Source organism: Procambarus clarkii, chromosome 27 (assembly GCF_040958095.1).
Source record: "Procambarus clarkii isolate CNS0578487 chromosome 27, FALCON_Pclarkii_2.0, whole genome shotgun sequence".
NCBI lineage: Eukaryota > Metazoa > Arthropoda > Malacostraca > Decapoda > Cambaridae > Procambarus > Procambarus clarkii.
The window spans coordinates 6,302,522-6,374,610 of record NC_091176.1 but is presented as its reverse complement, the minus strand read 5'-3'; the positions used below and the strand labels follow the sequence as shown (position 1 = coordinate 6,374,610).

General features: G+C 47.2%; 2 protein-coding genes across 4 annotated transcripts in view; both read right to left on the bottom strand.

Moving 5' to 3' along the window:
- Nucleotides 1-24,811: 24,811 nt before the first annotated feature.
- LOC123762718 (low-density lipoprotein receptor) lies at nt 24,812-40,660 on the bottom strand. Its single transcript, XM_045749430.2, has 7 exons — nt 40,582-40,660; nt 32,492-32,611; nt 31,908-32,021; nt 30,327-30,449; nt 29,029-29,136; nt 28,657-28,764; nt 24,812-25,433 (listed from the first exon to the last, which is right to left on the bottom strand). Exons 1-7 carry the CDS (start codon nt 40,625-40,627, stop codon nt 25,333-25,335), a joined length of 720 nt encoding a protein of 239 aa, XP_045605386.2. The 5' UTR covers nt 40,628-40,660; the 3' UTR covers nt 24,812-25,332.
- A 27,355-nt stretch (nt 40,661-68,015) lies between these two features.
- The window catches only part of LOC123762748 (NBAS subunit of NRZ tethering complex-like), a 504,795-nt gene continuing 500,721 nt past the window's right edge, over nt 68,016-72,089 (bottom strand). For all 3 annotated transcript variants that reach the window (XM_069332294.1, XM_069332295.1, XM_045749508.2), the window contains one exon: nt 68,016-72,089. This exon is cut by the window's right edge and continues 108 nt beyond it. In XM_069332294.1, the coding sequence (XP_069188395.1) occupies nt 72,036-72,089 (54 nt within the window). In that variant the 3' untranslated portion in view covers nt 68,016-72,035.

Here is a 72,089-nt window from a genome sequence, read left to right as displayed (position 1 = left end):
AGTTGTTGCTTGGCGTTCCATGTGGGAGGGTGGTGTTGCGTCGGCGCCATGGAGACCCCCCTCCCCACTATTCGCCGCTCTGAGACCGTGGGTCTGGAATTTCTGGACGTGCGTCTTACCTGGCCCTTGAGATTGTCCTGTTGGATATGCTGCGTGTGCGAGTTGCCGATGTGTACGGGCTCCATCTGCTGTCCACCCATCGGGCACTTGTTAAGTTTCACTCCGCTGCTGTTTATAGAGACTTCGTGGCCCGTTACGATGGGCGCTCTCTTCCTCTCCCTGGGGACGGTGGTACCGTCACTATATCTGTCTGGTGCTGCTCAGTAACGTATGTGGCCCAGCATGGTGTGCCGTTTGAATTCACGGAGGCCTTGCTTCGACGGTATTTTGGCCAGTTTGGGACTGTCGTTTCCATCCGGATGAACTCCGTCTCTGCTGGCAGGTGGCATGGTGTCTCGTGTGGGACCCGGACTCTCGGCCTGCGGCTCAAGTCTTCTGTTCCCTCCGCGGTGACCTTGATGGGCTACACCATGCGGGCGTTCAACGCTGGACAGCCTCGACAATGTTTTCGTTGTGGCATTGAGGGGCATCTGATTGCACTGGGGTCGAGACTGCACCTGTTAATTTGTTCCGTGACGAGGATTTTACCCCCGTTGGTGGCGCAGGACCTGTCGCCTCGTGATGGAGTGGGTGGGAAGGTTCCCCTGCCGCCTGCTGACCCGGTGGTGGCTGTTGGCCCGGTGTGTGTGCATGGTGGTGTACACGACCAGGTGTTGGTGTGTGCGGCTCCGCCCCCGCAGTCTGTCTCGTCGCTTCCACCGGCTTCTGCACCTGTTTCCGACTCTGCGCCTCTGACGTCTCTGCAGGCTCCCTCAACTGTGTTGGACCCTTCCCCTTCTGCGGCCGCGCCTGTTCCTTCTCCCGTCTCCTCTGTGGGTGGCGGTCTCGTCCCCCGTGTTGTTGAGGCTGACGTTCTGCGGGGACGTGCTCCCCCGGTTGTGGGGCGGCCTGCCGCCGGCTCCTCTCGGGTGCCTCCTGCTGGGGGTGACAGCTCCGATGATCAACGGCCTGTCCCCAAGCGTTCGCGTACGGATACGGGTGCTTCGCCTCCTCCTTCGTGGACAGAGGAATGTGATGATGAGGCGAGGGTTGATGGTTCTTCTGAGAGCTGTTCCTCTGTGGAGTGCGAGGATGGTGCGCCTGGTGTTGGTGTGGGTCTGGTGGATGGTGTGGCTCCTGCTGTGGCTCCTGCTGTGGCTCCTGCTGTGGGGGTGGGGGCCCGTGTTGGGGCGGTACCTCTTGCTTCGGGCGCGTCGGATGGTTCCGGTTCCCTGTGGGGGGGTGGTTCCCCCTTGCGGGGTTGAGAGTGGATGTGGCGACCTGGTGGTGGTGTTGAAGAACACTGCTCGCTCTGAGGGTTCTGTGCCCCCTCCCCTGTTTCGTCGGCGGCGATTATGCCGCCCCACTCGTCTCCAGCCATTTCTTGTGTGTCTCCTGCTTTGTCCGGGGTGGGGTTGCCGTCTCGGCAGCCTCCGCCTGCTGTTCCGGCGTCTCCTGCTTCCTCGGCGGCGGTGTTCCTGCCTCCCAAGTCGGGTTCTTCGTCTTCGGTGTCCCGGGGTTGGGTGCGATCTCTCCCGCCGGATGTGGAGTACCCGCGGTGTCGTGAGGGCCGTTCCCCTACCGAACTGGAATATTTAATATGGGAGGCATATAAGCGGAAGTATCCGTCGCGGAAGTTTCCTGAGAAATATCCTCCTTGTTGACTGTAGTGTGTTGTGGGATTGCTTGCTCCTGGGTGCGTGGGTGTGGGGTGGGGTTGCTTGCTCCTGGGTGCGTGGGTGTGGGGTGGGGTTGCTTGCTCCTGGGTGCGTGGGTGTGGGGTGGGGTTGCTTGCTCCTGGGTGCGTGGGTGTGTTGTGGGATTGCTTGCTCCTGGGTGCGTGGGTGTGGGGTGGGATTGCTTGCTCCTGGGTGCGTGGGTGTGGGGTGGGATTGCTTGCTCCTGGGTGCGTGGGTGTGGGGTGGGGTTGCTTGCTCCTGGGTGCGTGGGTGTGGGGTGGGGTTGCTTGCTCCTGGGTGCGTGGGTGTGTTGTGGGATTGCTTGCTCCTGGGTGCGTGGGTGTGGGGTGGGATTGCTTGCTCCTGGGTGCGTGGGTGTGGGGTGGGGTTGCTTGCTCCTGGGTGCGTGGGTGTGGGGTGGGGTTGCTTGCTCCTGGGTGCGTGGGTGTGGGGTGGGGTTGCTTGCTCCTGGGTGCGTGGGGTGGGGTTGCTTGCGCCTGGGTGCGTGGGTGTGGGGTGGGGTTGCTTGCGCCTGGGTGCGTGGGTGTGGGGTGGGGTTGCTTGCGCCTGGGTGAGTGGGTGTGGGGTGGGGTTGCTTGCGCCTGGGTGAGTGGGTGTGGGGTGGGGTTGCTTGCGCCTGGGTGCGTGGGTGTGGGGTGGGGTTGCATGTGTGTGTCTGGGTCTGGGGGGGGGGTTATTTTTTTGGTTCCTGCGTGTTTCGGTTTTTTAATTTTTGCTTATGGTTGGTTTCCTTGTGTTTGTGTGTTTGTTGTGTATTGCTTTGTTGCATTCCCTTGTTATTTCTTGTGTTTTACTTACTATGTTGTATTTACAGTGTTATATTTACCATGTTCTGTTACTGTGTTCTCGATTCTGTGGTGTGATGTCTGCTGTTGTGTGGTGTGACGCGTAGTGCCTGTGTTTTCTGTTATTTTGTATATGTGTATTCCTCGTTTATATTTTACCCTTGGTTTATTGTGCTCTTTGTGCACTTTAGTCATTACTCATGCTTGTGGCGCGCCCCATATGGGGAGTGCTGCTTTTGTTTTTGCTTGTGTGTGTTTTTGTGCGTTTTCTGTTATGCTTTGTTTTCACTTTTGTGTTATGTTGATCTGTGTTACTTGTTATGTGTTTTATTGTTATTCTGTGTTATTATGTGCTTTCCTGTTTTATATGGTTACTGTACGCTGTAATTACTTTGTTTTAAAAATAAAAAGAAAAAAACAATTATGTGAAAAGCACAACCCCAGTACATGCAATCGCACCCCAGTAGATGTAATCACACCCCAGTACATGCAAGGACACACCAGTACATGGAATGACACCCCCAGTGCATGCAAGCACATACACCAGTCTATTGCAAGGACATCCCAGTACAAGCCAGCACACACCAGTCCAAGCTAGTGCACACCAGTAATAGCAAGCACACACCAGTACATGCAAGCACACATAAGTACATGAGCACACACAACAGTATATGCAAGCAAACCCTCAGTACATGTAAGGACACCAAAGTATATGCAAGCACACACCAGTACAAGCAAGAACACACCAGTACAAGCAAGAACACACCAGTACAAGCAAGCACACACTAGTACAAGCCTCACAATCACCAGCACCAGCACCCTCACCAACACCCTCACCAGCACCAACACCCTCACCAGCACCCTCACCAGCACCAACACCCTCACCAACACCCTCACCAGCACCAACACCCTCACCAACACCCTCACCAGCACCAACACCCTCACCTTGGTGCTGGTGAGGGTGCTGGTGAGGGTGTTGGTGAGGTTGTTGGTGCTGGTGAGGGTGTTGGTGCTGGTGAGGGTGTTGGTGCTGGTGAGGGTGTTGGTGCTGGTGAGGGTGTTGGTGCTGGTGTTGGTGCTGGTGAGGGTGTTGGTGCTGGTGAGGGTGTTGGTGCTGGTGAGGGTGTTGGTGCTGGTGAGGGTGTTGGTGCTGGTGAGGGTGTTGGTGCTGGTGAGGGTGTTGGTGCTGGTGAGGGTGTTGGTGCTGGTGAGGGTGTGGGTGCTGGTGAGGGTGTGGGTGTTGGTGCTGGTGAGGGTGTGGGTGTTGGTGCTGGTGAGGGTGTGGGTGTTGGTGCTGGTGAGGGTGTGGGTGTTGGTGAGGGTGTTGGTGTTGGTGCTGGTGAGGGTGTTGGTGTTGGTGCTGGTGAGGGTGCTGGTGAGGGTGTTGGTGTTGGTGCTGGTGAGGGTGTTGGTGTTGGTGCTGGTGAGGGTGTTGGTGCTGGTGAGGGTGTTGGTGCTGGTGAGGGTGTTGGTGCTGGTGAGGGTGTTGGTGCTGGTGAGGGTGCTGGTGAGGGTGTTGGTGCTGGTGAGGGTGTTGGTGCTGGTGAGGGTGTTGGTGTTGGTGAGGGTGTTGGTGTTGGTGCTGGTGAGGGTGTTGGTGCTGGTGCTGGTGAGGGTGTTGGTGCTGGTGAGGGTGTTGGTGTTGGTGCTGGTGAGGGTGTTGGTGTTGGTGCTGGTGAGGGTGTTGGTACTGGTGCTGGTGAGGGTGTTGGTGCTGGTGAGGGTGTTGGTGCTGATGAGGGTGAGGGTGCTGGTGAGGGTGAGGGTGCTGGTGAGGGTGAGGGTGCTGGCGAGGGTGAGGGTGCTGGTGAGGGTGTTGGTGCTGGTGAGGGTGTGGGTGCTGGTGAGGGTGTGGGTGCTGGTGAGGGTGTTGGTGCTGGTGAGGGTGTTGGTGCTGGTGAGGGTGTTGGTGCTGGTGAGGGTGTTGGTGCTGGTGAGGGTGTGGGTGTTGGTGCTGGTGAGGGTGTGGGTGTTGGTGCTGGTGAGGGTGTGGGTGTTGGTGAGGGTGTTGGTGCTGGTGAGGGTGTTGGTGTTGGTGCTGGTGAGGGTGTTGATGTTGGTGTTGGTGCTGGTGAGGGTGTTGGTGCTGGTGAGGGTGTTGGTGCTGGTGAGGGTGTTGGTGCTGGTGAGGGTGTTGGTGCTGGTGAGGGTGTTGGTGCTGGTGAGGGTGTTGGTGCTGGTGAGGGTGTTGGTGCTGGTGAGGGTGTTGGTGCTGGTGAGGGTGTTGGTGCTGGTGAGGGTGTTGGTGCTGGTGAGGGTGTTGGTGCTGGTGAGGGTGTTGATGTTGGTGCTGGTGCTGGTGAGGGTGTTGGTGCTGGTGAGGGTGTTGGTGCTGGTGAGGGTGTTGGTGCTGGTGAGGGTGTTGGTGCTGGTGCTGTTAAGGGTGTTGGTGTTGGTGCTGGTGAGGGTGTTGGTGCTGGTGAGGGTGTTGGTGCTGGTGAGGGTGTTGGTGTTGGTGCTGTTAAGGGTGTTGGTGTTGGTGCTGGTGAGGGTGTTGGTGCTGGTGAGGGTGTTGGTGCTGGTGAGGGTGTTGGTACTGGTGCTGGTGAGGGTGTTGGTGCTGGTGAGGGTGTTGGTGCTGGTGACGGTGTTGGTGCTGGTGAGGGTGTTGGTGCTGGTGAGGGTGTTGGTGCTGGTGAGGGTGTTGGTGCTGGTGAGGGTGTTGGTGCTGGTGAGGGTGTTGGTGCTGGTGAGGGTGCTGGTGAGGGTGTTGGTGCTGGTGAGGGTGTTGGTGCTGGTGCTGGTGAGGGTGTTGGTGCTGGTGAGGGTGTTGGTGCTGGTGAGGGTGTTGGTGCTGGTGAGGGTGTTGGTGCTGGTGAGGGTGTTGGTGCTGGTGAGGGTGTTGGTGCTGGTGAGGGTGTGGGTGCTGGTGAGGGTGTGGGTGCTGGTGAGGGTGTGGGTGCTGGTGAGGGTGTTGGTGCTGGTGAGGGTGTTGGTGCTGGTGAGGGTGTTGGTGCTGGTGAGGGTGTTGGTGTTGGTGCTGGTAAGGGTGTTGGTGTTGGTGCTGGTGAGGGTGTTGGTGCTGGTGAGGGTGTTGGTGCTGGTGAGGGTGTTGGTACTGGTGCTGGTGAGGGTGTTGGTGCTGGTGAGGGTGTTGGTGCTGGTGACGGTGTTGGTGCTGGTGAGGGTGTTGGTGCTGGTGAGGGTGTTGGTGCTGGTGAGGGTGTTGGTGCTGGTGAGGGTGTTGGTGCTGGTGAGGGTGTTGGTGCTGGTGAGGGTGTTGGTGCTGCTGAGGGTGCTGGTGAGGGTGTTGGTGCTGGTGAGGGTGTTGGTGCTGGTGCTGGTGAGGGTGTTGGTGCTGGTGAGGGTGTTGGTGCTGGTGAGGGTGTTGGTGCTGGTGAGGGTGTTGGTGCTGGTGAGGGTGTTGGTGCTGGTGAGGGTGTGGGTGCTGGTGAGGGTGTGGGTGCTGGTGAGGGTGTGGGTGCTGGTGAGGGTGTGGGTGCTGGTAAGGGTGTTGGTGCTGGTGAGGGTGTGGGTGTTGGTGAGGGTGCTGGTGAGGGTGTTGGTGCTGGTGAGGGTGTGGGTGCTGGTGAGGGTGTGGGTGCTGGTGAGGGTGTTGGTGCTGGTGAGGGTGTGGGTGTTGGTGAGGGTGCTGGTGAGGGTGTTGGTGCTGGTGAGGGTGTGGGTGCAGGTGAGGGTGTGGGTGCTGGTGTGGGTGCTGGTGTGGGTGCTGGTGAGGGTGTTGGTGCTGGTGAGGGTGTTGGTGCTGGTGTGGGTGCTGGTGTGGGTGCTGGTGAGGGTGTGGGTGCTGGTGAGGGTGTTGGTGCTGGTGAGGGTGTTGGTGCTGGTGAGGGTGTTGGTGCTGGTGAGGGTGTTGGTGCTGGTGAGGGTGTTGGTGCTGGTGAGGGTGTTGGTGCTGGTGTGGGTGCTGGTGTGGGTGCTGGTGAGGGTGTGGGTGCTGGTGAGGGTGTTGGTGCTGGTGAGGGTGTTGGTGCTGGTGAGGGTGTTGGTGCTGGTGAGGGTGTGGGTGCTGGTGAGGGTGTGGGTGCTGGTGAGGGTGTGGGTGCTGGTGAGGGTGTGGGTGCTGGTGAGGGTGTGGGTGCTGGTGAGGGTATTGGTGTGGGTGCTGGTGAGGGTGTTGGTGCTGGTGAGGGTGTTGGTGCTGGTGAGGGTGTGGGTGCTGGTGAGGGTGTTGGTGCTGGTGAGGGTGTTGGTGCTGGTGTGGGTGCTGGTGAGGGTGTTGGTGCTGGTGAGGGTGTTGGTGCTGGTGAGGGTGTGGGTGCTGGTGAGGGTGTTGGTGCTGGTGAGGGTGTGGGTGCTGGTGAGGGTGTGGGTGCTGGTGAGGGTGCTGGTGAGGGTGTGGGTGCTGGTGAGGGTGTTGGTGCTGGTGAGGGTGTTGGTGCTGGTGAGGGTGTTGGTGCTGGTGAGGGTGTGGGTGCTGGTGAGGGTGTGGGTGCTGGTGAGGGTGTGGGTGCTGGTGAGGGTGTGGGTGCTGGTGAGGGTGTGGGTGTTGGTGAGGGTGTTGGTGCTGGTGAGGGTGTTGGTGCTGGTGAGGGTGTGGATGCTGGTGAGGGTGTGGGTGCTGGTGAGGGTGTGGGTGTTGGTGAGGGTGTTGGTGCTGGTGAGGGTGTGGGTGCTGGTGAGGGTGTGGGTGCTGGTGAGGGTGTGGGTGCTGGTGAGGGTGTGGGTGCTGGTGAGGGTGTGGGTGCTGGTGAGGGTGAGAGTGCTGGTGAGGGTGTTGGTGAGGGTGTTGGTGCTGGTGAGGGTGAGAGTGCTGGTGAGGGTGTTGGTGTTGGTGAGGGTGTGGGTGCTGGTGAGGGTGTTGGTGCTGGTGAGGGTGTGGGTGTTGGTGAGGGTGTTGCTGCTGGTGAGGGTGAGAGTGCTGGTGAGGGTGTGGGTGTTGGTGAGGGTGTTGGTGCTGGTGAGGGTGTTGGTGCTGGTGAGGGTGAGAGTGATGGTGAGGGTGTTAGTGAGGGTGTTGGTGCTGGTGAGGGTGTTGGTGCTGGTGAGGGTGTTGGTGCTGGTGAGGGTGAGAGTGCTGGTGAGGGTGTTGGTGAGGGTGTTGGTACTGGTGAGGGTGAGAGTGCTGGTGCTGGTGAGGGTGTTGGTGAGGGTGTTGGTGCTGGTGAGGGTGTTGGTGCTGGTGAGGGTGAGAGTGCTGGTGAGGGTGAGAGTGCTGGTGAGGGTGAGAGTGCTGGTGAGGGTGTTGGTGAGGGTGTTGGTGCTGGTGAGGGTGTGGGTGCTGGTGAGAGTGTTGGTGCTGGTGAGGGTGTGGGTGCTGGTGAGGGTGTGGGTGCTGGTGAGGGTGTGGGTGCTGGTGAGGGTGTGGGTGCTGGTGAGGGTGTTGGTGCTGGTGAGGGTGTTGGTGCTGGTGAGAGTGAGGGTGCTGGTGAGGGTGAGGGTGCTGGTGAGGGTGAGGGTGCTGGTGAGGGTGTTGGTGCTGGTGAGGGTGTTGGTGCTGGTGAGGGTGTTGGTGCTGGTGAGGATGTTGGTGCTGGTGAGGGTGAGGGTGTTGGTGAGGGTGTTGGTGCTGGTGAGGGTGTTGGTGCTGGTGAGGGTGAGGGTGCTGGTGAGGGTGAGGGTGCTGGTGAGGGTGTTGGTGCTGGTGAGGGTGTTGGTGCTGGTGAGGGTGTTGGTGCTGGTGAGGGTGTTGGTGCTGGTGAGGGTGTTGGTGCTGGTGAGGGTGTTGGTGCTGGTGAGGGTGTTGGTGCTGGTGAGGGTGTTGGTGCTGGTGAGGGTGTTGGTGCTGGTGAGGGTGTTGGTGCTGGTGAGGGTGTTGGTGCTGGTGCTGGTGAGGGTGTTGGTGTTGGTGCTGGTGAGGGTGTTGGTGTTGGTGCTGGTGAGGGTGTTGGTGTTGGTGTTGGTGCTGGTGAGGGTGTTGGTGCTGGTGAGGGTGAGGGTGCTGGTGAGGGTGAGGGTGCTGGTGAGGGTGAGGGTGCTGGTGAGGGTGAGGGTGCTGGTGAGGGTGAGGGTGCTGGTGAGGGTGTGGGCGCTGGTGAGGGTGTGGGTGCTGGTGAGGGTGTTGGTGCTGGTGAGGGTGTTGGTGCTGGTGAGGGTGTTGGTGCTGGTGAGGGTGTTGGTGTTGGTGCTGGTAAGGGTGTTGGTGCTGGTGAGGGTGTTGGTGCTGGTGAGGGTGTTGGTGCTGTTGAGGGTGTTGGTGCTGGTGAGGGTGTTGGTGCTGGTGAGGGTGTTGGTACTGGTGCTGGTGAGGGTGTTGGTGCTGGTGAGGGTGTTGGTGCTGGTGACGGTGTTGGTGCTGGTGAGGGTGTTGGTGCTGGTGAGGGTGTTGGTGCTGGTGAGGGTGTTGGTGCTGGTGAGGGTGTTGGTGCTGGTGAGGGTGTTGGTGCTGGTGAGGGTGTTGGTGCTGGTGAGGGTGCTGGTGAGGGTGTTGGTGCTGGTGAGGGTGTTGGTGCTGGTGCTGGTGAGGGTGTTGGTGCTGGTGAGGGTGTTGGTGCTGGTGAGGGTGTTGGTGCTGGTGAGGGTGTTGGTGCTGGTGAGGGTGTGGGTGCTGGTGAGGGTGTGGGTGCTGGTGAGGGTGTGGGTGCTGGTGAGGGTGTTGGTGCTGGTGAGGGTGTGGGTGCTGGTGAGGGTGTTGGTGCTGGTGAGGGTGTGGGTGCAGGTGAGGGTGTTGGTGCTGGTGTGGGTGCTGGTGAGGGTGTTGGTGCTGGTGTGGGTGCTGGTGTGGGTGCTGGTGAGGGTGTGGGTGCTGGTGAGGGTGTGGGTGCTGGTGAGGGTGTTGGTGCTGGTGAGGGTGTTGGTGCTGGTGAGGGTGTTGGTGCTGGTGAGGGTGTGGGTGCTGGTGAGGGTGTGGGTGCTGGTGAGGGTGTGGGTGCTGGTGAGGGTGTTGGTGCTGGTGAGGGTGTTGGTGCTGGTGTGGGTGCTGGTGAGGGTGTTGGTGCTGGTGAGGGTGTGGGTGCTGGTGAGGGTGTGGGTGCTGGTGAGGGTGTGGGTGCTGGTGAGGGTGTGGGTGCTGGTGAGGGTGTTGGTGCTGGTGAGGGTGCTGGCGCTGGTGTGGGTGCTGGTGAGGGTGTTGGTGCTGGTGAGGGTGTTGGTGCTGGTGAGGGTGTGGGTGCTGGTGAGGGTGTGGGTGCTGGTGAGGGTGTGGGTGCTGGTGAGGGTGTGGGTGCTGGTGAGGGTGTGGGTGCTGGTGTGGGTGCTGGTGAGGGTGTGGGTGCTGGTGAGGGTGTTGGTGCTGGTGAGGGTGTTGGTGCTGGTGAGGGTGTTGGTGCTGGTGAGGGTGTTGGTGCTGGTGAGGGTGTTGGTGCTGGTGAGGGTGTTGGTGCTGGTGAGGGTGTGGGTGCTGGTGAGGGTGTGGGTGCTGGTGAGGGTGTGGGTGTTGGTGAGGGTGTGGGTGTTGGTGAGGGTGTGGGTGTTGGTGAGGGTGTTGGTGCTGGTGAGGGTGTTGGTGCTGGTGAGGGTGTGGATGCTGGTGAGGGTGTGGGTGCTGGTGAGGGTGTGGGTGCTGGTGAGGGTGAGAGTGCTGGTGAAGGTGTTGGTGAGGGTGTTGGTGCTGGTGAGGGTGAGAGTGCTGGTGAGGGTGTTGGTGTTGGTGAGGGTGTGGGTGCTGGTGCGGGTGTTGGTGCTGGTGAGGGTGTGGGTGTTGGTGAGGGTGTTGCTGCTGGTGAGGGTGAGAGTGCTGGTGAGGGTGTGGGTGTTGGTGAGGGTGTTGGTGCTGGTGAGGGTGTTGGTGCTGGTGAGGGTGAGAGTGATGGTGAGGGTGTTGGTGAGGGTGTTGGTGCTGGTGAGAGTGTTGGTGCTGGTGAGGGTGTTGGTGCTGGTGAGGGTGAGAGTGCTGGTGAGGGTGTTGGTGAGGGTGTTGGTGCTGGTGAGGGTGAGAGTGGTGCTGGTGAGGGTGTTGGTGAGGGTGTTGGTGCTGGTGAGGGTGTTGGTGCTGGTGAGGGTGAGAGTGCTGGTGAGGGTGAGAGTGCTGGTGAGGGTGAGAGTGCTGGTGAGGGTGAGAGTGCTGGTGAGGGTGAGAGTGCTGGTGAGGGTGAGAGTGCTGGTGAGGGTGTTGGTGAGGGTGTTGGTGCTGGTGAGGGTGTGGGTGCTGGTGAGGGTGTTGGTGCTTGTGAGGGTGTGGGTGCTGGTGAGGGTGTGGGTGCTGGTGAGGGTGTGGGTGCTGGTGAGGGTGTGGGTGCTGGTGAGGGTGTTGGTGCTGGTGAGGGTGTTGGTGCTGGTGAGAGTGAGGGTGCTGGTGAGGGTGAGGGTGCTGGTGAGGGTGTTGGTGCTGGTGAGGGTGTTGGTGCTGGTGAGGGTGAGGGTGTTGGTGAGGGTGTTGGTGCTGGTGAGGGTGTTGGTGCTGGTGAGGGTGAGGGTGCTGGTGAGGGTGTTGGTGCTGGTGAGGGTGAAGGTGCTGGTGAGGGTGAGGGTGCTGGTGAGGGTGAGGGTGCTGGTGAGGGTGTTGGTGCTGGTGAGGGTGTTGGTGCTGGTGAGGGTGGTGGTGCTGGTGAGGGTGTTGGTGAGGGTGAGGGTGCTGGTGAGGGTGAGGGTGCTGGTGAGGGTGAGGGTGCTGGTGAGGGTGTTGGTGCTGGTGAGGGTGTTGGTGCTGGTGAGGGTGAGGGTGTTGGTGCTGGTGAGGGTGTTGGTGCTGGTGAGGGTGTTGGTGCTGGTGAGGGTGTTGGTGCTGGTGAGGGTGTTGGTGCTGGTGAGGGTGTTGGTGCTGGTGAGGGTGTTGGTGCTGGTGAGGGTGTTGGTGCTGGTGAGGGTGTTGGTGCTGGTGAGGGTGTTGGTGCTGGTGAGGGTGTTGGTGCTGGTGAGGGTGAGGGTGCTGGTGAGGGTGAGGGTGCTGGTGAGGGTGAGGGTGCTGGTGAGGGTGAGGGTGCTGGTGAGGGTGTTGGTGCTGGTGAGGGTGAGGGTGCTGGTGAGGGTGAGGGTGCTGGTGAGGGTGTTGGTGCTGGTGAGGGTGTTGGTGCTGGTGAGGGTGTTGGTGCTGGTGAGGGTGAGGGTGTGGGTGCTGGTGAGGGTGAGGATGCTGGTGAGGGTGAGGGTGCTGGTGAGGGTGAGGGTGCTGGTGAGGGTGAGGGTGCTGGTGAGGGTGTTGGTGCTGGTGAGGGTGAGGGTGCTGGTGAGGGTGAGGGTGCTGGTGAGGGTGTTGGTGCTGGTGAGGGTGTTGGTGCTGGTGAGGGTGAGGGTGCTGGTGAGGGTGTTGGTGCTGGTGAGGGTGTTGGTGCTGGTGAGGGTGTTGGTGCTGGTGAGGGTGTTGGTGCTGGTGAGGGTGTTGGTGCTGGTGAGGGTGTTGGTGCTGGTGAGGGTGAGGGTGTGGGTGCTGGTGAGGGTGTGGGTGCTGGTGAGGGTGTTGGTGCTGGTGAGGGTGAGGGTGTTGGTGCTGGTGAGGGTGAGGGTGCTGGTGAGGGTGAGGGTGCTGGTGAGGGTGAGGGTGCTGGTGAGGGTGTTGGTGCTGGTGAGGGTGTTGGTGCTGGTGAGGGTGTTGGTGCTGGTGAGGGTGTTGGTGCTGGTGAGGGTGTTGGTGCTGGTGAGGGTGTTGGTGCTGGTGAGGGTGTTGGTGCTGGTGAGGGTGTTGGTGCTGGTGAGGGTGAGGGTGCTGGTGAGGGTGTTGGTGCTGGTGAGGCTGTTGGTGCTGGTGAGGCTGTTGGTGCTGGTGAGGGTGTTGGTGCTGGTGAGGGTGTTGGTGCTGGTGAGGGTGTTGGTGCTGGTGAGGGTGTTGGTGCTGGTGAGGGTGTTGGTGCTGGTGAGGGTGAGGGTGTGGGTGCTGGTGAGGGTGTGGGTGCTGGTGAGGGTGTTGGTGCTGGTGAGGATGTGGGTGCTGGTGAGGGTGTTGGTGTTGGTGCTGGTGAGGGTGCTGGTGAGGGTGTTGGTGCTGGTGAGGGTGTGGGTGCTGGTGAGGGTGTTGGTGCTGGTGAGGGTGTGGGTGCTGGTGAGGGTGTGGGTGCTGGTGAGGGTGTGGGTGCTGGTGAGGGTGTTGGTGCTGGTGAGGGTGTTGGTGAGGGTGAGGGTGTGGGTGCTGGTGAGGGTGTGGGTGCTGGTGAGGGTGTTGGTGCTGGTGAGGATGTGGGTGCTGGTGAGGGTGTTGGTGTTGGTGCTGGTGAGGGTGCTGGTGAGGGTGTTGGTGCTGGTGAGGGTGTGGGTGCTGGTGAGGGTGAGGGTGCTGGTGAGGGTGAGGGTGCTGGTGAGGGTGAGGGTGCTGGTGAGGGTGTGGGTGCTGGTGAGGGTGAGGGTGCTGGTGAGGGTGAGGGTGCTGGTGAGGGTGTTGGTGCTGGTGAGGGTGTTGGTGCTGGTGAGGGTGTTGGTGCTGGTGAGGGTGAGGGTGTGGGTGCTGGTGAGGGTGAGGGTGCTGGTGAGGGTGAGGGTGCTGGTGAGGGTGAGGGTGCTGGTGAGGGTGTTGGTGCTGGTGAGGGTGAGGGTGCTGGTGAGGGTGAGGGTGCTGGTGAGGGTGTTGGTGCTGGTGAGGGTGTTGGTGCTGGTGAGGGTGAGGGTGCTGGTGAGGGTGTTGGTGCTGGTGAGGGTGTTGGTGCTGGTGAGGGTGTTGGTGCTGGTGAGGGTGTTGGTGCTGGTGAGGGTGTTGGTGCTGGTGAGGGTGTTGGTGCTGGTGAGGGTGTTGGTGCTGGTGAGGGTGTTGGTGCTGGTGAGGGTGAGGGTGTGGGTGCTGGTGAGGGTGTGGGTGCTGGTGAGGGTGTGGGTGCTGGTGAGGGTGTTGGTGCTGGTGAGGGTGAGGGTGTTGGTGCTGGTGAGGGTGAGGGTGCTGGTGAGGGTGAGGGTGCTGGTGAGGGTGCTGGTGAGGGTGTTGGTGCTGGTGAGGGTGTTGGTGCTGGTGAGGGTGTTGGTGCTGGTGAGGGTGTTGGTGCTGGTGCTGGTGAGGGTGTTGGTGCTGGTGAGGGTGTTGGTGCTGGTGAGGGTGAGGGTGCTGGTGAGGGTGTTGGTGCTGGTGAGGGTGTTGGTGCTGGTGAGGCTGTTGGTGCTGGTGAGGGTGTTGGTGCTGGTGAGGGTGTTGGTGCTGGTGAGGGTGTTGGTGCTGGTGAGGGTGTTGGTGCTGGTGAGGGTGTTGGTGCTGGTGAGGGTGTGGGTGCTGGTGAGGGTGTGGGTGCTGGTGAGGGTGTTGGTGCTGGTGAGGATGTGGGTGCTGGTGAGGGTGTTGGTGTTGGTGCTGGTGAGGGTGCTGGTGAGGGTGTTGGTGCTGGTGAGGGTGTGGGTGCTGGTGAGGGTGTTGGTGCTGGTGAGGGTGTGGGTGCTGGTGAGGGTGTGGGTGCTGGTGAGGGTGTTGGTGCTGGTGAGGGTGTTGGTGAGGGTGAGGGTGTGGGTGCTGGTGAGGGTGTGGGTGCTGGTGAGGGTGTTGGTGCTGGTGAGGATGTGGGTGCTGGTGAGGGTGTTGGTGTTGGTGCTGGTGAGGGTGCTGGTGAGGGTGTTGGTGCTGGTGAGGGTGTGGGTGCTGGTGAGGGTGTGGGTGCTGGTGAGGGTGTGGGTGCTGGTGAGGGTGTGGGTGCTGGTGAGGGTGTGGGTGCTGGTGAGGGTGTGGGTGCTGGTGAGGGTGTGGGTGCTGGTGAGGGTGTTGGTGCTGGTGAGGGTGTGGGTGCTGGTGAGGGTGTTGGTGCTGGTGAGGGTGTTGGTGTTGGTTCTGGTGAGGGTGCTGGTGAGGGTGTTGGTGCTGGTGAGGGTGTGGGTGCTGGTGAGGGTGTGGGTGCTGGTGAGGGTGTGGGTGCTGGTGAGGGTGTTGGTGCTGGTGAGGGTGTTGGTGCTGGTGAGGGTGTGGGTGCTGGTGAGGGTGTTAGTGCTGGTGAGGGTGTTAGTGCTGGTGAGGGTGTGGGTGCTGGTGAGGGTGTGGGTGCCGGTGAGGGTGTTGGTGCTGGTGAGGGTGTTGGTGCTGGTGAGGGTGTTGGTGCTGGTGAGGGTGTTGGTGCTGGTGAGGGTGTTGGTGCTGGTGAGGGTGTGGGTGCTGGTGAGGGTGTGGGTGCTGGTGAGGGTGTGGGTGCTGGTGAGGGTGAGGGTGCTGGTGAGGGTGCTGGTGAGGGTGTTGGTGCTGGTGTGGGTGCTGGTGAGGGTGTTGGTGCTGGTGAGGGTGCGGGTGCTGGTGAGGGTGAGGGTGCTGGTGAGGGTGAGGGTGCTGGTGAGGGTGAGGGTGCTGGTGAGGGTGTGGGTGCTGGTGAGGGTGTGGGTGCTGGTGAGGGTGTGGGTGCTGGTGAGGGTGAGGGTGCTGGTGAGGGTGTTGGTGCTGGTGTGGGTGCTGGTGAGGGTGTGGGTGCTGGTGAGGGTGAGGGTGCTGGTGAGGGTGAGGGTGCTGGTGAGGGTGAGGGTGCTGGTGAGGGTGTGGGTGCTGGTGAGGGTGAGGGTGCTGGTGAGGGTGTGGGTGCTGGTGAGGGTGAGGGTGCTGGTGAGGGTGAGGGTGTTGGTGAGGGTGCTGGTGAGGGTGTTGGTAAGGGTGGCGGGCGATAAGACACAGATGGCACCACTCCCACGCCACAGCCAACAACCAGACACCATGCACCATAACTGCTCAACCAGTCTTCCCAATAAGCAAAGTGATTATGAAATCAGAGCCCTACAACAGTGATGAATCTACGCAGCAACACACTACATATCGCCAAAAAAACACCATAAATCGACAAAAAACTATAAATTGCTTAACAAAAACTACATATCGCCCAACAATAAATGTTGCTACCTAATGCATTTGTGTGTACTACAACGTCGGGTAAAAATATATTGTTTGTACCGTGAAGTACTTAAACATGTATCAATTTTTTTTAATACATCTTGAGGTTATCTTGAGGTTATCTTGAGATGATTTCGGGGCTTTAGTGTCCCCGCGGCCCGGTCCTCGACCAGGCCTCCACCCCCAGGAAGCAGCCCGTGACAGCTGACTAACACCCAGGTACCTATTTTACTGCTAGGTAACAGGGGCATTCAGGGTGAAAGAAACTTTAGCCCATTTGTTTCTGCCTCGTGCGGGAATCGAACCCGCGCCACAGAATTACGAGTCCGTCCCCTCATCCTCCCCACCATTCCCCTGTTCCTTTGTCCTCCCCATCATCTCCCACTCCACCGTCCCCTCGTCCTCCCCACCATCTCCCACTCTCCCGTCCCCTCGTCCTCCCCATCATCTCCCACTCTCCCGTCCCCTCGTCCTCCCCATCATCTCCCACTCCACCGTCCCCTCGTCCTCCCCATCATCTCCCACTCTCCCGTCCCCTCGTCCTACCCACCATCTCCCACTCTCCCGTCCCCTCGTCCTCCCCATCATCTCCCACTCTCCCGTCCCCCTCGTCCTCCCCATCATCTCCCACTCCACCGTCCCCTCGTCCTCCCCACCATCTCCCACTCTCCAGTCCCCTCGTCCTCCCCATCATCTCCCACTCTCCCGTCCCCTCGTCCTCCCCACCATCTCCCACTCTCCCGTCCTCTCGTCCTCCCCATCATCTCCCACTCTCCCGTCCCCTCGTCCTCCCCATCATCTCCCACTCCACCGTCCCCTCGTCCTCCCCATCATCTCCCACTCTCCCGTCCCCTCGTCCTCCCCACCATCTCCCACTCTCCCGTCCCCTCGTCCTCCCCATCATCTCCCACTCCACCGTCCCCTCGTCCTCCCCACCATCTCCCACTCTCCCGTCCCCTCGTCCTCCCCACCATCTCCCACTCTCCCGTCCCCTCGTCCTCCCCATCATCTCCCACTCTCCCGTCCCCTCGTCCTCCCCATCATCTCCCACTCCACCGTCCCCTCGTCCTCCCCATCATCTCCTACTCTCCCGTCCCCTCGTCCTCCCCACCATCTCCCACTCTCCCGTCCTCCCCACCATCTCCCACTCCACCGTCCCCTCGTCCTCCCCATCATCTCCTACTCTCCCGTCCCCTCGTCCTCCCCACCATCTCCCACTCTCCCGTCCCCTCGTCCTCCCCACCATCTCCCACTCCACCGTCCCCTCGTCCTCCCCACCATCTCCCACTCTCCCGTCTCCTCGTCCTCCCCACCATCTCCCACTCTCCCGTCCCCTCGTCCTCCCCACCATCCCCTACTCCCCATTCCTCCCAACCATTCTCCATTGCCCTGTCCCCACCATCCCCAACTCCCCCACCCCCTCGTCCTCTCCTCCATTACCCCCTCCCCTGTCCCCTCGTCCTCCCCACTCCCTCGTCTGACGCATTCCCAAATGATCTGATGTTCCCATCAGAAAATTGGGAACATCAAATGATCTGATGTTCCCATCACTTAAATATAAGAAAAGCAGTTAAAAACGAAATGAAGAAAAATATAAAAATAAACTATACTCATGAAATGAACGGTATGGTAAACAACAAAGCTCAATTCCAATGCAATGTCACACAAAATAATGAAATCAAAATGAAAATAAATTGAAATCTATGAGAATTCAATTTATCAATGAATTCAGAAACATTGAAATGGAATCGTAACATATTTAGTATAGCGTGTGTTGCTTTTACGTGCAACAGATGGCGCTGTTTTAAAAAAAAATGCGTTTACCTGTCACAAGTGCGGCGTCTTGCTAAGTGGAGGAGATTTTGTTCATGCCATCCAGATTAGGGCAAACGCTGAAGCCACTCCGTCTAGAGCAGCTAGGGGTAGACCCGAGGCTTCTGGTCTCTGCTATGCTTACCAGAAACCAGGGACCCTGGGTCACATATCCCAGGCATGCTTTAAGACACATGGGGCATGGGTGAAACGTCATGACGATATCACTCAGTTCGTAGCCGGCCGCCTGCGGCAAAGAGATTTCGAGGTGGAACGTGAAGTTCGTATACCGGATGGAGGGACCTTCTGCAGGCCTGACATCACAGCTTGCAAAGGTGACGAGGCCTTTATATTAGACACCGAGGTCTCTGCTGATAACTTCCCACTCTCCCGTCCACATCAGAGCAAGTGTGGCAAATACGGCTCCCCAGAGATCCTTCAAAAGGTGAGGGAATATACCGGTAAGCAAACAGAATCCGCCTCTTCGATAACCCTTAATTGGAGAAGAGGATGGTGCAAGGAGAGTGCGAGTGGTCTTCAGGATATGGGACTCACCTGAGTGACTGAGATTTACTCTGTGAAAGCCCTAACCTCGACATATTCCATCTACAGAATATGGTCCAAGACCACATCAAGGGGCAGACCACCCTAGTCCCAGGATCACCGTGCACTGCGTGCATAAGGGTCAATATAGCCTTGTTTAGGTGAACCTCAACCAGGATAGCTGGCAGCAACAATCAACAGCGTACAGCAACCATATAAACAAGAAAGCACAGAATAACAAAGAACACAGAATAACAAAGAACACAGAATAACAACAACACAGATATCAAGTAACACAGATCAACATAACACAAAAGTGAAAACAAAGAATAACATAAAACACATAAGAACACACACACACAAAAACAGAAGCAGCACTCCCCAGACGGGGCGCGCCAAAAGCGTCAGTAATTACAAAAGCGCACAAGGAGCATAATAAAACCAAGGGTAAAATATAAACAAGGAATACACACATACAAAATAACACAAACGCAAAACACACACGCACCACGCGCCACACCACACAACAGCAGACAACACACCACAGAATCGAGAACACAATAACAAAACATAGTAATATAACACTGTAAATACAACATAGTAAGTAAAATGCAGGAAAATAACAAAGGAATACAACAAAGCAATACACAGCACAGTACATAAAATAAAGGAAACAGAACACATTAGCATTACATAGTAAATTATCAAATTAAAAAATAAAGAAATCGGTATAGTACAAACCAACATTGGAACATATAACACAGTAAATATGACACAGATAATAGAACAAATCATGAATAAGCATAAACACACAAACAAACAACACATGCCACATATACGGGGCGTGCCAACAAGAACCATAATGGAAAGCACATAACATAAGGCAGCAAGACAAAATGACAATGAACACAAGCATACAAAAACACACAACAATGGAACACATACGAGACAAACACAGCCACCCAGCACACAAACCCCCACAGACAGAGGACGGCCAGCCACCAAGCAGAAAAATCACCCACGCACCGGACACATCAGGAGAGAGACAGACATGCCACACAACACCACAACACACCCATACCCACCCACACACAAACAAAACCCTGCCACACAAGGCAACTAAGCAAACCCCAGCACACACAAAACCCCAAAGACAAACAAACACAGACCCCCCAAACCCCCACCCACCAGAGGGAACCGAACCAAAGGAACACGCACAGACACACACACACACACACCACAGGAACCCACCACCTACACCAACGCAGCACCCCGGACATACTCGACCGTGAACCAAGCATCAAAAACCCTAGGAAAGGGGCAACGCAACCACCACATAGTATAAGACAGACGGCCCTTCATAAAGCCCAAAATCCTCCCCACCCCATACCCCTCCATCCTACCAACCCATAAACAAAAAATATAGTCCGCTAACAACACCCCGAGCGTGTTACGCACCCGCCTGGAGCCCCGAGGGAACGAAAAAAACAAAAACTGCAATAAGTCGACCTGCACCCTTGGACCACAAAAGGCTGCAATATTATCTCGCAACCACCCAACCAAACCCTGAACCCGCGCACAAAAATAAAAGACGTGCAACTGAGTCTCACGCCCCCCACAATGAACACAACTATCAGAGGCAACTAAACCCAACATAAAGAGCCTCGCATTCGTAGCCAAAGACTCATGCAAATATCGAAAAACCAACTCACGCGTCCGTGGCGCAATACACGGCCCACTCAATGCCTCCCACACATTCCCCCAGTCGAAACAAGGGTACAAACTTTCGACCCTGGGAGGCACCCGAGAGGCAAGCGCCCCATACTCTTCCCGACAACCAAAAGACACAAACCCAGGAAAACGACAAAGTGCCCGAAGGATCAAAACCGCCCACGAGTACACTGGAGGCGTATACAGGGCCACCTCCTGGCAACGACCCAGATCAAGCAAAAAACTAAACCTCATAGAGCAGTAAAACAACCCCAAGGAGTTTAACCCACCCCCTAACACCAAACTCCTCCAAACCGACCCCCAAAACAAAGCCAACGCCTTCACATAGACATCAGGAATACCAATTCCACCTTCTGACACCTTAAGACATAACGTAGATCGACGTACCGGATGATACCGGCCACACCACACAATGATACACCAAACCCTCCAGAGCGTGAGCCTTCCGCCGATCCAACGGAAAACACTGCGCAACAAACCAGACCCGCGACAAAACCTTACATATCACGACAATCGCCCGCTGGTAAATAGTCAGGGCCTGTTGTGACAACATCCCCACAGCCCCGCCCCCCCCCCGCGAAACTGCCTCCCAATTAAACTCCAAAGACTGCACATACGACCTGAACCACGTAATCCCCAGAACCCGAATGGACTGAACCACCGGAAACCACGAACCAGACCACACCAAACGAGAGGCCCAACCCCCCAACCCCAGAAGACAAGACTTTCCACGATTGACCAAAGCCCCTGTAGCCGACTCAAACTGAAGCACCAAATCCTGAACAGCAGGCACAGAACCCTCCAAGGCAACAAACAAGACCGTGTCGTCTGCGTAACCACAAATCTTGAGGGACAAGCCATTCGGCAAAAAATGGTGAAACAACCGAATGACAAGCACGCACCGCCCGAACAAAGGGCTCCTGAAACAGAATATAGAGAAGCATCGACAGAGGACACCCCTGTCGAACCGAACGCCGAATAGCGAAGGGAGCACTAAGGAACCCATTGACACACACCCTACTACTACAACCAGCGTACAACAACTGTATCCAGCCCACAAACTGGGGCGGGAAACCAAACCTCTCCAGGACCTGCAAAACAAACTCAATTGGCACGCGATCAAAAGCCTTGGACCAATCCAAGCTGATCATGGCCGCGGGAACACCAGACTCCTCCACATAGAGGAGCAAATCCCAGAAAAGGGAATTGCATTGCACCAACGACCTACCCGGAACGCCACAAAACTGACCCCAAGAGATCACCGACCCCACAACCGAGCGCAAACGTCCAGCCAACAACTTGGAAATAATCTTATAATCCACATTTAGCAACGTAATAGGCCGCCAATTTGCAAAAAAACGTAAGTCCCCCGGATTCGGAAGAAGCCGCACAAGACCATCATTTTGCAAAACGGACAGAGACAAACTCTAAAGACAAAACCGAACCACCTCCAAAAAATCGGCACCAAGCACATCCCAAAACTCGACATAGAACTTCATCGGAAACCCATCCGACCCTGGAACCTTACCACGACGAAAGGACCACACAACCTCCCAAAGCTCCGAAGGGCTTACCTCCCGCACAAGACCCACACAATCCATATCCGACAACCCCAGTGCACAGTGTTGGAGGAAGGACTCCATCAACCCCTCATCCCCTGCAACCACCCCATACAAAGACTCCAGTTCAACACGCACATAATGCAAAACCGCGCCCGTGTCCGACAAAACCGAACCGTCCGGCCAATGAAGACCTAACAAAACAGAGGCACGCCCCACCCGTTCCCCCCGCAGTAAAAACTGCGAGAGCTTCTCACCACACAACCGTTCCCCCACCCCAGCCCGCACATGTACCCCCCTCAGCCCACAAATGAGATCCTTACACACCGAGATCTCCCGAAACCCTGATTCAGCAACCCATACAGGCGAAATAACCGTGCCTGCAAGACCCTCAACAGACCAAACCTTCCCGACGCCTCCCGCTTCGCCAGCACCCAAAAAAACGACCGCAATTCCACCTTAGCCCACTCCCACCACTCCAGAACCGAGGGAAACGGCCCCTTCCGAGCGGCCAAAACAGCCCACCGGGCCTGGAACTGGGCACACACGACAGGGCACTTCAGCAACCCACAATTCAGGTTCCACCAGCCACGGCCAACCCGCACCTGGCTGAGAATCCCCACCTGCAACACCACCATGCAATGGTCCGAGAACCCCACGGGAACCGTCCGCAACGAAAAAACCGAACCACCCCCAGTAGGCACGTAAAAACGATCAAGGCGAGAGAAAAGTGTATTCCAAAGGACCCCCTTGCCGTCCGGCCGACACCCCGTGTATGGAAGCAGTAGCAGCCGCCACCGGGATCCCAGGCGATGGAGACGCACTCCCCACAGGGGAGGGGGGGGAGGCCAGAGTCCTTCCGGAACTTCATCACAAGGCCGTGATCATCACTGCCACAGTCCCCCGGATCCACCACCGCCCACTCCGGGCTCCGTACCCTAGGGGACCCACATACGAGATCTCCAGGAGGGTCCACAACACATCCTCCACCGCCCGGCACTGACGGGGCTACTACGGACATCGCCACACCCTCACTATCACATACACTCGCATCAGGCTTTAACCTCCACACCGAAGGCCCTCGGTCCCCGGAGTGACCACTCCTGGCCGTTTTCCGGCGCTTCGTCTGAGAGCCAGGTTGACCCTGGACAGCAGTGGTGGAAGGACGACGAGAGGGGCAGCCCCCTTCCAAGAACTCATCCGCCTCTAAGGGTTCCACACCAAGGGCAGAAGCACATACCAATCCAGGCGCACCAGAATCTGGCGCGACATCATCCACCGGCGACAAAACAGGGCCACGCCCCACCGAAGCGTCAACATCGACGGCGATGGCAATCGGAGGAGGATGCACCTCCACATGCGTGACCACCGCACTACCGCCCACATCAGGGGGCTCCACAGACACCGGACCCGGCACGTCAGCACCAGTGGGGCGCACCGCACCCACAACGCCATCAACACCGGCAGGTTCAGGGGTGGGGGGGAGGTTCAACCCGGCAGGATCGTCCCCCAGGTCCACAAGGGCCATGTAGAGGCGGGAAATCCTCTTCTCGGAAGACACTGACCAACCAGACGGTGCCATTACGGCAACCAGCAGCCTGGTGTCCAGCCATACCGCACCGAAAACATGTGCGCTCCTGTCCCGCATAAAAGCACTGCACCGTGAACCCCAGCAGCACCATTGACGACGGGATCGCCTTCCTCAGCTTCATGGTAACTGTGCGGGTACCAATCAGGACGCCACGGAGACGGCCAGACTTCAGCACATTCGCCCGACAGGCGAGAACACTCCCATATCCCCCAAAGAACCGGCGGAGCAGGCTCTCTGGGAACTCAAACGGCAGCCCCCGCACCACCACAAACGTCACTGGAACGCACAAGTCCGTTACAGAAACCGTACCCGCCGCGCCAGGCAAAGGTACAGTATGCCCATCAAACTTGTCGACCACATCCCGGTACACCACAGCGTCAGTCAGCTTAACCAAGGCCCGATGTTCCCCAGCCAGCTGCACACCACACTCATCTGCAGGGTTGATACCCAGCACATCCAGGAGAGCAACTTCCAACAATGAGTAGTTCACCAGACCAGAGAAGGCCAGCTCAACCGTATCCACACGGTTTACAGGCGGCATGGGCAACGCCATCCTGCCAGGCCAGAGCCCACAAAAAAAAAACGCCACCAGCTGTGTGCACACCAAACGTCCAGGCAATACTGAGCGAATGTAAACAGAACTGCTTCGCACGGCTGCCAAACAGCCAATCAAATTGCTGATTTCTGCCATTCCCCCCCCCCCCCCGTTTTTATTCTTTTTTTATCACAATTTATACTTTAGTCTCGATTAGTATTAAGTTTTAGTCTAAGAATTTCCCCCCCCCCCCCCCCTCACACCTTGCCCGAAACGCTATGCGTGTTAGTGGCTTTAGGTAATGTACGTACTAGCTCTATCTGTAAATCCAACTTTATGTTTGTAACTCATCTTCTATGTATGTACTTTTACCTGAATAAAAATTTGAATTTGAATTTGAATTGTGACACTAGCTTTCCACACATATCAGTTGCTTAATTTAGAAACTGTACTTGTGGTCGGTCTCGAGCCCATTGTTGATGTGACGATGTGCACTGACATTTTTGTAACTAGCTCATCAAGATTGCAACTTGCTTAGCTAAATGAATTGTGGGGTTCAGTCCCTGAGAACAAATCTACAGGGGCCGTTATGAGGTTTCGAACCTACGTCCGAGAGGATCCCAGACGCGCCTTAATCGACTGTGCCACGACGTGGAAAAGAATTGCAACCGGGAGTGCAACTGCCCTCACACGTATCCTGCAGTCTCTCCGAGACACAAACCCGGTTTTACACAATTCCCCAATACACCTGGGCTCTGTCAATAAGCTGCTCTACCTCTTCGCCCTTATTTCATTACACACAGAAAGACTTGTATATCAGTCCCTGAGCCCATTATGTGCCTATGTAACCCTTTCCAATATCGCCCACAGGATGGGTATGGGATGCATAATAAATGAACTAAACTAATCTTAATGTTGTAAATTATATTTTAAACTTCGGTCCCTCCTGGACCATTATCAAGTTGTGTAATAGAAGAAAGGAACGTCTATGACACGTCTTAATAAGGGTCCAGGACGGACCGAAATGTCACCGTTTCTTCATTTTCTAATGTGTGCTTTAGTCATCATATCTTCAGCCACGTTGTGACTCATCGTCCGCTTACAGTAAACAAAGATGTGAATGATTGTTTCTCTCAATATGTAAAGTACACGGTCAACTTTGAATTTATGTTTACTTTGAATTTTATTTGTTTTGACTGAATTTTATGTTTTCAAAATCACATTTTCTTCAAGGTCTTAAAGACTCATTACACGTGGCAGGTAACAATGGAGTAAGGGTAGAGGCCAGCGGGCGGTCTGGGAGCTGGGTTGGATTGGTTAGGGTGGGATTGGTAAGAGGGAGGGAATATGGCCGGTTCGAGCCCAATCGTGACACAAGAGTTGAAACAGAATCTTCTTATGAACCACTGTTGTACTTATAAATTTTAATGCATAACAACCATGCAGTCCCGAGGTGCATTAACCCTTCACCGTGCGACAACACGATGAGTGAAACCTTTACATCTTTACTTCCATTAGCAGCATTCAGCAACTCGTAGCTCTGCGGTTAACCATGACACACACATTATGTATATACAAAGTGCATCATGTCTGCTGACTCCACATACATTCAGAATGTATGGATGTCAATAACTGCACTCAACCACTTTACCGTTAACCCCCACTAAGCCTTTTCCAAATATAGAATTTAAATTATCCGCCAATGCCAGGTGACAGTTTCAAATTACATTTTTTTATCTTGTATTTGATATTGTGTCATAGGCTATTCGGAAATTTAGATATAAGCCTACTAAGTATGTACTTGTCAAATGTCAAATCCCTAGTTGTGAAGAGGTAATCGGTATTAGGACGCAAATATATGTAATTAAAACTTATTCAAAAACGTTGTGTTTATATATAGTAAAACTAAATATTTTGTAATTTCTTTATATCACAGAGTAAAATATTACACAAATTACAGCGGGTCTTGCGTTGTATTTTATTAGTCCCGGACACAGTCCAACACTAAAATGAACTCGGTGTACATGCAACGAGAAGTACTATGCACTTTTCGGTCTCATGGCTCTTGATTTTTTCCTATGGATGATTTCAATAGCTCTTTCATTCTTACAGTCTGGCTTTGGGCCAGTCTTTGGTGGTAACTGCCTGGTCTGTGAAGCTGTTTGTCTTTGTTGTCTGAAGGCCCATATAGCCATTTCATCCTGGCTGTTCCGTAAGTGTTGGTTATATTTGTCAATACTCTGAGTTGGAGCTAATTCTGGTGATGAACTGGTGGCCGGGTAACGCCTTAGAATGCTTTATAGGTGTTATTGGTTCATGAATGAGTTATAAGAGTCGACGCCCTTAAAGAAGATGGCAGAGGTGAGGGCGCTGGTGTCAGGAGAGACGCCATATAGAAAGACAGACGAGGTGAGGGCGCTGGTGTCAGGAGAGTTACTTCTTCCTGTTGAAAGTTTCCAGCTTGCGGAGGAGGTGGTTCTGGCTGCGGGTCCTGCGGCGGAGGGGCCTGGAGGCACGCGGTGCTTCTGTCGCGTCTGCGGCAGAACACGTGATCAATATATCTTGGATGAGAATGGCATCTTTATATGTACAGATATGTAACAGTTCATTCGCAATAGTGTCACAGACGACTACTGTGAGTATACCTTTGCTCAGTTCTCTATTAAATCCCTTAAATCCTCCATGATTATTGGAGCTATCTATAGATTTTTCAATACTAATATATTTGCATTCTCAGATAACCTAAGAAATCTTATCACAAATAACGACCTCAACAAAAATCACATCATTCTACGAGGTGATTTTAATATTGACCTATCAACAAAATAGCCCTCAAGTCGACAATATCCTTAACAGCATGAACACCTGTATGTTAATCCCCACAATCACCAGGCCCACCCGAATCACTTAAACATCGGCTACTACCTTGGATCACTTACGGACAGCTCCCCTTGCATCTGGTATAATCACTGACAGAACAACTGACCACTATTCTACCTTCCTCAGAGCAAACATGGACACCACCAGATAACAAGAAACTTACCTTAAGGTTACACAGTGAAGCAGCTATAGGCAACCTCACAAATGCATTTCACAATATTAATTGGGAATCAGAATTCAATAATACACAGGATATAAATTCATTAGCCAACCTCTTCCTCTCCAGAACTTTAACCCTCAACAGCACTCACTGTCCTCTCCTCACCAAGCAAGTAACTGTCAAGAGATTAAACAACCCCTGGCTGTAGGGGCTCACAAAAACCATGAATATGAAAAAAATAGAATCGACCTAGTTACAAATGACGTAGTTAAGAGGTATTCATCAGTGCTTACAAGTATAATAAGAAGAGCAAAACTTTCCTATTATGAGAATAGACTTAAAGAAGAAAAAGGCAACATGAAAAGCACATAGAGAGCCATCTCTAACATCCTAGGATCTAAACAACAATTACATAACCAGATAAAACTCTCCAAGGATGGTTATTCACCTGCAACAGACTTAGAAACGGCAACTGAATTTAATAGCTTCTTTTCATCGGTTCGTACTAACCATGCCAGAAAAATCCTACACAGACACATGTTACCGCATATCTTACAGGCAGCTATCCAAACTCTCTTCTCCTTTCACCGGTCAGCCCTACAGATGTTGTGTCCATCATACACTCACTAAAACTCAAAGCTGGGAACATTAGTGAAATACCATCCATTTTATACAAGATTGTTTTCCATGCCCTTGCGCCACCCATAGCTCTGCTGTTCAACAAATCTCTAGTTTCATACTTTCCCTGATATGCTTAAAAAACACAAGTAACGCCAGTTCATAAAGGAGGCAATCCGGCAGACATAAACAATTACAGACCAATATCAAACCTACCCGTACTATGAAAAATATTTGAAAAAATTATTTACAAACAGCTCAACTCCTACCTCGTATAATTCAACATACAAAGTCCCTGTCAGTTTGGCTTCCGCTCCCAAAAGAGTACCAACGATGCACTTATTAGTCTGCTTGATAATCTACTCAGCCCTTGACAAAAATGAGTTCCCAATTGGACTCTTCATTGACCTGAGAAAGGCATTTGACACTGTTAACCATAACTACCTCTTACTTAAATTTCATCATTATGGAATCCGAGGCCTTGCCCTGGACTATATCCGACCCGATCTTAGTGACAGACACCATAACTTCCTTCACTCTACCATTAACCGTTGGAGTGCCACAGAGCAGCATCCAAGGACCCCTCCTATTTCTTATATACATCAATGATCTGCCTAATATCTCTAACATTCTTTAATCTATATTTTTGCTATAGATTTAACATATATAGGGTAATCTATATTACCCTCATCTACTCAGACCCCAACCCACACACACTAAATAATGTTGTGAATAACGGATTTAAAAAGTTCGCTCATGGATGTCAACCAACAAACTCACACTAAACACATAAAAGACCTACTGCATTTTATTTGGAAGCATATCAACAAATGCAATTCAGCTTCAGACAGACAATGTCAACATCAGCCATACAAATGATGGAAAGTTACTTAGACAAGAGACTCAACTTCCGCACCCACATACAACACATAACTAAAAAAGTCTCAAAAACGGTTCGTATACTTTCTAGAATCAGATATTATGTTCCCAACTCTGCTCTCATCTGTCTATATTATGCACTAATCTATCCCTATCTTACCTATGGTATCTGTGCATGGGGGTTCAACCACTGCAAACTACCTCAAGCCCATCATCACCCAGCAAAAATAGGCTGTCAGGACACTAACAAACTCTGCTTTCAGACAACACTCACCCCCCCCCCCCCGTTTAAATCCCTAAACCATGCTAAACATAAACTCACTCCACACATTCTCTTGTGCCATTTACATTTACAAAACCCTGTTCTTAAATGCAAATTCTGATCTGATCATTGACAGATGTAATAGGACCCATAATCACCACACCAGAAATAATTATATCTTTGATATCCCCAGAGTCAAACTAAATCTGTGTAAATACTATGCAAATAAAGGGACCTAGTCTATGGAACTCACTCCCTAACGAATTGAAAAGCTGTCAACCTACGCCTTATAAAAAAATACCAAAAAGTACTTAATTTCATCTTCAAAGTTTCCTACCTAGTGCCTTAAGCTCGCACTGTATTTTATGCTACCTACTCCCCCAATATATGTGCCTATGTCAATCACTGCTATCATTTTATATCATGGTTGTTATATTGAACGCATATTTTACTACATTATACCTAGGAAATAGTCCACAGAACTAACCCACTACCCATACTTGGGTATGGGGTGCATAATAAATTAACAAAATCAACCATATGCAGACAAAATCAAAACAGGATTAACCAATCTTGTTTTGATCGACCAAACTAAAGATAGAGATAGAGTTCATGAGATAGTTCTCGATGAACCAGACCAAAATCAAAACAAAACAAGATAAATCAACAAAATCAACCAATCAAAAACATCTCTAAGAGATTAACACAAACAAGGCTAGTTACTGAGCTCTCATACCCTTCATTACAATCTACATAAACGAAAAATACAATTAGCTCCACTTGCAACTTTGAAATTAAGATCGTGTGGCTGAAGGCACTTAGAAAACAAAGCCCTGAAAACCTAAATATCCAGCTGACACACACAGGAAAGCCTATTGCTACGTTACAACTGCAGCAAGCATCGCCAATAGTTATATTTTTGTTACAATGAGACATTGTTTCAGAATGCAATACTAACCACAATTCTCCTCATCGGTAGCCTCAAAGCAATCTATGTAGCCATCACAGTGATAGTTTGCTGGGATACAGTCGCCATTGGCACAAACGAAGTCGGTTGGTGTGCAAGCTGTGAAACACAGACAGGTTCGTTAGTGTGAATTTTTTTTTTGTAAAGATGGTCTTTGTAGTTATCATCACGAACTCTTTAGTGGTAGTGGTGCTTGTGTTGATGTGGTGGTGGTACTAGTTGTGGGGGGGCTGATGATGGTGGTGGTGGTGGAGCTGATGATGGTGGTGGTGGTGGTGGGGTTTGTGGTGGAGATGAACGATAATAATGAACGAGTGTGGTAGTGATGGAGGAGGAAGGTGATGATACGAGTCATCAACTCACGGCAGTCTTTCTCGTCCTCGCCACGGTGACAGTCCTCGAAGTCGTCACACACGAACATGTCCACGATACACCGACCATCCGGACACAGGAAGCCTTCGTTGCACTCACCTGCAACACCAATCCTCGTTTAACAAATTATATAATACATGAGATAGAGTTTACATGATCAGATGAATTCTATATGTACACTTAAGTGAGAGTTAAGTACGCTGAACGATATTAAATGTGGATAACACCACCAAAAGTATGATCTATTATGGAATATTTATATGTTAACAAAGACAGGCATTAATATAAAATCTTTGCCTGTTCCACTCCCGCCAACTTTGTCATGACGACACTGGGACTGGTTGGTACAGTGACGATCTCGCTTCTTGAAGGTCTCCGTTCGATTACCCGATGGTCGAAGTGGTTGAATACCGTTCCTTCACTCCGTCGCCTATCACAGCTCGGGTTCTGTCCTGGAACCCGCTTGGGATGATTCATAGTCATCAACGGTAAGCCATTCCTAGTCATGGCTTACCGTTGATTCCTAGGAATCAACGGTAAGCCATTGATTCCTAGTCAATGGCTTACCGTTGTCTCATAACTTCCTTCCCTTCCGTTGGCCCTTCCCAACGGTGTGGACCGTTTGTTCCAGAATCATACCACTTACGGTTACCATTTCTTGGCCAGGATTCATCACTCACTTATACGTCCAGTTACGAAACCTGTACATCTTTCCTCAATAATGATGACTTGGTTTACATTTATCAAACAGTTTTTGAGCTCCGAAGTATTACGAAGTTATCTTTAACAATAAAAACTTTGCGTTGTGACGTTTCCAAGCTCGTAAACTGTTTTATAAATACAGCGTACGCTGCCATGATCGAGTAAAGATGTACAGGTTTCGTTCTTAAACGCACAAATACTTAGTTAATCCTGGCTCAGACCTCCATATCCCACCGAGATCCGTCCATGGGAAGGCCCCGTGACCCCTTGACTATTCCCACCGTCTTAGCACACATTATTATCTTTTGCCCATCCATTTGGACTGGTTCGCAAAGCGACGGCCTTGCATCTTGCAGGGTCAGCGTTCGATCCTCGATAGTCAGAATGGTTGGTCACCGTTCCTTTTCACCAACCTCATATCTAAACGTCTTGTCCTCGTAACCCTTTCCGGTGCTGGATAGTTATTCAGGCTTAGAACTTCCTTCTATATGACCTGCACTCGTATTACCGTCCGGAACAAAGACCCTGAAGGGCGTGGAGTGGGTAACTTTTCCAAAATGATATGTAAGTACGTGAAGCCTACTCACTGCACTCCAGCTCGTCGTCGCTCATGTAGCAGTCAACAATGCCGTCACAGAGGAACTGCTTGTCGATGCAGGAGCCCTCGAAGCACTGGTACTGGTCCTCGGAACACACAGGTGCCGCGGTGGCTGGGGAAGAATACAAGGTACACGGGGGTTGATGATGGCTACAAGGTACACGGGGGGTTGATGAAGGCTACAAGGTACACGGGGGGTTGATGAATGCTACAAGGTACACGGGGGGTTGATGAATGCTACAAGGTACACGGGGGGTTGATGAAGGCTACAAGGTACACGAGGGGTTGATGAAGGCTACAAGGTACACGGGGGGTTGATGAAGGCTACAAGGTACACGGGGGTTGACGAAGGCTACAAGGTACACGGGGGGTTGATGAAGGCTACAAGGTACACGGGGGTTGATGAAGGCTACAAGGTACACGAGGGGTTGATGAAGGCTACAAGGTACACGGGGGATTGATGAAGGCTACAAGGTACACGGGGGTTGATGAAGGCTACAAGGTACACGGGCGTTGATGAAGGCTACAAGGTACACGGGGGTTGATGAAGGCTACAAGGTACACGGGGGGTTGATGAAGGCTACAAGGTACACGGGGGATTGATGAAGGCTACAAGGTACACGGGGGTTGATGAAGGCTACAAGGTACACGGGGGTTGATGAAGGCTACAAGGTACACGGGGGTTGATGAAGGCTACAAGGTACACGGGGGGTTGATGAAGGCTACAAGGTACACGAGGGGTTGATGAAGGCTACAAGGTACACGGGGGATTGATGAAGGCTACAAGGTACACGGGGGTTGATGAAGGCTACAAGGTACACGGGGGTTGATGAAGGCTACAAGGTACACGGGGGTTGATGAAGGCTACAAGGTACACGGGGGGTTGATGAAGGCTACAAGGGACACGGGGGGTTGATGAAGGCTACAAGGTACACGGGGGGTTGATGAAGGGTACAAGGAACACCGGTAACAATGCACAGTACAGATGGAGCTAGGGAATTATACGAGGATCAATGTTAAAAGAAGTTACCCACTATCTGTATAGGACTGACTATAAATATACAACTCAATATACAAAAAGGTTATGGCCATTAGGCTGCCGTGGAGTGAGGCTCTCGCTGTGGGACTCGTAAATAGTGGGGGTTATTATGACAAAGGTCAATAAAGCTTCTTTGATAATAGTGCTAGCCTTCCATCGAAGGATTCCTTATAATGTTTCCTTGCCTGAAGGAAAGGTCACCTTGTATTGTTGACATGTGTCTGTGTATGAAGGCGGAACTTATATTATTATTCTTGACTTCCACGGAATTGTGTTTGTAAACAACACAACACAGCGTCTGCCCGAAACGCTTTGCGTAATAGTGGCTTTAGGCATTGTATGTACTAGCTCTATCTATAAAGCCAACAAACATTGTAAAATCTCTTTATGTATGTACCTTTACCTAAATAAAAATTATTATTATTATTATAACTCATTCGAATGTTAGTTTGCCTAATTGCTGAGATGTATAATGAGCTTTTAGTTCTTATGAGAGGTCAAGTGAAAAGAAAGATTTGTACTACAACTTACAGCAGGAATCTTCGTCGTCGCCCAAGTCACAGTCATAATAGCCGTCACAGAGGTAGTGCTCGACGATGCACACGGTGCTGTCCTGGCACTGGTAGAAGCCCTCGGGGCACGACGCTGTGAGCACACACGGGTGAGAGCTACTACGTCATGTTACTTTTAATAACATTTTTTTTACATATAATTTTATTATTTTTTACTATAATTTATATATATATTTTTTAATAATTTTTAATAAAAATAATTTATATAGTTTTGTTTATAATTTTTTACATGAAAATGCACAGCTAGACCCACTTAAGGAACGTGAAAACCGCAGGTAAGTGGCTCTAGATGGTTCTAAAACACTTTGCTGCTTGTAAGGAAAGTGAAAATTTAATTCCTGAGAGAGAGAGAGAGAGAGAGAGAGAGAGAGAGAGAGAGAGAGAGAGAGAGAGAGAGAGAGAGAGAGAGAGAGAGAGAGAGAGAGACAGAGAGAGAGACAGAGAAACAGAGAGACAGAGAGACAGAGAGACAGAGAGAGAGAGACAGAGAGAGAGAGACAGAGAGAGGTAGAGAGAGAGAGAAAACACGTCTCAGTAACTTACTACAATCAGCCTCATCACTTCCGTCGATACAGTCGTTTTCTCCGTCACAGAGGTAGCGGGTGGGGATACACAGGTCCTCACCAGCACACTGGAAGGCTGTACACTGCCACTCTGCCTCAGCTGAGGAGGCACACCACCACCAGCCCCCACACACGGGGCAAGTGACACAAGTTAGTAATGGACAATCAACGTGGGACACGACTTGTTGTGGTGGGGACGAGGAGATGGGGGTCGTGGAAGTGATGGAGGAGGACGAAGGATGTGAACGGAAGTGGAGGACGTGGGCTGTGGGTGGAGGGCGTGGGTGGAGAGCATGGGCTGTGGTTGGAGGGCGTTGGTGGAGGGCCGGGGGTCTAAGGGTGGAGAGCAGAGGCGGGTAATGTGGGTGTCGTATTAATACATATAGTTATGAAATATTTAGGCTAAACTTGTAAACGTGTGCAATTTGTTGCTGGTTGAAGACACGTAAAGGCACCAGTATTTGTTTAGGGTTCAACAGGATTTGCTTGAATATAGCAGCCAGTTTGCTACGAAACTTTAAATAAAAATAGAATTAAATAAAAAATGAATTAAAGACAAAAATGGCGAGCCTGCCTTATGTATATATATGTCGTACCTAGTATCCAGAACGCACTTCTCGACCTACTATGCAAGGTCCGATTTGCCTAATAAGCCGAGTGATTTTCTATATTTTCAATAAATTGTTTCCTATTGGTTTATTTTAATTATTATTATATTATATTAAGAGCATAAATTATTGATTTAGTTATGTAAGTTTAGGTTAGGTTAGGTAGGGTTGGTTAAGTTTGGTCATATATCTACGTTAGTTTTAACTCAAATTTAAAAAAAAATTAACTCATACATAATGAAATGAATAGCTCTATCATTTCATAAGAAAAAAAATGAGAAAAATATTGAAATTCTGGAAATTTTGGCTTATTAGGCAAATCGAGCCTTGCTTAGTAGAACTGCGTTCTGGCTACTAGGTACAACATTATATATATATATTATATATATATATATATATATATATATATATATATATATATATATATATATATATATATATATATATATATATATATATTATATATTAGTATATTTTGGTAGCAGTCTTTCCTGTAGACATATATTATTAAATATGACCGAAAAAGTAAGATTAATAATTCTAACACGAATTTTCTCGATCTTTCTTACGTTTCTTTTCACTGTTGATGGTAATTCAAAAATCAATTCTCCAAAATTCATTTTTATTTCTAGTCTGACGCGACACTTGAGCGCGTTTCGTAAAACTTATTACATTTTCAAAGACTTTAGTTTACACACACACACACACACAACTTTAACTGAATAGAGCTTAAACATCTTCGAGTTTTTATACCTACATTTGGGTGAGGTGACATGTTACAATAGTTTTGGATGAGGTGAAAATAAACTTTTAACACAAGACAGTACACGAAACAATGGGTATTAAAGGTAGGTAACTGCAGAAGGCCTATTTTTATTGGCCCATATTTCTTGATGCTTCTATATTGGAGCGAAGTCTTGAAGTGGGTAGAATATAGTTGTGCATTAATTGGCTGTTGATTGCTGGTACTCACCTAATTGTGCTTGCGGGGGTTGAGCTTTGGCTCTTTGGTCCCACTTCTTGATGTGTAGTGCCTCGCAGATGTCAAGCCGCCTGCTATCGCTGTATCTATCGATGATTTCTGTGTTGTTGTGTTAAACTTGTCTTGTGTCTTGTGTAAACCTGTCTTGTGTTAAAAGTTTATTTTCACCTCATCCAAAACTATTGTAACATGTCACCTCACCCAAATGTAGGTATAAAAACTCGAAGATGTTTAAGCTCTATTCAGTTAAAGTTGTGTGTGTGTGTGTGTAAACTAAAGTCTTTGAAAATGTAATAAGTTTTACGAAACGCGCTCAAGTGTCGCGTCAGACTAGAAATAAAAATGAATTTTGGAGAATTGATTTTTGAATTACCATCAACAGTGAAAAGAAACGTAAGAAAGATCGAGAAAATTCGTGTTAGAATTATTAATCTTACTTTTTCGGTCATATTTAATAATATATATATTATATATTATATATATATGTCGTACCTAGTAGCCAGAACGCACTTCTCGGCCTACTATGCAAGGCCCGATTTGACTAATAAGCCAAGTTTTCATGAATTAATTTACTTTCGACTACCTAACCTACCTAACCTAACCTAACCTAGCTTTTTCGGCTACCTAACCTAACCTAACCTAGCTTTTTCGGCTACCTAACCTAACCTAACCTATAAAGATAGGTTAGGTTAGGTTAGGTAGGGTTGGTTAGGTTCGGGCATATATCTACGTTAATTTTAACTCCAATTAAAAAATTGACCTCATACATAATGAATTGGGTAGCTTTATCATTTCATAAGAAAAAAATTAGAGAAAATATATTAATTCAGGAAAACTTGGCTTATTAGGCAAATCGGGCCCTGCATAGTAGGCTGAGAAGTGCGTTCTGGCTACTAGGTACGATATATATATATATATATATATATATATATATATATATATATATATATATATATATATATATATATATATATATATGTGTGTGTGTGTATATCACGAAAATAAACACGTGATTAAGAATGTGACAATGTTCATTGTCATATATATATATATATATATATATATATATATATATATATATATATATATATATATATATATATATATATATATATATATACTCACCTGCATATATAAACTTTCCGCTGTTCATTAAGTCGACTCATCAGAAACAAACTGTGATACATCAACCATTTACACACAGTGACAGTTAAGTTCAGTAGAGTGATTCATAACAATCGTGAACTTAAAGACCCATTTAATATATTATTATATTAATTGTAATAAATTTATAAGAAGTAAAAGTTTTTCGTAATACATTCAAACAAAAATATTGCCTGTTTACATTAGCCTATTACAATTAGTATTGGTTTGTAGTTACTTCACTGAAAGTCTCCTTTCGCTTCTATTCACTGTGCTAAATTGTAGCTGAAAAGAACTTATAAGAAGTATTTCCGAGTTTTGGGGATATTTGTAGTATTATGTAACATATTTGGCCATTTCAGTGAGCATTTGAGAGGACCTTGGAGTCAAAATCTACTATTCACTGAAAGCTGCACAAGTCAAAAAAACTAACCAAACCCTGGGAATAATCAAGCGTACCTTTGACTTTAAGGAAAAGAAGGTAGATATTCAATTGTATAAATCTCTGGTGCGCCCCATTTAGATTACTATATCCAAGCATGGAGACCTCATCTTCAGAAAGACAGCTCTGGAGGAAGTGCAACACAAATCATTCCAGAAGTAAGTCAATTCATGTATCAGGAATGGTTGAAGGCCACAGGACTAACATCACTACAAACCAGGCATGACAGGGCGGATCTCATTGAAATTATTAAAATACTGAACATTTTGGAGGATGTTGATCCGGACAATTTCTTCTAAAGGTCAGATGTAACATGAACAACGAGCAACGGTTCAAAGCTCAACAAGCCACACTGTAGGACTGAGAACAGGAGTTGCTTTTCACTCACAGGGTTATAAACCCATGGAACCGCCTACCTGCCGAAGCCGTAAATGCCAAAACTCTGTTCAATTTTAAAATACAACTGGAAAAGATAACCAGGGAAAAAGGAGGGAATCTTTGACAAGCCACCGGCTTCCTGTCCTCATCGAGGCAACTAAAGTGTCAGAGGCCCTTGAGATCTTGAGAGGTTATCTTGAGATGATTTTGGGGCTTTAGTGTCCCCGCGGCCCGGTCCTCGACCAGGCCTCCACCCCCAGGAAGCAGCCCGTGACAGCTGACTAACACCCAGGTACCTATTTTGCTGCTAGGTAACAGGGGCATAGGGTGAAAGAAACTCTGCCCATTGTTTCTCGCCGGCGCCTGGGATCGAACCCAGGACCACAGGATCACAAGTCCAGTGTGCTGTCCGCTCGGCCGACCGGCACCCCCAGGTAAATTGCCCTCAGTAAACTTCGCCCTCAGGTAAATTGCGGTAAATTCTGGTAACTTTATTGGACACTTTATTGTTACTAACATAAATCAACTTTCTGGGTGTTGATGTGTTAACAACTGCAATATCATGTCAATTCTTATGGGGTCTTGTGACTATACTGTTCACCCATTGGTATAATTCCCATTGTCGGGGACAAGAAGCCTGTACTTCGGCTTATCGAGGGTCTCCTCCCCCCCCTCTCTAAGCTAACTACTGACCTTCCCCAGGATGCAATCCAAAACAATTGCTTAACTCCCTGGTACCCTCCCTACTAGGTGAATAAAGGCATTAGGTGAAAGGAAACGTGCCCATCATTTCAACCCTACCGAGGATTTAACCCGGCATCCTCGGTTGTGAGTCGAAGCTGTAGACCACTGTGCTACAGTCTGAATGGTAAATATCTGGAGAAGACGTAACAGATGTTTGTAGTGTTATTGAGCACCGAGAAATTCGACTTTTTCATCTCGACATATTCGCAGGAGCTGAATTGACTAACGTCTTTGGATATTCAAATACTAAACAACTTTTCTTAGTTAGAAAAAAAAAACATTTGTATTAAGAACCCATCATGCATTAGTTTAAAAAAGTGGGTGAGAGGCAACTTACTCAGCTGGGTTCATTACTACCTAACAGTGTACAAGACCCTAGTACAAGACCCTAGAGAATGGTACACCGCAAGGTTGAGAAGTATGCAGCCCATCCGTGTTCCTAATCTTGATGGGAAAGGTTGTTAATGTAAAACTACAGCCACACGAGGTCATTAGCTACGCCAATGACCTCGTCTTCACTACGAGAACCACAATCACCCCATCAACACCACAATATATAAGTGGCTAGAAATTAGGCTACAAATATCCTCAACAAATTTTTAAGTCCACTGAGCAATTTCCTCCCACTGAGCAAGGTCCTCCACTGAGCAAGGTCCTCCACTGAGCAAGGTCCTCCACTGAACAAGGTCCCCCACTGAACAAGGTCCCCCACTGAACAAGGTCCCCCACTGAACAAGGTCCTCCCACTGAGCAAGGTCCTCCACTGAACAAGGTCCTCCACTGAACAAGGTCCTCCACTGAACAAGGTCCTCCACTGAACAAGGTCCCCCACTGAACAAGGTCCTCCACTGAACAAGGTCCCCCACTGAGCAAGGTCCTCCACTGAGCAAGGTCCTCCACTGAACAAGGTCCTCCACTGAACAAGGTCCTCCACTGAACAAGGTCCTCCACTGAACAAGGTCCTCCACTGAACAAGGTCCTCCACTGAACAAGGTCCCCCACTGAACAAGGTCCCCCACTGAACAAGGTCCTCCACTGAACAAGGTCCTCCACTGAACAAGGTCCTCCACTGAACAAGGTCCTCCACTGAACAGGGGCCTCCACTGAACAAGGTCCTCCACTGAACAAGGTCCTCCACTGAACAAGGTCCTCCACTGAACAAGGTCCTCCACTGAACAAGGTCCTCCACTGAACAAGGTCCTCCACTGAACAAGGTCCTCCACTGAACAAGGTCCTCCACTGAACAGGGGCCTCCACTGAACAAGGTCCTCCACTGAACAGGGGCCTCCACTGAACAAGGTCCTCCACTGAACAAGGTCCTCCACTGAACAGGGGCCTCCACTGAACAAGGTCCTCCACTGAACAAGGTCCTCCACTGAACAAGGTCCTCCACTGAACAAGGTCCCCCACTGAACAAGGTCCTCCACTGAACAGGGGCCTCCACTGAACAAGGTCCTCCACTGAACAAGGTCCTCCACTGAACAAGGTCCTCCACTGAACAAGGTCCTCCACTGAACAGGGGCCTCCACTGAACAAGGTCCTCCACTGAACAAGGTCCCCCACTGAACAAGGTCCTCCACTGAACAAGGTCCCCCACTGAACAAGGTCCTCCACTGAACAGGGGCCTCCACTGAACAAGGTCCTCCACTGAACAAGGTCCTCCACTGAACAAGGTCCCCCACTGAACAAGGTCCTCCACTGAACAAGGTCCTCCACTGAACAAGGTCCTCCACTGAACAGGGGCCTCCACTGAACAAGGTCCCCCACTGAACAAGGTCCTCCACTGAACAAGGTCCCCCACTGAACAAGGTCCTCCACTGAACAGGGGCCTCCACTGAACAAGGTCCTCCACTGAACAAGGTCCTCCACTGAACAAGGTCCTCCACTGAACAGGGGCCTCCACTGAACAAGGTCCCCCACTGAACAAGGTCCTCCACTGAACAAGGTCCCCCACTGAACAAGGTCCTCCACTGAACAGGGGCCTCCACTGAACAAGGTCCCCCACTGAACAAGGTCCTCCACTGAACAAGGTCCCCCACTGAACAAGGTCCTCCACTGAACAAGGTCCCCCACTGAACAAGGTCCTCCACTGAACAGGGGCCTCCACTGAACAAGGTCCTCCACTGAACAAGGTCCTCCACTGAACAAGGTCCCCCACTGAACAAGGTCCCCCACTGAACAAGGTCCTCCACTGAACAGGGGCCTCCACTGAACAAGGTCCCCCACTGAACAAGGTCCTCCACTGAACAAGGTCCCCCACTGAACAAGGTCCTCCACTGAACAGGGGCCTCCACTGAACAAAGTCCTCCACTGAACAAGGTCCTCCACTGAACAAGGTTCGACCCTCAAAGAACACTTGTCACTCAAAATGTAGAAGTTGGCTGGCTAGCAAACTATTTATATCTAGGAATTTGAATTGACAAATTTACGATAAATGAAAGGAAAACGCAGTCAACCGATTTAGTTCATGGTATTTATGTCCGAACACAAGATGGGCGTCAAACAATATATATATTTATTAATTTCTACACCCAGGCAAACAGATCCATCCTAAATATTATACTTTCTTACAATGTACCTGTAAACATTTTTAATTTTGCTAGAAATTACCTTCTTAAAATTATATGTTAGATAAGGATCTGCCTGAAGCGCTATGCGCGCTAGTGGCTTTACAAGAATGTAAAAGTTCGTCTCTGTACTCTAATAAACTCAATGTACCTTCTCATAAATAAATAAATAAATAAATACTAAATGATACTTCCCCCAGCATTAACACCTGTAAGAAAGACCAAACAACCCTTAAAAGTATACATAGCAGATTCAGCATCCAAACGAAATTTACCTGGGATATTAATTACCCAAAATCACTAGACAACAATGAAATGTGGATGACTAAACAGCCTCATACACCCTAGGCTTGCAACATTGAGAAATGTCACCACCCTTGAGGGTGTTCCTTGGTGTGGAGCTGCGACTGAACCTACCAGCATCAAGGAAATATATGTACCTCACACCGCACCTCAAACCTGAAGCCTCATACGCAGTGACACACAACATACCTTTCAACATAGTCACATACTACCCATGTTGCCGGGTACAGGCCATCCACCTTCAGCAGACATCACCAGGAGCGGGTCAAGACACACACCATAGAATGTGACTAAACTATCTTTATGCTGGGAAGATTGTGGTCACAACAGAAAAAACAAAATTGCAAATATTGTGGACGACGAAAAGGACACTCAACCACTCTAATTTTTTTTTTTTTTTTTTTTTTGAGATATATACAAGAGTTGTTACATTCTTGTAGAGCCACTAGTACGCGTAGCGTTTCGGGCAGGTCCCTGGAATACGATCCCCGCCGCGAAGAATCATTGTTACAACCAAGTACACATTTTACTGTTGAGTTAAACAGAGGCTACAGTTAAGGATTTGCGCCCAGTAAATCCTCCCCGGCCAGGATACGAACCCATGACATAGCGCTCGTGATTAATCTCAGCTGTGGTAAGTGTCCGCAGCAAAGGAACCGCCTACAATATAATGCTGTATTACTTTAAGATGCAACTAAAACTCTGCTTCATAAAGATTGGTAAACTCTAATAAAGACAAACAAATAAATGAAGATCTGAGGAACAAAATACTGATGTAATCTTGAAGTACAGAATACCAGCCGTCAGTCGGTATGGCCACTAGCATTCAATCTACTATCAAATAAAAGTAACAATAATGGAAAATGCTTCCCACATTTACAAGTAACCACTGGAGGTTCTCACCGGCAGCGACCACCAGTAGCAGAAGACCAAACAGCTTGAAGTTCATCTTGTCTGTGTGGTGAAGCTGGTATCTCCTCTGCCTTTTATACCCTGTTGCAGCCCTCCCCCCCCCCCCCCACACGCTAACAACACTTCCAGGCCCACGTGTCCCAGCCCAGGTCCCATCTCCAGACCCATCATCCCACCACCCGTCCCCACCCCTGTCACAGTGACCTACAGGAATTAGACGCAACGAAAGTAGTCTGTCGGCTTAGTGTCGGGAGAGTTCTTAACGAGCATGTTGGCGATACCCCGACTCTTAGAGTATATGGTGAGCTGTATCAGTGTGGGTACTCATCACGTTTCTATCAATAATGTCTTTGAAGACTTCCTTCTGTCTTGTGGGGCGTTTAAAAGAAGTTCCTTTGTTAAAGCTTTATTGGTGGGACACGTTCAGAGATGCTGGCCACTTTATCACCTTTCTTTTAATGATCTCTTCCACATAACCCTTGTCGTATTCGTTGTTGACAAAGTCCTGCCTCATTCTACACAGTTCCTCGTCAACCTGCTTCCAACCGGAGCTGTGCACAACACTTCGCTTGTATCGAGCACATTCTTATTTTATTTCCTTTAATGTAAACTAAAATACACAACCGCCATTCCTCTCCGAGACTGTTACAGTTGCTTGACATCATGGGACACCTGCTATTATCATTGTGATGTGTCTGAAGTTCACAGTACTGTGCTGACATTTGCTGGTATCATTGTGTCGCTCTCACAAGACCTTCAGCCAATTAGAAATTCTTATTTTTAAACCTTAAAGGAACCCAAGGATGTGTTCAGATACTTCAACTATACGATAGAAATTACTAAAGATTATTCCATTTCGCATAGTCGAAGTCAATGGGGCAAAATAAATGTGTGGGACGCAGAAATAGAGAAAAGATTCACGCTTTCATGATTTTTGCGGTTGATGTCAGGGACGCGGGTTCGATCCCTTCGTGTAGCTTCAACATTTTCTCATAGATACATCACGTTCTTGTGATCTCATTGTGCACCTATGATTAAGTTTTTGGTTTGTCATTTTCGAAAATAACGACAAACATTACAATACCCCACAACTAGATTAAACCTAATAACACCTACTCAATGTTATTAGGCTTAATAACCTAATAACATGATTCTTCGTAAATATATTAGGATTTGACCTCAAGATAGTATGGGACAGTGTGATAGAAATATGCCTAATTGCATGGCCTTCAAGCACACCACGTGTGAACACGACAGGAGTCAGAGATCTTAAAAACCTCACTACCTACTGTAAACTAATCCCCCGACTCCCCTAACACATACATCCATGTAAGATGGTCTTCAGCAGGAAGGAGCCTTACCTATAATCCCCGGGGTCATTGTACAACATACAACTAGTGTCCAGAAATCATAAAAGCCTTATGCTTATCCCAATCTTGTACACAGAAATAACGTCACGAGACCAGAAGGCATGGCAGGATGTGCAGAATACCCCCGTTGAAGAGCAGAGGTGCAATAGGTACTCTGAGAGAGAACTATCAACATCAGAGGCCCGAGACTGTTCAACACGCTTCCACTACACATAAGGGACATAACTGGCCGACCCCTCACAGTGTTCAAGAGAGAACTATCAACATCAGAGGCCCGAGACTGTTCAACACGCTTCCACTACACATAAAACTATATCTAATATTCTAGGAACTAAACAATGCTCATATAACCAGATAAAACTCTATAAGGATGGCTATACACCGTCAAATGATTTAGAAATTGCAAATGAATTTAATAGCTTCTTTTCATCAGTTGGTGCTAAACTTGCCAGACAAATCCCACAGACTCAGACACATATCAACACATATCTCTCAGGCAGCTATCCAAACTCTCTTCTCCTTTCACCAATCAGCCCGACAGATGATGTGTCCATCATACACTCACTAAAAACCAAAGCTGGGAACATCAGTGAAATTCCAACCATTGTATACAAGAGCGCCTCCCATGCCCTTGCGCTACCCATAGCTCTGCTGTTCAACAAATCCCTAGAGTGTCATACCTTCCCTGATATTCTTAAAAAAGCAAGAGTACCCCAAGTTCATAAAGGAGGCAATCCGGCGGACATAAACAATTATAGACCAATATCAAACCTACCCATACTATCAAAAATATTTGAAAAAATTATCTACAAACAGCTCTACTCCTACCTCGCAAAATTCGACATACTCAGCCCCTGTCAGTTTGGCTTCCGCTTCCAAAAAGAGTACCAACGATGCAATTATTAGTCTGCTTGATATAATCTTTTCAGCCCTTGACAAAAATGAGTTTCCGATTGGACTCTTCATTGACCTGAGAAAGGCCTTTCATACTGTTAATCACAACTATCTCTTACGTAAACTCCATCATTATGGAATCCGAGGCCTTGCCCTGGACTATATCCGATCCTATCTTAGTGATAAACACCAATGTGTAGCCATCAATGATATAACCTCTCCCACTGTACCAATAACCCTAGGGGTGCCACAGGGCAGCATCCTAGGACCTCTCCTATTTCTTATATACATCAATGATCTGCCTAATGTCTCTAACATCCTTAAACCTATATTGTTTGCTGATGATACTACTCTCATCTATTCAGACCCCAACCCCCACACATTAAATAATGTTGTGAATAATGAACTACAAAAAGTCCACTTATGGATGTCAACCAACAAACTCACACTAAACATAGAAAAGACCTACTACATCTTATTTGAAAGTAAATCAACAAATGCAATTCAGCTTCAGATAGACAATGTTAACATTAGTAATAAAAATTGAAGGAAGGTTTCTTGGCCTATTCCTAGACAAGAGACTCAACTTCAGCACCCACATACAACACATAACTAAGAAAGTCTCTAAAACAGTTGGTATTACTCTCCAAAATCAGTTATTATGTTCCTAACTCTGCTCTCCTCTCACTATATTATGCACTGATCTATCCCCATCTTAATTATTGTATCTGTGCATGGGGGTATACCATTGCAAACCACCTCAAGTCCATCATCACCCAGCAAAAATCTGCTATCAGAACAATAACAAACTCTTCTTTCAGACAACACTCAGCTCCCTTGTTTAAATCTCCTAACATGCTAAACACAAACTCATTCCACACATTCTCTTGTACGTGTCAACTACATTTATAAAACCCTGTTCTTAAGTGCAAACCATGCTTTGAAACTCTCCCTGGACAGATGTAATAGGACCCATTATCACCACACCAGAAATAAATATGTCTTTGATATCCCCAGAGTCAAACTTAATCTGTGTAAACACTCTATGCAAATAAAGGGACCTAGTCTATGGAACTCATTACCTAATGAATTGAAAAGCTGTCCAACTTTTGCCTCATTCAAAACCAAAACCAAAAAGTACCTAATTTCATCTTCATAGTTTCCTACCTCGTGCTTTAAAATTGTACTGTATCTAGTGCTACTCAATCTCCCAATCTTTATGTACCTAAACCAAACAACTTTACCATTGTGATCACTGTTGTCTTCGTATATGTGCTATCAATATGCTGTATTATGTCTATTAATCTTTGTTAAATTACCAATCATGCTGTTAATGCAATCAATCAGAGCTTCCAATGTGCTTTAATATACCTTCTAATCTCTCTCGTCTCATTTTTTGTCTTGCAATGTACCTGTTATCATTTTATAAATGTTGCTTGAATTCACCTACCTAAAATTATGTTAAATTAAGGACCTGCCCGAAACTCTGGGCGTACTAGTGGCTTTACAAGAATGTGATCACTATGCTATGTATCCTCACAATTCCAATGTACCTTCTTGTATATAAATAAATAAATAAATAAATAAATAAATAAATAAATAAATAAATAAATAAATAAAAGCACATAACTGGCCGACCCCTCACAGTGTTCAAGAGAGAACTTGACAAGCACCTCTAAAGGATACCTGATCAACCAGACTGTGACTCATACGTCAGGCTGCGAGCAGCCGCGTCCAACAGCCTAGTTGACCAGTCCAGCAACCAGGACTGGACCAGCTGGTCCTAGCTGGTCCTAGTTGACCAGGACCAGCTTAGTGTCCCCGCGGCCCGGTCTCTGACCAGACCGGTCAGAGACCGGGCCGCGGGGACACTAAGCCCCGAAACCATCTCAAGGTAACTTCAAAGTAACCATCACTGAATTTTAAGTTATATATTTTGGCTATTAAATTTATTTCGTCTTTTATAATACTTATTTATTTTGGCTCTTTATTTTATATATTTTTCCTTAGTATTTAGATTTGTTTTAAGTTTGTGCTTCATGTAAGCTTCTTACAAACGTTTGACATCAAATAATTTCAGCAGCGCTTACCTCTAATTTTATCGTCTTTATATTTTGAGTTTATAATTGTACCGTGATTGTAATTTAGGTTATAACTACCTTGCAAGCCTCTTGTTGGATCACTTGGAAAAGATAATTGAAATGTATATGTATTTGTGTAAATTATTGTATATGTACATGTGTATGTAACGTTAACAATTGTGTAACTAACTTCACAAGATTGTCACTTGATTAGCCAGACGAACTCTGAGGTTCAGTTCCTGAGCCCATTATGTGCCTCTGTAACCCTTTCCACCACCGCCCACGGCACGGGTATGGAGTGCATAATAAAAAAAAATTGAATTGAGGTTTGACTTAAATGTTTAACCCTGGAGTTTGTGGTGGGAGTTGGCGGGTGTGTCTCCGGCAGCCCTGACCCAGGTGATGTCTCTCATGCCAGTGTGCCGTGACGACCTTCCTTCCACCTGTCGTCCACACTACTGAACAACCAAGCAGTCTACCATCAATCGACCCGCGTACCATCAATCCAGCAACGTATCACCCATCTATCGTCAACCTAACAACTAATTTAAGCAGCCTATCATCAACGTATCAACCCAGTAGCCTATCATCAACGTATCAACCCAGCAGCCTATCATCAACGTATCAACCCAGTAGCCTATCATCAACGTATCAACCCAGCAGCCTATCATCAACTTATCAACCCAGTAGCCTATCATCAACTTATCAACCCAGTAGCCTATCATCAACTTATCAACCCAGTAGCCTATCATCAACTTATCAACCCAGTAGCCTATCATCAACTTATCAACCCAGTAGCCTATCATCAACTTATCAACCCAGCAGCCTATCATCAACGTATCAACCCAGTAGCCTATCATCAACGTATCAACCCAGTAGCCTATCATCAACGTATCAACCCAGCAGCCTATCATCAACTTATCAACCCAGTAGCCTATCATCAACGTATCAACCCAGTAGCCTATCATCAACGTATCAACCCAGCAGCCTATCATCAACGTATCAACCCAGCAGCCTATCATCAACGTATCAACCCAGTAGCCTATCATCAACGTATCAACCCAGCAGCCTATCATCAACTTATCAACCCAGCAGCCTATCATCAACGTATCAACCCAGTAGCCTATCATCAACGTATCAACCCAGCAGCCTATTATCAACGTATCAACCCAGTAGCCTATCATCAACATATCAACCCAGTAGCCTATCATCAACTTATCAACCCAGTAGCCTATCATCAACTTATCAACCCAGTAGCCTATCATCAACGTATCAACCCAGTAGCCTATCATCAACTTATCAACCCAGTAGCCTATCATCAACTTATCAACCCAGTAGCCTATCATCAACGTATCAACCCAGCAGCCTATCATCAACGTATCAACCCAGTAGCCTATCATCAACTTATCAACCCAGTAGCCTATCATCAACTTATCAACCCAGTAGCCTATCATCAACTTATCAACCCAGCAGCCTATCATCAACGTATCAACCCAGTAGCCTATCAACGTATCAACCCAGCAGCCTATCATCAACGTATCAACCCAGTAGCCTATCAACGTATCAACCCAGCAGCCTATCATCAACTTATCAACCCAGTAGCCTATCATCAACGTATCAACCCAGCAGCCTATTATCAACGTAACAAAAGTACTGTATAAGAAAAACTACAAATCAAGGGACCCAGAACGTGGAATGACCTTCCCAATCATGTCAAAGACTACCTCCCTCTACCAGTTTAAGAGCAAAACTAAGCACTACCTAATAAACTCCATGTAACGTACCTTACCCCCTAAATGTCAACCCATGTCTTGCTATATTAAACAATGCTGTTTGTTGACCAACTTGTACAATTGCTGATTTCTGCCATGTTCCCCTTTTTCTTTTTTTAGCACAATTTATACTTTAATCGCAATTACTATAAATTTTAGTCTAAGTGTTTTTCCCCCCACACCTTGCCCAAAACGCTATGCGTATTAGTGGCTTTAGGTATTGTATGTACTAGCTCTATCTATAAATCCAACATTATGTTTGTAACTCATCGTCTATGTGTGTACTTTTCCTGAATAAAAAAATTAATTTAATTTAATTTAATTTAATAATTGCTGTTAACACAATCCCTATACTCGGCTCTTGTGCAAACATATATCTTGTGTTTCCTACATTGCACTTTTCATCACTGGTGTTGAAAATTTAGTTTAATTGCTATATATTTATGTTTATATCATGTTAGCAGTGTTGGCCGGAACAGGAATCATTCAATGTATCTAGGAGCTATAGGACCCTGCGGCTCTCTATAATCAAGTGAGAAGCATGTTAAAACAAAGATTCGTCACACAATGACCAAATTGTATTACTGGGAATTTACTACCTGCAGTTTCATGCCAAAAGAAACGATATCCTAACCTGTGGAGGCGATGTGTCACAATAATTGGCTAAAGTATGTTGACCAGACCACACACTAGAAGGTGAAGGGACGACGACGTTTCGGTCCGTCCTGGACCATTCTCAACTCGATTGTGAGAATGACAATCTCACTTGAAAGACAATCGACTTGAGAATGGTCCAGGACGGACCGAAACATCATACATTAATGTATTAGCGATCAGACCTACCATTAATGTATGATAACTTACTGTAAATATGCAGCTCTTGAAATAGCACTTACTCTGTAAATAGCTGACATTGTAACTATAAGGTGTGAAGGATAGATGAAATTGTTTATGAAATAATCTAAGATGAGGTCTGATAAAGACCTTTTGTGCCCTCTGTAATGCTTTTGCACTACCGCTCACAGGATGAGTATGGGGTGCACAATAAACTAGCCGCCTTCGGTGGCAATAATCAACGTCGTCGTCCCTTCACCTTCTAGTGTGTGGTTTGGTCAACATATCCTAACCTAATCAGACCATTTTAATGTCACGCTGTCTGGTGGAAGCTCATGATTTCCAAACATATAATTCTAAAAAATATCTGAATGGAATAAAGTTGTAAAAATAACTTTTATACCAGTATTTTCTGCCCTTTGAGTGTCAGTGTCCTTCGGTCAGCCTTTATTTCTTGATGTAGGGGAGTTTTGACAATAGAAATTGGAATACCTAGGTCGACTTCAATTTCGTGTTTTAGTCCAAATGTTTTCCCATATCTTGCCCAAAACGCTGTGTGTATTAGTGGCTTTAGGCATATTATGTACTAGTTTTATCTAGAAATCCAACATTCTGTTTATAACTCATTTTGAATATATGTACTTTTACCTGGTTAAATGAACAAATCCACAATGGCTGTGATGAGGGTTCGAACCTACGTCCGAGATAATCCCAGAAGCGCCGTAGTCGATTGCACCACGACATGGTCAAAATAATTGCAACCTGAAGTGCTACTGCCCCCACACGGCTCCCGCAGCTTCACCCAAGCCCAGACCGGAATTTTACACAATTCCCCCCCATGCACCCGGGCTCTGTCAGCAAGCTCTTCTACCTCTTCGCATTTACTCCAACAAGGTATTCTCCTCTTTGCCTTCACTTGGATTTGTTCATTTGATGTATACGCTACTGTTATTTCTGTGTGTGTTTACCTGGCTAGTTTTTAAGTTAAGTTCATTTATCATGCACCCCATACCCATCCTATGGGCGGTAGTGGAAAGGGTTACAGAGGCACATAATGGGCTCAGGGACTGAACCCCACAATTCTGAATAAACATTTATTTATTATTATTTTATATATCATATATTTGATGCATGTAGCTTCATCTGCCTTGTTCGTTATTGTTACGACCCTGGGTTCTCCAGTGGAAACCAGAGGTCAAAATTGAGCTATTAAACTTTCTGGTAGTACAGTTAGGTGCATCACTAGCGGCAATTGTTTGTATCTTCCCTGCCAGACGTAAGACTATTGTTGTTTCTCAAGGAGCATTTAAAGACTGAGCTGGGGGTTGATTATTAAATAATAACATAGGCACCAACTTTGCTTACTAATACTTTCTAATCATTTGTAAAGTAACAATACATTGCATAGGGGAAGATCTTTAATGTGCTTAGCTGCACGATCAATTAGGCTCCTTCCGGCACCACGACATGAGGGAGGCCAGCTGGTCGCTAGGAGCTCTCTCTTCTCTGGCTGGTGTTCGTGTGGACGAGACCTACTCTGTGGCTGCACCCCTAATCTCCTCCCTTCTCCTCTTACTTATTTCCCTTACCCTAAGTTCCTGTACCCTTAAGTTAAGTATTATATGGTGTTAAGTGTGCCTACTCTGGTAGTAACGATTGGTGAGACCTGGGGATAGTATTTTGCCAGTGTTTGGGTACCCCTAAGTGTTGTGTTTTGTATTAGGGTCCCACGTGGTTTCACTACCCTAAGCTGCATCCAGCTTCAGTGCTTATCCAGTAGTACTTTACCCTAGCTTGTTATTAGTGTAAACCTTGTATCCTGCCTACGTGGACCAAGGCTTTTAACGTAAGATAGTGTGGTAAAGTTATTATTATTATTGTTATTGGTGTGAGTGTATATGGGGGGTTGTTAAGGGGTTAATAAATAAGTACATGAATTACAGAGTATCTCTTCTTCCAGTGTGGGAGCGCATTGATCAACCCTTAGACTAACATATATGGTCTAGTAGCAAGTTATTACTACTGTGGATAGTTTATTTTGGGGGCCGGGCCTTTTAGCTCTCCCATATTTGATACTCTGTCTTCTAACTACCCTTACCCCTTAATAGTACCAGTACCCCATAGAAGCCCCACACAATTATTTATAACAGTTATCGGCTCACAATCGAAAATCCTAGGCGGGACAGAAATGGTTGGGCGCATTACCTATTACCTAATGCCTCTGTTCACCCAGCAGTAAATAGGTACTCAGGAGTTAGTCAGCTTGTTGTGTGTGTGTGGAGGGGGGGGGGGAGGGTGCATCCTGCGCGGGGTCAGTAATGCCATCACTGGGAGGGGGGGGGCCTCAATATAAACCTAACGTGTATGAATATACTTTGGCTGCCTGTCCCCACGACACAATGAATTATTATTATTATGTTGGATAATACCTATGTAGACATCAGGATGTCAATAGGTTTCTGCCAGGACATTATAGGACACGCTACATTTGTTCACTTGTTATGCACTTTGTACAATCAGAATATTTTGATACAAGTGTCTATTCTTTAAATCCATCCGAAATTACTAAGTTTCACCATGCATATGTTCTAATAATTAAATTGATACATTTAGACATCTCATTTAATTCTAAGATATTTTGAGTAGTTTTGGGTAGATTTGGGTAATTCTATGGACTCTAACCCAGATCCTAAAGTAAGAGAATCATTTGCATGCAAGATGAAAAAATTGCAAATGTACGTCCTGTTTAGGTGTGCCTGTGAATTAACGTCTTACTATGGCCCAACATATCAGCTGAAGGGATTTCCAAGGTTAGATGATATTCTGTTGCCAGCCGCCTGTGTGTGTGTCAGTTTGCCAGACTGTGTTGTTATACTTCTTTATCATAGTATATGCTGTGAACGTCCAGGTGTGTTGAATGTTTTTATTACCTGTTACTGAGGAGGAGAGGGAGGGAGGGATTGTGGACTTTGTGATGCACTGATCTTGTACTATAGAGGCATATTCTTTACACACTGTAAAGGATATGTTACACTACAAAGGGTGTGCTACAATATACAGAATGTACGACACAAGGGGTACCACATTGTAGACCGTGTATCACACAAGACCACCGGCCCTCCCCCCCAATAGGGGCCCCCCTAACCCCCAGCACAAACCCTTCCTTGCCCTTGCACAATGCCCGCCATATCACCCAAATCCTCCCTCTCTCCTTACCCCGAGTATCCTCTGCTTTCCCATCCCCTGGTCTTCTTCCTGCCCCAGGCAGGCCCAGGCAAGACCTAAGCCCTCTATCCCCCCCACTCCACCTCCCCCCAAAACCCCTGTCAACTGCAAGCGTGCCCTCTCCCCAAGCAATCCCTGCCCCCTCAGGACTTCTTCCTGCCCCAAGCAGGCCTGAGCAAGACCTAAGCCCTCCATCCCCACTCCACCTCCCCCTGAACCCCTGGCAACTACCTCACAGGAGGGTGAGCCTACCCAAGTAGCAATGACCATGGAACAACTTCCTACACTTGTGGGGAGTGAGGATGAAATTGGATATAAGAAAGTGAGCTTCAAGGTAATGTTCTCAAACATTGATGGGATTACCAATAAAGCAAGTGAACTGGCAGAAAGGGCGCAAGAAGAAAACCCTGATGTAATAGGACTCACGGAAACAAAATTGTCAGGAGTCATAACAGATGCTGTGTTTCCAAAGGACTACTATATAGTAAGGAAAGAGAGGGAAGGGAGAGGAGGTGGAGGAGTGGCCCTGCTGATAAGGAAGGACTGGAGTTTTGAAGAGATGGAAATTCTGGGCTGTGACGGGTTCAGAGATTACTTAATAGGAACTATAACAATGGGTGGACCTAAGATAATAGTGGCAGTCATTTACAACCCTCCCCTAAATGACAGAAGACCCAGACAGGAGTTTGATAGGAACATCATGGCAACCAATAATATAATAGAGACAGCAGCTTCAGTTGCCTGCAGGAATGGCTCAAGACTCTTAATTATGGGCGATTTTAATCATGGAAAGATAGACTGGGAGAATGGGGACCCACATGGAGATGAAGATACATGGAGAGCTAAACTCTTGGAAGTGGCAACAAGGAACTTTCTGAACCAGTATTTCAGGGAACCCACAAAAATGAGAGGCAATAATGAACCAGCTAGACTCGACCTGATATTCACCTTGAATGAGTCAAAAATAAGGGCAGTCAAAGTGAAGCCCCCATAGGAATGAGTGACCACAGTGTACTGACTTTTGAGTACTTGGTGGAGGTAGGGAAAACCTATCCAAGGATGGGATCGGAGGGGAAAAGACTAAATTACCGAAGAGAAAAATATGACGAGATGAGGAACTTCCTCAGGGGAATACCATGGGAAACAGAACTTAGAGACAAGACTGTGCAGGACATGATAGATTTTGTCACCCAGAAGTGCCAGGAAGCTGCAGAAAGGTTTATCCCGGTCCAAAAGGAGAAAAACGAAAAACAGCAGAAAAACCCATGGTTCAACCAGGAATGCAAGGTAGCGAAACAACTGAGTAAAAGAACATGGAGAAACTACAGAAATAACAGAACACCGGAGAGCAGGGAGAGATACCAGAGGGCCAGAAATGAGTACCTCAGAGTGAGGAGGGAAGCAGAAAGACAGTATGAAAATGACATAGCGAGTAAAGCCAAGACCCAACCAAAGCTGCTCCACAGCCACATCAGGAGGAAAACAGCACTGAAGGAACAAGTGATGAAATTGAAAAAGGGGAGAACAGATACACAGAGAATGACAAGGAGGTGTGTGAAGAACTCAACAAGAGATTCCAGGTCTTCACAATAAAACAAGGAGAAGCCCCTACACTAAATGAGGAGGAGGCACACCAAGCAATCTTGGAGGAATTTGACCTCACCAGTGATGAGGTCAAAAGGTGTCTGCTGGAGCTGGATGTGACAAAAGCTGTTGGGCCTGACAGACTCTCACCATGGATACTAAAGGAAGGTGCAGAAGCACTAAGTGTGCCACTCTCTATGGTGTATAACAGGTCACTGGAAACAGGAGACCTACCAGAAAGTTGGAAGACACCTAACGTAGTCCCAATATACAAGAAGGGTGACAGGCAAGAGGCACTGAACTACAGGCCAGTTTCCCTAACTTGTATACCATGCAAGGTGATGGAGTAGATCGTGAGGAAAAGGCTCGTAGAGCATCTGGAGGGAGATAACTTTGTTACGCACCAACAACGTGGGTTCAGAGATGGTAAATCGTGCCTCACAGGTTTAATAGAATTCTATAACCAGGCAACAAAAATTAGGCAGGAAAGAGATGGGTGGGTCGACTGCATTTTCCTGGACTGCCAGAAAGCCTTTGACACAGTACCCCATAAAAGGCTGTTAAAAAAGTTGGAGCAACAGACAGGAGTAAAAGGGAAGGTGCTCCAGTGGATAAGGGAGTACTTAAGCAACAGGAAACAGCGAGTAACGGTGAGAGGGGAGACATCAGAATGGCAAGAAGTCACCAGCGGAGTCCCATAGGGCTCAGTACTTAGACCCACCCTGTTTCTAATATATGTAAACGATCTTCCGGTGGGTATAGACTCGTTCCTCTCAATGTTTGCTGATGATGCAAAAATTATGAGATGAATCAAGACGGATGAAGATAGACAGAGACTACAGGATGACCTGGACAAATTGGAGGAATGGTCTAGAAAATGGCTGATAAAGTTCATCTCTGGAAAGTGTAAAGTAATGAAATTAGGCGAAGGGAGCAGGAGGCTGAACACAAGGTATCATCTTGGAGGTGAAATCCTGCAAGAGTCAAATAGAGAGAAAGATTTGGGGGTTGATATCACACCGAACCTGTCCCCAGAGGCCCACATCAAAAGGATATCATCAGCGGCATATGCTAGACTGGCCAACATAAGAACTGCCTTTAGAAACTTGTGTAAGGAATCGTTCAGGACCCTGTATACCACATATGTCAGACCAATCCTGAAATATGCAGCTCCAGCCTGGAGTCCATACCTAGTTAAACACAAGACAAAGTTAGAGAAGATTCAGCAGTATGCCACCAGGCTCGTCCCAGATCTGAGAGGAATGAGCTACGAGGAAAGGCTAAAGGAGCTGAACCTCACGCCCCTGGAAAACAGAAGAGTAAGGGGAGACATGATAACCACCTACAAAATTCTCAGGGGAATTGACAGGGTGGACAAAGACAAACTCTTCAGCACGGGTGGGAGACGAACAAGGGGACACAGGTGGAAACTTAGTACCCAGATGAGCCACAGAGACGTTAGAAAGAATTTTTTCAGTTTCAGAGCAGTTAATAAATGGAATGTATTAGGCAGTGATATGGTGGAGGCTGACTCCATACACAGTTTCAAATGTAGATATGATAGAGCCCAGTAGGCTCAGGAATCTATACACCAGTTGATTGATGGTAAGAGGCGGGACCAAAGAGACAGCTCAACCCCCGTAAGTACAATTAGGTGAGTACAAGGACAACCATACTATAAAGGTGGGTAACTATACAGTACTTAAAGACGCTGCCACACTATTAAGGGGTTAGCACACTGTAAAATGTGTACCACACTATACAGATGTTTTTTCACATAGTAGCATTTGAGAGCTACAGATCGAGGCTAACAACATTCCAAACCAGACATAACAGGGCTGATCTCATCAAAACTTTTAAAATGCTGAACGATTTGGAGAACATTGATCAAGACCACTTGTTCAAAAGGTCAGTTGTAACACAAACAAGGAATAATGGTTTCAAGCTTAACAAGCCACAATTTAGAACAAAAATCAGAAGGTCCTTTTCCATCCATAGGTTTATAAACACATGGAACTGCCTACCTGCTGAAGCCATAAATGCCAAAACACTGCTACAATTTAAAATCTAGCTCGATAAAATCATCGGGACCAATGAGGGACCTTTGACTAGTTGCTGGCTTCCTGTCCTCATTAAGGCCACCAAACAGTGGCCCTCAGGTAAATTCTGGCCCCCATCCCTCGGGGCAAAATTAATAAAAATTTTACTTAGTGGTTCGCTATGGTGACCAAAACATGTAGATACTTATATATAACGTCTGTATATCCATATAAATAAAAACAGAAATGTTCGTTTGTACAAAATCGTTAATCTCCGAAAGTTCCTTGCCGGTTGCTTTGAAATTTTGACACAATGTTCCATTCGCAACTGAGTTGGTTTTTATATACATACTATATTGATGTCACGTCTGTGACGGGAAAAAAACATGTTTTTTTTTTTTTAAACTATATTTTTCATGTGAGGGAAATCTTGGAAACCTCATTACCGATTGTTTTGAAATTTTGACACAACGTTGCATTCGAATAGGCGCATGTTTTTATATACATGCCTCACCTGTGACAGGAAAAAACATGTTTTTAAAAAAGAAAACAGAGCCATCTGTTGGCCTTAAGAACAACACACGGTGTAATCTCCGATAGTTCTTCACCAATTGCTTTGAAATTTTGACACAACGTTTCATTTGAATATGTGCGTGTTTTTATATACCTATTATATAGATGCCACACCTGTGACAGGTAAAAACATGCTTTTTCGAAAAACAGCGCCATCTGTTGCATGTAATAACAACACACGCTATACTAAATATGTTACGATTCCATTTCAATGTTTCCGATTTCATTGATAAATTTAAATTTCATAGATTTCAATTTAATTTAATTTTGATTTAATTATTCTGTGTGACATTGCATTGGAATTCAGCTGTGTTGTTTACCATACTGTTCATTTCTTTTTTTTTAATTGTTCTAATTATTTTACAGTGATGGATACAGATCATGTGGGAATGCATCGGACGAGAGAGCAGGGAACAATGGGGAGGACGAGGGGACGGGAGTGGGGAATGGTGGGGAGAACAAGGGGACGAGAGTGGGGGATGATGGGAAGGACGGGGAAGGGGGTGGGGGTAATGGTGGGGAGGACGAGAGGACGGGGGAGTGGAGGATGTTGGGCATGAGGGGACAGGTGAGTGGAGAATGTTGGGGGATGTTGGGGATGAGGGGACAGGGGAGTGGAGAATGGTGGGGAGGACAAGGGAACAGGGTGGTGGGGGATGGTGGGGGAAGACAAGAGGACAGGGAAGGGGGGGGGGTAATGGTGGAGAGGATGAGGAGACAGAGTGTGGCATTGTGAGGAGGACGAGGGGACAGGGTAATGGAGAATGGTGGGGAGGACAAGAAGACAGTGGAGTGGGGGATGGTGGGGAGGAGGAGGGGATGGGTGAGATGGGGAATGGTGAGGAAGACAAGGGGATGGGGGAGATGGATATGGTGGGGAGGACAAGGGGGACACGGGAGTGGGGAATAGTAGGGAGGACGAGGGGACGGGGGAGTGGGGAATGGTGGGGGAGGATGGGAAGATGGGGGAGGGGGGAGTGGTGGGGAGGAAAGGGGGACAGGGGAGGGTTGCTTTGGCTCAGCAATGCGCATGCATTGCTGAGCCACAGCAACACGTGGCCGGGTACAGCTAGTACTGAATAAAAACAAAAACACTATGGTGGGAGGAGACTGTTGGCAAGTGAGATAAGGTGAGGGAAGGAGTGGCGGCCACTCCTTGCTGCTTTTTGACTCAGCATACCAACTTAGTGGTTCGTTATAGTGAACACAAATGTAGATACTGTACTGATATATAACATGTACATATAGTGTAATAACAGCAAAAGGAGTGTTGGGAGAGGCCATTTTGGTGAAGGAGGTGGTGACATCTGCATGACTTGTCATGCTGTGTAAGGGTGGCCACTATGCTCTTTGGGCACTATACCAGCTTAGTTGAACAGTTATGGTGAACAAAACATGTAGATACTTATATATAATGTGTGTATATAGTGTAATAACACCACAAACAGTATACTTGAAGGAGGAATGTTAGTGCATCTGGCTTTGAACTAGTGAGGGAGGGAGGGAGGGAGCATTAGTTGTGTGTGGCCACCTGTTACTGTCTGCTGTCACCATACAAGCTTAGTGATTCGCTATGGTGAGCACAAATGTAGATATTTATATATAACGTGCATATAGAGTGTAATAACAGCAAAAGGGGTGTTGGGAGAAGCCATTTTGGTGAGGGAGGTGGCATCATCTTCCTGACCTGTCATGAAGGTGTATAAGGGTGGCCACTATGCTCTTTGTGCACTATGCCAGCTTAGATGAACAGTTATGGTGAATAAAACATGTCGATACTTATATATAACGTCTGTATATAGTGAATAAAAGCAAAACCAGAGGATATTGGTGAGGAGGGAGTGGTGGCGAATGGCTGGTGTGGCAGCCACTAATCGTTACTTTTTAATTCATCATATCAACTTAGTGGTTCGTTATGGTGAACAAAACATGCAGATACTTATATATAACCTGTGTATATAGTGTAATATCTGCAAAAGTATTTGTTCATTGTTTCATGAACATAATAATTGTATCAATAATATGCACACAATAATTTTGAGTATAGCGATGATTCCCACATTTTAATTTAGAAACTGTACTTGTGGTCGATCTCGAACCCATTGTTGATGTGACGACTTATACTGAATTTTGTAACTAGCTCATCAAGATTGTAACTTGCTTAGCTAAATGAATTGTGGGGTTCAGTCCCTGAGCCCATTATGTGCCTCTGTAACCCTTTCCACTACCGCCCACAAGGTGGGTATGGGGTGCATAATAAATGAACTAAACTAACTTCGGCGCTTGCTGACAACGCCTCTTTTCTGCCAGACTTCCCCGCCCTATTGCGGCCAAAATATGCCACTTACGATTTTTTTATTATTTTTCCCGTGATCAGGGAACACAACTGAACACTTTTATAAGACAAAATAATTTTTTTTGTTTTTTTTTTGTTGCGCCTGTGGGTGTTGAAAGCCAAATAGCCCAGAGCAGCTTAGGGGAAAATAGGGTATTAAAAGTATCAACACAAGAGAGAACACAAAACAATAGATATCAATTGTTTAAGTTTAGATTTAGGAAAGACCTGGGTAAATACTGGTTTGATAACAGGGTTGATTATTTGTGGAACCAATTACTGTGTAACGTGGTGGAGGTGCGGGTCCCTTGACTGTTTTAAATGTGGGTTGGACTTGTATATGAGTGGGATTGGGTAGTTTTAAATAGGAGTTGCCTTGTATGGGGCCAATAAGCATTCTGCAGTTACCCTTATTCTTATGTTCTAATGTTCTAGTTGGTCTCCCAGGTCGAATATATTGACCACTATCACTGGTTATCATTAAATTGTCATTAGTATTACTTTCACTAAATTTCTTACTAGCCATGCCAACTGCTGGGGTTGCTTATCAGTGTCCTGTGTCTGAGACTAATTTTGTTCATACTGATAAGCTAAGAGTGAAGCTGCATTTCATGGTCACTCTACTCCAGTTAAGGATGTTATGTACTGAAAGGTATTCAAGGTGGTGGTTGTAATGTCAGACAACAAAAACTAATGTTTACTAAACATTATTTCAAGAAAATAATGGTACAGTAAACTATAGAGTACAGAGCACTGGAAATGCAAAATATGTTCACCCATGTCTACATTGATCAGGAACTTGTGCCCAGGCTTATCAGTTAAGGTATCTGTGTACTTAAGTTTAACATCTATCTGTGTACAGCAGCTAACATACTGGTTCTTTGCATTCTTATGCTACACAACAAAGTATGGGCTCTCCTTGTACTCTGGCTACAAAGCTGTTGCTGATTTTCCTTAAAACCTAGGCCACATAGCTAAGGCAATGGAACTCGGTATTTGAAGAAACATTGGCCCACAGCACTTATGTTACCTATACCAGCCAATGTGACTGGTAATGATGAGGCTAGACCAATATTAGATCTAACCCACATTATCAAAAAACTTGAGAACGTTTTATGCAAACAGCTTTACTCCTTCCTAGATAAATATGTGCTGTACTTAGTTCTTGTCAATATGGCTTCAGACGCCTGAGAAGCACCAAAATTGGTATAATAAACATGCTTGATTTGATATACAGTACAGGCTCAACTACAAAAAAATACCCAATAGGACTATTTGTTGACTATCCCCAGTTTTCTAACTGTAGGTAATAACTAAGTGATTGTAACCTATCCACTGCTGCCCACTGGATGGGGGACGGTGTGCAGGACAAACATATGAATTGTGACACTAGCTCCCCACTTATGTCAGTTGCTTTATTTAGAAACTGTACTTGAGGTCACTCTTGTGCCCATTGTTGATGTGACGATATGCAATGAATTTTGTGACTAGCTCATCAAGATTGTAACTTGCTTAGCTAAATAAATTGTGGGGTTCAGTTCCTGAGCCCATTATGTGCCTCTGTAACCTTTTCCGCTACAGCTCACAGGATGGGTATGGGGTGCATAATAAATGAACTAAACTAAACTGTTGACTTTTGAAAGTCTTTTCACTCTGTTAACTATAATAACCTTCTCCTTAAATTGCACTACTATGGAGTCAGGTGCAATTTAATACATCGTTAGTATATCTGATCTTATCTCAGGGATTGACACTAGTATGTTTTTATGAATGATGCTGCATCTCCCACACTGGCAACTGATATTGGCATTCCACAGGATATCATACATGGTTCACTCCTCTTTCTCATATACACCAATGATTTACAAAATGTTACACAACACCTTGAACCAATTCTATTTGCTGGTGATAATTTTTAATTTTCCCAAATACTTACCCACTTAACCTGACTGTAAATACTGAACTAAAATATTCACATGTGGCTGACTATGAACAAGCTCATCCTAACCATGAAAGGGCATGCAACAGTACATACTGAAAATAAACCTACATAAAAAATTTAATAAATAGTAATATTTTACCTAAATAGAGTAGAGCAGAAGGGAAATTCCTTTCCATACACAGATAATAAATTGAACTTCAATTGCTATAAAAAAAATAAAACTGCAGGCTTCCTCTACAAAGTGCCTTGTTCTGCTCTGATAACAAATTATTCAATCATCAATCCATATTTTACCTACAATATCTGCATTTGAGGATCTGAGAATCATACTACCTAACACGTAATTAATACAAATCAGCAATTAAAACAATAACAACTCCAACCCAAGACAGCTTGTTAGAGCATGCTAGATATAATAGCACCAAACATTTTCCAAGTGTACTCTATATGTATCTTCCAAACTCTGTAGTGCAATAATAACTCTGACCTGAAGTGACCATACAAGTCATAAATACTCATACACTCTGAACTGCCTCTTAGAGGGCTACACCAAAGCTCATATACTCTATTCGAGAAACAAATATCTGATCAACGTTCAGAGAATCTGGCCCATCTGATGCAGAAATGCCATGCAAATGAAGGTCCTAAGTTGTGGATTGACCTTGTTTAACACCAATGTTCCGACCCATCAGTGTGTACCCGAACATTCTAGGCATCTTGAAGTGCCTTTCAGCGATGCCCAAGATGTTTATACTCTTTTTACATTTTTTTTTTCAATTTTATGGTATACAGTGCAGTACCTATAAATTTGGTGTCAGAATGAATTTACTTGCCAATGAATTTACTTGAGTATTAATCCAAAATATGATGTGTTTTGATAACAGATTTTGTGTGTGATGGTGTTGAATGTACAAAAGTTTATGAACATTTCAACGAGTGTCATAGATTAACCCCAGAAGCTTAGCGGAATCCTTGTACACAAGGGAATGTCCATAAAGAGACAAAGAGGGACGAAGAATGACATGTTTCCGAGTAAAAGTCATAGCACAAGTCTTAGACGCAGAGAACTGAAAGCCATGATCAGTGGCCCAAGATGACACGGCATCAAACGCAAGTTGAAGCCGCCGTTGAAGGAGAGGCGAATCATCACCCCGACAGCAAAGGGTAAGATCGTCTACATAGAGAGCGGAGAAGACGCCAGAAGGAAGGGAGGAAAGAAGACCATTGAGAGCAACAAGAAAAAGAGTAGTGCTCAGAACACTACCTTCTATCTTGAGGTTATCTTGAGATGATTTCGGGGCTTTTAGTGTCCCCACAGCCCGGTCCTCGACCAGGCCTCCACCCCCAGGAAGCAGCCCGTGACAGCTGACTAACACCCAGGTACCTATTTTACTGCTAGGTAACAGGGGCATAGGGTGAAAGAAACTCTGCCCATTGTTTCTCGCCGGCACCTGGGATCGAACCCAGGACCACAGGATCACAAGTCCCGCATGCTGTCCGCTCGGCCGACCGACTCCCTCATGCATAAGTCTTGAGGTGCATCCGGGGCTTAGCGTCCCCGTGGCCCGGTCGTCGACCAGGCCTCCTGGTTGCCGGACTGATCAACCAGGCTGTTGGACGCGGCTGCTCGCAGCCTGAAGTATGAGTCACAGCCTGGTTGATCAGGTATCCTTTGGAGGTGCTTATCCAGTTCTCCTTTGAACACTGTGAGGGGTCGGCCAGTTATGCCCCTTATGTGTAGTGGAAGCGTGTTGAACAGTCTCGGACCTCTGATGTTGATAGTGTTCTCTCTCAGAGTACCTGTTGCTCCTTGGGGCACACCCTCATATTGCCAAAAAGGGGCAGAGAGAGTGGTACCAAGCCTCACTCGAAAGGAACGACGAGAGAGGACACTTTGGAAAAAGAGAAGGAGATTCCCACGAAGTCCAAAAGAATGAAGTTGGGACAGAATATGATACTGCCAGGTAGCGTCGTAAGCCTTTTCCAGGTCAAAAAGGATGGCAACAACGGAGGTCTTCGCAGCAAAAGCAGTACAAATATAGACCTTCAAGTTTACCAGGACATCTGTTGTGCTGAGGCATTTGCGAAAACCAAATTGAGAAGGGGAAAGGAGGTGAGAGCGCTCTAAGAACCACATCAGATGAACGTTAACCATATGTTCAAAGAGCTTGCAGACACAACTCATGAGGGCAATAGGGCGGAAGTCCTTGGGGGAAGATCCGAGAGACCCTGGTTTCCAAACAGGGAGGACAACAGCATCGAGCTAGTCCTCGGGGACTCGCGACGACTCCCAGACCCGATTAAACAGACTCAGTAAATACTGAGACGAGCACAGAGGGAGACGTCGAAGCATCTCATAATGGATGCTTACCATCGGAGCATGCCGCCGTAGAACTGCAGAGGGCCAGGGCAGACTGGAGCTCAGAGAGAGAGAGAAGGGATCGTTATAGGGAAAGCAGAGATAGGTACAGAAATCCAAAGGATGAGATTCAAGAAGAGGCTTACGAAGAAGGAAGGAATGGGGGAGATGAGAACCAGAGCTAACAGACAATAAGTGGGAACCCAATTCGGTCGCGACCTGCAAAGGGTCCGCCACAAGAGTACCACAGAGGTGAAGGACCGGTGAGACATCAGGAATGAACTTACCCGCTATCTTGCGGATACACTTCCAGATCACTTCCAGATGGTAGAGGAGTTTCGGACATGATGGTGGAGACATAAGGCCATCAAACATGCACGTTTGGCCATACGGATGGTCCTACGGGCCACCGCACTTGCCTTCTGAAACAAAAGAAAAGATTCAGTCATCCGCCGGCGACGATGTCTCTTCCAGGCTGCACGCTTACAGCGGACAGCCCGAGCACAGTCCACATTCCACCAGGGAACGCACTTCCGCATTCCCCGAGAGGAAGAGCGCGGAATGGAGCGGAGGGCAGCGTTGAAGACAGTGTCATAAAAAAAGGAGGAGAGCGTGAGGGAGAGGCAGAATGGAGAGGTCGGAGATAGTATCACGGAGGGTAAAGAGGGGCCAGCCAGCCTCGGCAAACCGCCACCTAGGGAAGGAGAGGGGGAGGGTGAAAAGAGAAAAAGGAAACAAGGATGGGAAAATGGTCACTGCTATGGAGGTCATCAAAACCCTCCACTTGAAATCTAAGTAAAGGGAAGATGAGCAAAGAGAAAGATCAAGACAGGAAAGGGAGTGAGTACGAGAGTCTAAATGAGTGGATTCACTAGAATTCAGAAGAGACAGGGAAGAAGAGAGGATGAACGGTTCGAGAAGGCGACCTCGGGTGTTTATCAGAACATCACCCCAAAGGGTATGTCGACAATTGAAATCACCGAGCAGAAGCACAGGCTCCGGCAAGGAGTCTAGAAGGTGTTTAAGACCAGGAAGAGAAAGCGGGGCATTTGGGGAAGATAAACGGATCAAACCGTGTACCACTTACGCACAAAGACACAACATTGGAGAGGTGATGGAAAAAGTAAGGGGACGAAAGGAACATCAGAGTGAATCAAGAGAGCAGAAGAGTTATGGGCTCTTAAAGACTAAATAATCACCAATCAATAGAAGTAAATAAATAACTAACCACACGTTAGACAACTACTTTCTGTGACAAATTTACTCCACTTCTCCCCTCTTCCTTCCAAGATAACCTCCCCAAACCAGCCTTTCCCCACCATGATCTCCCTCCCCCCCAATCCAGCTCCCCTCCCCATAACCCTGACAGCCTGGACATCTAGGTACAGTACTGTAATTGCAAAACCAAAATCGAGCATTTCCGACGCCATTAGAAAAGTTGGGAGACCTGTGGAGGAAAATAAATAAATAATAAATAAATGTTTATTTAGGTAAGGTACATACATACAAGAAATTTTTACAAAGATTGGTGGACTTATAGATAGAGCTAGTACATACAATGCCTAAAGCCACTATTAGCTAGCCACTAAAACCTGACTCCAATAACTAATAATTAAATATACACTTCGATAGCTATGAAGGACCACCACTTTTTGAGAAAAAGTGGAAAACAAAATAAGACAATGGAAAAACTGATCCCAAGAACTAGTGTCCTATGGATTTTAGTGAAACTGTATTTATATAATTGGATTCAAATTAACTTACACAAAATTGGGGGGTTACATGCTAAAAGATTAATACATCCCTAGCCTTATTCTGATGCTGGTTCTTCACCAGAGTAAATAAAATATGAAAGTAAATAAGGTTGCTTATATTAGATTAATTGGAGGTGAATGCACCTCAATATACTGCTGGATAGAATAGTACAGTATATATAGATCAATGGGTTAATATAATAGATCTCTTTGGGAGATCACTACTGTAACTACAGAGTTATTGCTACAGATAAAAAAAGTGACAGCTTAGCTGTAAATCTAGAGAGGTGTAATCGGTTGCTACACTCCACCGACGACGTGTTGCATAGGGTAAATTGTTGCACATGAAGGTGGAGAAGCCTAGCACCTCGGTTGGTGTCGCCTTGGTACTGAAAGGCATTGTAGAAATTGTAGTATGCATTGTACATTGTAGAAATCGTCTACATAATAGGTAACTACAAATGCATCCTAAATTATAAGGATAACTATAAAAATCATCAGCTAATATCTGTGCAATTTATATTCAAGCACTGTAAATTCTTTCTGAAGAAAATAATGAAAATAATCATCTATTTAGACGGTAAATTTACTAAAGACACGTACGGGATTTTATTATTTTTTATACGGCTTAACGACAACTAGCCTAAATGTTAACTGTGGCCACATGATAAACAGGTGAACCTAGCTGCCGAGCCGCGTGTCCGTTGATATGGAAACTTGAGCAATTCTTCGTCCTCCAGCTGCTGCTTGAAAGGTGTTGACTTTGGAATTGCAGATATGCTAGTCTGGGACACAGCTATTGTGCCAGATAACGTGGCACCGCTCTACTGGTTGTGGGAGCGAAATAAGTAGGATCAAAACGTAGCTCTGCTACATGCTGTCAATGGCGTCCGAGACGTGCTTTCTCATTCTCTCATGTTGTGACGCTCTCCCGTCTTCCCCCTCTTCCTTATTGCGCATGCGCGGCTCTCGATAGACATCTTGAGCGTAAATGGATATGTATATATCGCAATTGACTAAAGAAGGAAGAAGTAGTGACGAGTATTAATATCACATTAAATTTTTCTGTGATAAAATAGAATTTCTCGTAACATAAATTGGCTTATTAAAGTTGTGCAACTGATCGAGGAAATTAAAGTAAAATCATTTACATTAAAGTAATTTCCTCTAGAATGTTTAATATCAACTAAAAGGAGTTCCAGTAAGTAGTAGTATACTACGAAATTAAACTTATTAGTAAGTAACTATTTTTAGTAAAGGAAATGATAAACTGGACTCTTGTTATAAATCCAACTAAATGTGGAGAGAATTCATGTTACTTCCTATCGTTCCTCACGTCGTCACTCTGACTAGGAAGAATCTGGCAATATGTGTAAATAAATCATGATAATGATTAAATCTACAAGTTAGTAATTTTAGTAACTACTTGTGGTTAATACAAAGGTTGCATAAAATACAAAGATGTATAAAACTATTGGTTATTTCCAACAAGACCGAGGAAGGCGGGAAGGACGAGGAGAGGAAGAGGGCAAACACGCGAACATAAGACACGTTAGCATAAGGCAGGAGGTGGCGAACTTGGCGACTCGCCTCGCCTCAGGAAAAGACAAACGTTCCTGGTGCTTCAAGTTGAGGACGGCCGCCTCAACCTTGTAATGCACACACGCGCGGGAGAAGGCAGGGTGGGCCTCACCGCAATTGAGGTAGCAAGCCTGGGAAAAGTGCACTCCAACTTAAAGTGACCCTCGTCCCCACACATAGGAGAGAGAGAGACAGTACTGGAGCAGCGGAGGACTCCATGACCAAACCTCCAGCAATTATTACAGAGCCGAGGAGAGCAAATGTACTCCTGGACAGAGCACCTGGCACCAGCAAGAATGACAGAGGGCGCAAGGGTCCTACCATCAAAGGTAATCTTCACAACCCGACGGGGCTGACGGCGATGACCACGAGGAGGACGAGTAAACGTGTTTACCTGGAGGACAGAATGGCCCTGGGCTTCGAGGATATGCCAAATATCATCGTGGCAGTCCTGTAGATTCCGAACACCGGTTGTAACATGGGGCCGGAGGAGAAAAGTGCCAACACTGGCCTTCAACCGAGCGTTCTTGGAGACCCGAACAGGGGTCTCGCCAAGGCAGGATAAGGCAGCCAAGTGGGAGGCTGCATCCTGAGAAGGAGCAGCAACAACACGTGTACCGAGACGGGTGGGGTTGAAAGTAAGAGAGGCATCTACGGAATCAACAAGATGCCTATGGAGGGAGAAATTGTCAAGAAGCGTAGAATCAAGAGGGAGGAGATCAAAGTATTTGGCTCATAAAGCGGGACCAAACAAGGCTTGATACGCATCAGTACGGGAAGAAATCGAGCGAGTGCGGCCATGGCGTGGACGGCGTTGAGAACCCCCAGAGAGAGAGGGGTAAAAGGCGCAGTAGTCACAACGAGAGTCTGAGCTGTGCCAGGGGACAAGGTGGTCATCACTGGGAGCTTGTGGCTTGACCCAACCACAGAGGGAGGAGAGCCGAGGGGAGTAGGCAGGAAGGTCAAAGGAGGAGCAAGGTCGGGGCCCAATGCAGCGGTGGCTACAGAGCCCGGTCTTCCAATACAGTCAGACTCGGGAGCTTGGTCGCCCACCCCAGGAGCCTGAGAGAGTACAAGAGGAACATTCACAGACAAAGATGAGAAGTAACACTTTCATTTACGAATGTGCCCCCACACCCACCATGGAGCCACAATTAGAGGCAGGACACCCAACAAGAAGCTATCGCCGATCATGCCGGGTCCCCCTAGGGGTGCATCGTGAGTATACGCCCCACAAACTCCACCTTAAGAATCGAGATCGGGTTCAGTGACGAAAGGGGGATTGACAATAAAAGGTTCCCCTCGCTCGAGACATTGGGTACTACAGTTCTACGGGTGCAAAAGTATGCCTCCTCAAACACCCGGGCATCAAAACAAAAGAAGGCCAAAAGAATGATCAAAACAGGCACAACATTAGCAGGAAATGACAACGAAAAAGGAGAAGAGGAAGGAAAATGAAACAAAAGGAAAAGGGAAAGGTGTCCAGCAGAATTAGAGAGGACAGCAGCAGGAGCACAAGGCCACAAATGGACACAGGACTGTCTTAAGGAGCATCACACTCCGGCAGCCGCCCACCAAGCCCCCTCATGGCAACAACGAGCTGGACAGGGAGGGGAAACTGTCTAGAAGAGAGGGAGCCACAGGAAAATGACCGAGTTTGGATATTAAACAGGCAGCGCCAGAAACCAAGGCTGGGGCAGCCACCAAGAAGCCAGAAGGATCACTCTTGTAGCAACAATATTAAGAAATAATATACTTGCTCCATATTCTCATTAGCTTAATTGCAGATAATTAGATGTTCTTGTTAAGTCCTCATAACCTATCATTAAGTGTTCCACATTCCAATAAGTTCTACACTAATCCTAGGTCCACTAATTACAGTTTCCAAGTGTACAAATAATTGCAATCAATATCTCTTCCCAACCTGCTAGATGTTGGTCAGTTTGGCCAAAATGAGGAGAAGCGTGTAATATAAGCCAATGGAGTTAGTCTAATTCAGATTCTCGAGTGATACTGCAGATCTTCAGCACCACTGACATTCACCAGGAATAATGTAACACTCGACGAGTCTATTTCCTCCTCTTTCAAGATGCTACAACTTCATCACAGTGCAGACAGCCAGGTTCTGACCACATTTTATTATATAAATATATCACACTAAACAATATTGAATAATATTACTGTAAAGCAACTTAAAAAAAAAACAGAGACATTGAAACAATTAGGTAATATCTTTGTGGCAACTCCTGCCTGACAGCTCAGGTGGAGCAGACCATCACCAACAATTGCTCTGTCAATGCCTCTTTTTTGCCAGAATTCCCCACCCTACTGTGGCCAAAATATGCCACCTACGATTTTTTTTTTATTATTTTTCCTGTGACCAGGAAACACAAATGAACACTTTTATGTGACAAAATATATTTTTAAATTTTTGTTGTTGCGCCTGTGGGTGTTGAAGGCCAAATAGCCCAGAGCAGCCTAGGGGTTTAGGGAGCCACAAGGGGCTCCCCTCAGAAAATATAATGCTGTACCATATGTATACAATGTTATATAACCCAATATATATACACTATTTTGTATGACAATTATTATTATGACAATTTTGAAAGGCTAAAACAGATACAAGTGACAAAAATTAAGACACAAACTTGTTGGCTAAGTTAACAGAATAGTCTCAAGAAAAGAGGGAGGACTTGATAGATATCAGTTTACAGGAGTACCACTGGGTGGAGGAAATACAATGATACGGAGGAGGAGAATGGTAAAGACACAGTGCCTATGCCAAGTGAAGAGTCTAGGGAAATAATGAACAAGTTTAAGGGCTGCTTTGCAACAATAGTTTTACTGAAAGAAGAACCGAGTTTGATGCTATTGCAATGGTGGCCATGTAAAATTCTTATGTGCAAATCTTAAGTATCAGGAAAATTGACATAAAATAATACACACATAAAAGACTTAGCAGACAGCTACTAAGCGACCTAATACTGAGGCAGCTGCTTCAGGTTTCAGTGAACCGAGCACTTCAAAAACACTTCTTCATACATTTGTAAACATTTTATGAGGACCAAAAAATACTATTACAGTAAGAAAGTATTTATATAATTATTTTTTCCAGACACAACCATTACATCAGCAAAACAGAACTATGCATTTATTCTTGGGAAAATAAAACCAAATTTCTTAGCAACATAGGGAAACTGTACAGTATATTGATTACATCAATGAAATTACAGTAAACGCTTTAAATCCTAAATAAAATTTTGTCCATGAAAAAGTATAATTACACTGCCTACTGATTGGAAATGTATTCAATACAGAAAGAGTACAATTTTTGAAACCTAATACAGTATAATGCATTTCTCTACTGCTTAAATATCTATCCAACAGGATATTGTCTACACAGTGGTGCAACACTTGGAGCAACTCTTCAGGTATTTAATTACTGCACTGTGCCGCCCTACATAACACGGGGGTATGGCGGTGCGCCACCCGACATGTGAGCGATGTTAGGATATAGTAAGATTCAAAACGTGTACGCTGTTTGTTGGATACGAAATAGACGCCCGAGACCTCCAGTGAGAGGCAGCCATCTTGAAAAAGAATTCCCAACATGCCCCAGGATCTCAGGTTGGCTCAGTTCTGAGTGAGCAAACATAGCTGGCGCACGCGCCTCCGACTCCCAATCCCTTGTTGAACGATTTTGTCATTGATCATTTCCTAGATCTTTTCAAGACTATCTTACACTTCACAAGTGTGGCTACATACCACCTCCAGGAACTAACGCCAAAGGTGTACATGAGTGCATTGTTTGCAAGCACACAGAAGTGTATGACTGTAAATAGTGTGAGTGTACATAGTGTAAATTGAATATTGAAATATTGAACAAGTAATATTGTGACAATAAACATGTTTTGTGGACATATTAGTGACATGTATCACAGTTGCTTGGAACATTATGAATGTTCTACTGTATACATATTATAAAGGACACAAATGTGCATCAGATACAATAAAAACAAGTAATAAGAAAGCATTGAAACTGCATTGAAAAAATGAATGAAAATATATTTGTGGCAACTCGCAAGTTTTGAATTGCTCGCGTGACTGCCTCTGGGAGCTTCTTGCACGAGCGAACACGTATCGTTGACGTCACATTGCATCTTCTCCACAGCCAAAGTTGTTTTTTATATACTGTATATATATTTATTTTTACATGTACATGTTCAGGGAAGGGATTTTAACAATTTACAAAGAATTAATTTTGGGGGGGAGAAGAACACTTTATTTTCCTCACACCACCAGAATGTCACAATAAAAGCCGCGCAGCACAAAGGTTAAGCCCTATATTTAATTGCAATATATTTGATGTAAACACCTGCATGAAAAATATTTACTTGACAATACTACATTTAATGGATAAATATATCAGTGTAAGTCTGACTAAAATTGCACCATTATGTGTATGAATATTCCACTGTACTATTTATGTATATTTGGGATAAGAATCTGGGATAACATAGAAGATAGAAATGCACACGGCTTTCAGATACACAATACTTTATTACAAATTATATTAGAATCTAAAAATATTATAATGAAAGTATTGAAATATGCAGTGCATTTTACATTTCAATTTTATATTCACCACACTTCAACTGGAATAGTCATTTAACTCTTAGAGGATGAATTATGTCATACAACATACTGTACTTAGGGATATTCCAAGTAAATATGGCTTTCATCACAATATTTTTCTTTACAGATATTTAAGGAAATTGGCTTTTACTTATAAATATTGTACCTTGTATCACATTAGCTCAAGCAGGCTAACATTTTTCATAATTGTTTTCCTATAATGCCTCGAGTATCAATGATCTCCAAATGTGTTAAAAATTTAAACTGCATGACAATACAGTATTTGAATAGTTTCATGAATTTTCGGTTATCTTTATTAAGACCTGTATTTTATCGCCAATTTTTGGTGCAAAATAGAGCACTGAAGTAGGCCGAGTGTGCAACTGCTGACGACATAAATATGGATATTTCATAGGATAAGTAAATTTTATCTTATCAAAATTATTAATATCAATGTCCATAGCTATACAATAATAGTATATATATATATAGTTTGCTAATGCTTATAATTTTAAAATGCACTATTCAAATAACGTGTGTTATTTTTTCACTGAACTGTTTAGTACATCTGCACATGCCATTGAAGTACCGTAATGAACTTGAAAGAGGGGAACCATTCAGCATAATTTCACAAGATATCATTACAAAGAACATTTACACCAAGTGTTGAAAAGAAGAAAGAGTGATTATGGAGGAGCAGTGTGCTTACAGATGCTTAGTGCTGCCTTGTGTACACATACAGTATGAATAAAAGTATATCTGAACAGTATATAATCACCAACTAAATGCAGGATGAAAGTATTCAAAGAAAAAGAGCCAGAACTGTATGGCCCATGTACTAACTTTGTTGCAATTTTAGACACCATTTGTGTACTTTGTCTAGAAATATCTTGAAATGTTATCACTAACACAGAAAATCCACACGAGCTGTGATGAGGATTTGAACCTATGCACTGGGTATTCCCAGACGCATGCTTTAGACAACTAGGCCACAATATGGAAAGGTATTGCAACCTTGGGTTCTGCTGAACCCATGAGAATTCTCAAGACTTCCATTGAAGCTGAACCAGGATTTCACACAATTCTCCCATGCACTCTGGCTCTGTCGTCCAGTATTTCTACCTCTGACGCCCCTCTTTTAACACACAGACACACAACACAGACCCTCAGATCTTTCTCCCTATTTGACTCTTGTAGGATTTCACCTCCCAGATGGTACCTTGTGTTCAGCCTTCTGCTCCCTTTGCCTAATTTCATTACTTTACACTTTCCTGAGTTGAACTTTAGCAGCCATTTTCTAGACCATTCCTCCAGTTTGTCCAGGTCATCCTGTAGTCTCTGTCTTTCTTCATCTGTTTTGATTCTTCTCATAATTTTTGCATCATCAGCAAACATTGAGAGGAATGAGTCATACCCTCTGGAAGGTCATTTACATATACTGTACCAGAAACAGGATGGGTCCGAGTACAGAGCCCTGTGGGACTCCGCTGGTGACATCTCGCCACTCTGATGCCCCCCCCCTCACCGTTACTCGCTGTTTCCTATTGCTTAGATACTCCCTTATCCACTGGAGCACCTTATCTTTTACTCCTGCCTGCTGCTCCAACTTTTTTAACAGCCTTTTGTGAGGTAATGTGTCAAAAAAAAAGCCTTTGACACAGTACCTCACAAACTCTTTAGCGTGGGTGGAACACGAACAAGGGGGACACAGGTGGAAACTTAGTACCCAGATGAGCCACAGAGACGTTAGAAAGAATTTTTTCAGTGTCAGGGTAGTTAACAAATGGAATGCATTAAGTAGTGTTGTGGTGGAGGCAGATTCCATACACAGTTTCAAATGTAGATATGATAGAGCCCAATAGGCTCAGGAATCTGTACACCAGTTGATTGACAGTTGCGAGGCGGGACCAAAGAGCCAGAGCTCAACCCCCGCAAACACAACTAGGTGAGTACACACAAACCACATTAACGTGATATATATTGATGAGAAAATCCACTGGAGCCGTGATGAGGATTCGAACCTATGCGCTGGGTATTCCCAGATGCACGCTCTGGATGACTAGGCCACGGCATGGAAAAGATTGAAACCTGGGAATCAGCTTGCAAGATAGACGTCAGAGGTAGAACTACTGGACGACAGAGCCAGAGTGCATGGGGGAATTGTGTGAAATCCTGGTTCGACTTCAGTGGAAGTCTTGGGAATCCTCGTGGGTATTGCAGAACCCAAGGTTGCAATTCCTTTCCATGTTGTGGCCTAGTTGTCTAGAGCATGCGTCTGGGAATACCCAGCACATAGGTTTGAATCCTCATCAAGGCTCCTGTGGATTTTCTCATTGATATGTAACACATTACCGAGATTTCTCTGTGTACTAACACACTTTAATGTTGCTTTTTCAATATGAATGCATTAACTACTTAAAATTACAAACTTTGCTGCTGCTGTTTTAAATTTCTTATTAATGTTGATTTAAAGCCATTTTTTGTATGTCTGTAATGCTGATGTCATTGTCTGAAGTGCCTT

Bases quoted from the DNA above. Each gene is read 5' to 3' on its own strand.
- LOC123762718 (XM_045749430.2), bottom strand. From the start codon at position 40,627: ATGAACTTCAAGCTGTTTGGTCTTCTGCTACTGGTGGTCGCTGCCG. The intron at 32,022-32,491 runs GTAAGTTACTGA...GTGTGCTCACAG, and splicing joins AAGTGATGAGGCTGATTGTA to CGTCGTGCCCCGAGGGCTTC. The intron at 29,137-30,326 runs GTGAGTAGGCTT...TTGGTGTTGCAG, and splicing joins CGACGACGAGCTGGAGTGCA to GTGAGTGCAACGAAGGCTTC.